This window comes from Periophthalmus magnuspinnatus, chromosome 11, assembly GCF_009829125.3.
Source record: "Periophthalmus magnuspinnatus isolate fPerMag1 chromosome 11, fPerMag1.2.pri, whole genome shotgun sequence".
NCBI lineage: Eukaryota > Metazoa > Chordata > Actinopteri > Gobiiformes > Gobiidae > Periophthalmus > Periophthalmus magnuspinnatus.
This window is the reverse complement of record NC_047136.2, coordinates 10,291,191-10,349,931: the sequence shown is the minus strand read 5'-3', so window position 1 is coordinate 10,349,931 and position 58,741 is coordinate 10,291,191. Positions and strand designations below refer to the sequence as shown.

The 58,741-nt window shown below is 37.0% G+C and overlaps 3 protein-coding genes across 5 annotated transcripts; 1 reads left to right on the top strand and 2 right to left on the bottom strand.

The window, feature by feature from the left end:
• Positions 1–4,074: 4,074 nt before the first annotated feature.
• On the top strand, positions 4,075–41,315 carry ptk2aa (protein tyrosine kinase 2aa). 3 transcript variants are annotated; one of them, XM_055225413.1, is made up of 33 exons: positions 4,075–4,790; positions 6,260–6,516; positions 9,225–9,394; positions 11,008–11,095; positions 11,330–11,409; positions 11,661–11,723; positions 13,452–13,506; positions 18,316–18,456; positions 18,616–18,693; positions 18,986–19,093; positions 19,886–20,003; positions 20,992–21,022; positions 21,504–21,568; positions 27,107–27,163; positions 27,705–27,725; positions 28,337–28,434; positions 29,297–29,381; positions 29,461–29,561; positions 30,349–30,464; positions 30,559–30,659; positions 30,941–31,030; positions 31,254–31,458; positions 32,075–32,186; positions 32,264–32,338; positions 33,549–33,641; positions 34,253–34,357; positions 36,103–36,165; positions 37,096–37,135; positions 37,713–37,816; positions 39,286–39,441; positions 39,569–39,649; positions 40,311–40,396; positions 40,484–41,315. In XM_055225413.1, the coding sequence occupies exons 1-33, from the start codon at positions 4,667–4,669 to the stop codon at positions 40,608–40,610; spliced, it is 3,294 nt and encodes a 1,097-aa protein (XP_055081388.1). In that variant the 5' UTR covers positions 4,075–4,666; the 3' UTR covers positions 40,611–41,315. The 3 variants fall into 3 exon arrangements, with proteins under 3 accessions (XP_055081388.1, XP_033831311.1, XP_033831316.1); XM_033975420.2 differs by having other exon boundaries at positions 4,076–4,790; positions 36,100–36,165; XM_033975425.2 differs by lacking the exon at positions 27,705–27,725 and having other exon boundaries at positions 4,076–4,790.
• A 3,670-nt stretch (positions 41,316–44,985) lies between these two features.
• rplp1 (ribosomal protein, large, P1) lies at positions 44,986–47,023 on the bottom strand. The gene is made up of 4 exons (XM_033975427.2): positions 46,808–47,023; positions 46,255–46,329; positions 45,305–45,416; positions 44,986–45,112 (listed from the first exon to the last, which is right to left on the bottom strand). Exons 1-4 carry the CDS (start codon positions 46,877–46,879, stop codon positions 45,030–45,032), a joined length of 342 nt encoding a protein of 113 aa, XP_033831318.1. The 5' UTR covers positions 46,880–47,023; the 3' UTR covers positions 44,986–45,029.
• Positions 47,024–47,207: 184 nt separating this feature from the next.
• On the bottom strand, positions 47,208–52,398 carry clptm1l (CLPTM1 like). Its single transcript, XM_033975426.2, has 18 exons — positions 52,136–52,398; positions 51,423–51,643; positions 51,241–51,335; positions 50,781–50,970; positions 50,510–50,697; positions 50,354–50,432; positions 50,127–50,244; positions 49,958–50,052; positions 49,671–49,755; positions 49,361–49,464; positions 49,222–49,287; positions 49,082–49,132; positions 48,930–49,012; positions 48,808–48,842; positions 48,679–48,734; positions 48,542–48,586; positions 48,338–48,453; positions 47,208–47,999 (listed from the first exon to the last, which is right to left on the bottom strand). Exons 2-18 carry the CDS (start codon positions 51,585–51,587, stop codon positions 47,915–47,917), a joined length of 1,656 nt encoding a protein of 551 aa, XP_033831317.1. The 5' UTR covers positions 51,588–51,643; positions 52,136–52,398; the 3' UTR covers positions 47,208–47,914.
• Positions 52,399–58,741: the final 6,343 nt, after the last annotated feature.

Below are 58,741 nucleotides of genomic sequence, written 5' to 3'. Positions count from 1 at the left end.
GCACAGAAATGGTATTTAACAATAACCACCTTCAATATTATTCAGATTCAGAAAACTATTTCTCTCCAGGGACAATTCGCTGGTAGTTCTTCAACTATACACCCAATTATCTGAACAATACATGTAAAATGCTTAACAATAATTATTGTGTTGATTCCAAGAATGGATAGTATCTATTATTTTACTAACCAGAACAAAATCTATGCCAAAACATATCACAGACTAAACCAGGTGAAGGCAGAAAGTGTTATTAGGTCTCTTACACGGGCCACATTCTGATATACTGGCTTTTTATACTGTTAACCATGTTTACAATGCTGTTGAAAACGTACCTGGACTTGTGTTTTGTTTCTTTCATTCGTGCATATTTGAGTAATCCAGTGTTAGTTCATCTTGCTGATGTCATGAGATGTAAATGCATATTATAGAGTGGATTACTGATTCTCCATACCTACAGTTCAGTTTTAAAATATCAAAATTATATATATATATATATATATATATATATATATATATATATATATATATATATATATATATGTTTATATGTTTTTTATTTTATTTTATTTATTTTTTTTTAGGGGAATATGCTTGTATTTCCTTGTACTGGCCTTAACCAAACATTTCAAACAACTCTAAAAACTGTACAATTGTGTCACACTCCTGGTTTGATTTACAGACGTATATTGGGAATGACTGCAGTGCTATCCATAATGCAGTATGTTACGCCTGCTGTAATTGACCACAGATTTTATTAAGATATGGATTCATGAATTTCAAAAGCTTTTTCATCCACGCCTCACAGTTGCGCATCCTTAATGATCAGCCTGGTTCTCTGCACTGCCCGTATGAAATTACCTCTTTAAACAGCTCATATGTGTAATGTTGTGAGAGAACGCTATTGACCTTTGAATCAATACTCTGTCATTCTTGTAGATATTGATTTGTTTTGAATGTAGTTAATTAATCAGATGCTGAGCCGACACCAGTACCCCTTTAATGAACTGACCATTAGCATACTACTAATACTACTAATATGTTTTTGATGAACTAGATTAGATTCTGATTAACAGTGCTCTCTTTGTTTGTCTTTCAGATATTTCCAGGATTGCATACTACACAGGTTAGTCCATGGACACGGTCTAAAATGCATGCTTCTTTTTGTTTGCTTTCCCACACGCACGCCTGGAAACACACACACACAGACAAAAGTTAAACATTTACAGAGGTTTAATCAATAGTAGTTGTCACAGGTTAAAATGGTTCAAATTTGAATAGATCAGATTATTGCTTTTGAAGGACAATTTAAGCTCCTGCAGTTTGATGTTGCATTTTATGTACATGAATTTAAAAAAAGGAAAATAAGACTTGTTGCATGCCAGGTGCATAACAATATACCGGTATTCAAAATCAAATGTTTACAGTTTGAATGGTCACATGAGAGAATAGCAAAGACTGTGATGATTTAACATAATTTGTCTTCTCAAATGTAATAATAATTGAGACTACACATAAGGTAACAAGATGCCTATGGCTAGAAGGATTGTACTGCACAATAAGCTGCAAAACGTCAGTATAGTAGCAACAGTACATCTTAAATCTACTAAAATGTATTTTTCAAATCAAACCCTTCTGGCAAATTATCCAGGCACCACCATATCCCAATTATTTGTTTTTCTTTTTCATGGGACTCAACTTTGACAATCCAACAACAAGTGCAAGTATAAAAAACAAGTACCCCGAGGCTGTATAAATCTGACCTCAGGCAGTAGTTGTCCTCTGGTTTGGAATAGCCTCAAGATAAAATCTGTTCACAACATCATAGCTTCTCGTAGGATTTAGGACAACACATTTGTATGCCCACCTGGTCATTTCAACACCACTACTGCCTCATTACGAAGCTTTAAAGAAGCCAATAGTTAATTTAGTTGAGAACGTCTTTTTTCTCATGAGAAGCGTAAACAGCTAAGTGCTCTCAGGAGCTTTGACTACTCGTGATCAACGTTTTCAGAAGGAGAAAGCACTAATTGCCCTATGTGGGTTGTATTGTGAGTGTGAAAGACAATCAAACCAACACAGTTTTGAGCGAGTGGGTGCTGGACTCATTTGACACTGGTAATTTGCAGCGTTGTGCATTTGTGTACAGTTTATTTGCAGAAAAGCACGTTGATAAATATGCAAAATACATGCATTGAGAAATACTGGTAAAAATATTCAAAAACTATTTTAATAAACATATCAGGTGAGGAAAAGAAAAATCTGTTTCAGTAGAATAGTGCACCAGGACTACTAGTGTCTGGACACTATTGCAAGTAGGAGCGTGCCTTGGTTGAGGCCTTTTTTGCAATGTGCTTATTTCTTGCTTATTTTCATTTATCTTTATTTATCCACGGAGAGCTCAATGAAAGTGCCAGATTCTCTTTTTTATGAGTGCCTTGTTAAAATACAAAACAATACAAACAAAAAAAACCCAAACATGACAAATAACTACATAGGTCAGGGGTGAAGCTTTGTACATTGAAACATATATACCATGTTTTTTCATAGTTTGGCCGGGGGTGCGGTGCGACTTATATTCCAGAGCGACGTATAGTGCATTGCATTAGTACTCGTGCGTAAGCCAAGAGCTGGATAAAGGTAATAGGAGCCACATTGGAACAGTCCCAAAAGATGTCCTCTCCTTTTTGACAGCATCCGGCCCGCTGACAAAAGGCTTTTAATAGTTACCCTGCACACTCCCCCCTTGCCCCTCCCTTCCCCCCGTCCCACTAGATTTCATAACAATGGCCGCCTCCTCAGATGGGACACAAATTATAGGAGCGTCGCACGTGCATGTCCCAAACACAAAGCGCTAGCCAAGGTGACATTAAGGTTGGGGTTTTTGTGCAGAATGGGGCCTCTTCAGTTCTTCAGAAAAGGATATATTCAACCACATGTGTTGATTTGATTTATTGCAGCTGACGTCTGGTTTGCACTAACACATACAGTAGCTGCCTCTAGAGGGCTGAAGGAAGGTTTTCTATGCCCCAGGGAGATGAGAAATATATGCAGGAGAGGCGAGGCAAGTAGGGGACTTAATGTTGGAGAAAATGAAATGCATTTTTAGTGTATTAAAATGCATTGGATAAATATAAAATAAAATTATTTATATTTATAAAATTAAAATGCATTGGATATATGTGTGTGATTTGTCAGATTGATTTCTCAAGTAGAATATTATTCACTTCAATTAATTTCAAACTAGAACATGTTTTGGAATCTATTGTATCCTAGGCTTATTGCATGCATTCAAAAACATCCTGTAGTTGGCTATTTCCAAACACATAACATATTTCCATACACATCAGATTGACATTTGTGTATCTTTCTCAGATGATTTCTGGTTCTTTGCTTATTTATCTAACAAGGCACAAAATGTAACGCAGTAATCGTGATACTAAACTTTCAAACTCCATTTTGATACTAAGGAATAGTCTCGATCCTCAATATTTGAATACCACAATCATAATAAAAAAACAGTCTTTTGTGAGACAATAGAATATGGTTCTGTATTATTTGTATGTTTCATAGTGGAGCATGGGGATATACTTATCTATGTGGTCTTACACTTGTGATATGGCTTAAAATCATTGTAAAGCTATTCAGGAAAGGTTAATTTCTATCCTGTGAATGTGACTTTTTTTAGTATTGACACCTATTCAAATGAGTATCTAGTTTTGATAGTTTTAGTATCGATTTAGTACATGATTTTCAATAATTTTGACAACCATATAATGCACAACATTTTGATTAAAGTCACTTTTGTTATCAGTTGACTTTTTGGAGTATTTTGCATTTGGCACACCTGTCAGTGGCTGCATATTTATTAGTTTTAGCCTGAGGTTGTCCTGATAAACAGCAGTGGGTGGGAGGGGTAACTCATTGAAACGCCTGGGACAGGATTAGCATATTAATAGCATCTGGCTCCTCCTGCTCCTCCTCTCCACTTCCCTCTTGTCCCTCACTCAACTTTCTGTAGCGCTGCTCTGTCCTTTTCCTTTCATTCAAGCTCAGACAATTGTTGTTCCTTTCTCTCTCCACTCTGCTACTTGTTGTTTTTCTTCTAACTCCTTGCAAAAAGATTTCATCTTATTAACTAACTTCATATGCCTTGGAAATCAGTGTATTTTCCTTTATACACTGGCTAACTCACTCAGCTGTGCAGCTTTTTGGCTGTGGGACTGTCCTCTCTGTCTCATTGAAATAGCTTGAACTCTCCCCTAAGCGACCGACGCAATTTACTTTCACTTCCAAGGCAACTGGGTAGCTACGGGCCGCTGGCATGGGGCAAAAATCAGACACTTGGCCAACAAAGGGGTGTCCCAAGCCATAAGGAACCAACAATTGGACCAAAAACTGGATAAGAAGTTTGTCGTGTTTTCGTATTTGACTGGATCTACATTGAACTTTGGACTATGACAGAACCTGAAGTAACTCCTGTTGTCTTTTAAGTTTTCTGCTGGATAACTTCTGCAAGGCATGGACAAAGCTGTTGACAAAATCTGCAGACAGCAATTTATGCTTTGGAGACAGCGGTAGTTATTTTGGTTATGGGACAATTGTCTGAGGATCCCAGTTTTTGTTTGTTGACTTAACCTCTTGGACATCTTCGGGACAGTTATTTGCGATGAGGGTTTGTGAAGCCACCAGTTGCCTGTCTGTCCTGGATCAAGACGGATCCAGAGGAGGGAGGATATGCATTTCCATGGCGCCAGGTGGTTGTGGACGTTTTCTCATGTGCTGGGACAGAGGTATGAATGAAATCTTTATGGAGAAAAATGCACAGGTTACTGAGACAGTGACACCTGACTCCATGGGAACTGGGTAGAGGTTTCTGTCCTGCAAAAGTATGTGTGGTTGCTAAAAATTTGTACAATGTGATACTGGAGTACCTTTCATCAAATATATGGTCAGTCTCATTATTTTACCTGTGTAATTGCCCACTGAACATATCCAGTTACAGTTTCCAGTTGAAGTAAGAAGAAATATTTAGTTTTATCAGCTCTTCATGTAAATTTAATGTGACTATCACTGTATAACAATGCAATAATTGAGCTCCTCATATTAAGAATACCTTAATTTTTTACTCATCAGAACAAATGCGCTGTACTTGGTTCACTGATTTGTTTGTCCTGTTGGATAATAGAGGTTCTGATGGATTAGTATACAATAAAAGAGCCAAATTTCCACTTCCACATGAGGTTAGTTTTATTTTTAAATCCAAGGTAGTGTTGCTGTTTAAATCCAGATGTTTGCAGGGAATTTGGAAGTGTGAGATGGAGGTTCTGTGTGGATTATAATATAAATACTAGAAGATGCCCCGTGCAAGTTTTGGAACATGCCCTGTCCTTAACATTGCAATACTCACTCCAAAACAGCTGTTGTTCTTGTTAAAACATAAAGTTATGAATTTAGGCACCAAATTGCTTATAGTTATGATTTTAGACTTCACTTGTTCTCAAAATTCAGATAGGTTTCCCCTAAAATGTCTACTACAAAACAGCTTGACTTGTTTTCCTGTTCAGTAGCAGCATTACAGAAACCAGTCCTCTCCAAACATAATAAAAACACAATGAACTCCAGGAAATGTGTCAGTGTCCGTACTTGTTACACAGGAGAGCCACTTCTGTGTGTCTCATTGTCTGTAAACACATCACACTCTGAGCCTTGACCTGTCGCACACTCTGTGCTCAGTATCATATTGTTTTCTGCATTTCATCTTTGCCGATTCACGTCATACAAGCTCTAGAGAGCTTTCCTTTGAACACTGCCACCATTAAACTGTATTCTGTAACTGTATACTCATACAGCCATTTAACTTTAACCAGAAATTCTATTTTGGCTTTCATTAGGCCACGTTTTAATTTGGAACTAGTATTTGAAGTGACTAGTGAGCCTAACATTTAATTGAATTTAAAGTTGTATTATGTACATTTCCTGTTATTGTTTTGCAATGACATTCAAGTTATCTATGTTTTGCATGCATCTACTCAATTACAGATATTTAAATTGCAAAAAAAAAAAAAAAGTTTAATTCCATAGTATGGACTGTCCTGGGCAAAGTAACACCCCTATCCTGTCGGACCCTACCACATAAACCCTATGGTTTCCCTGTATAGAAATCCTTATATCCTGAATCCAAAAAAGCATCAGAGTCAGACAGGGACTATTTATTTTTGCATGGTTAAATCCAATTTGATGTTCTCTGTTTTGTTTACAGAATATGACCGACACCTAGCAGCAGCAGTGGCAGCAGGGAAGACCATGGCCACAGCTTACATGGAGCCTAACCTGAACCACACCTTTCTTGGAGGAGCCAAGTCGCGCCTGAGCACCGGAGCGTCAGACCGGACTGTGGCTGGGTCTGTGTCTGGATCTGTGGACCGGGTCCTCAAAGTCTTCCACTATCACGAGACCAACACGGAGCACAGCTGCTGGTACTCCAACATCCGATATGGAGACGCCACTGATGTCAGGGTGAGGCTTTAGAGACAAGTGTCTGTATTGTGTAGCATACATCATACCGTCACAACATGTATAGTCACAATACAAACACGCCAAGCTAGATTTGAAAAACTATTTATAATTTGATACTAATCAGTACTAAAACTATCAAAACTAGACTGGAATCACAATAAAAATACTCACAAACCATTACTTTAGTTTGTTCACGCATACAAATGAAAGATAAATCACTTGTATAGCTGTACTGTTGACATTACTCATAGTCTTATTAAATTATCATGAAATGCCTGACCTTTTTAATACCAAAATGGGCAGGAGCAGAGATGAAAAACCACTTCAACAAAATGTCCCAGACTCATGAAGAATGGCCATCAGTCATGACCATCTGGGGCCAGTCGACAGCAGAGACAAAGAAGGAATAAAAATTAAATTATGTCAGATAACCAACTCTCTGCTTTTGACCTCTTTGGAAAGCCCACTCATTCTCCCATTCGTCACAGCTGCCAATTCTTAAAAAAGAACTGGACAAAAGGCAGTTGCAACTATTGAATCATACAATTTCTGTACACTGATTTTTTTTTTTTTCATCTTATTCTGTATATATTGTATATATTGTTACGAAACCAATGGGAAAATTTTTGGTTTTCGAGTAAGACAATCTCTAAACTAGATCCAGTGGTGGGAAGAGTAGTGAAAATTTGTACTCGAGTAAAAGTACAGTTACATGATTAAAGTTGAATTAAGTTGTTTTAAACCCCAATCTGCATATTTTTGAGCTCTGTCCAATCAGAACATGTGATGCAGTGCTGTTCTGTGTGTTTGTAAATGGAGAGGCTGAGGCCACAATGGGACTTTTGCTATACTCGGATACTCCTAGGATTTTAAATGCAATGTAATCTAAGTACAAGTACATGGCTAGACTTATACACAAGTACATGGTCAACTACTGAGTCTACTCCAGAAAGTAGAGCTGCGAGATTAACTGCAATCGAAATCGCAATTTGAATGGGCACAATTAGCAAATCACAAAGGCTGCCATTTTTAAAGTACAATATTTTCCTTCACAAACAACAAAATATACTGTCTTATTCTGCGTAAAAACTGCTAACCCTGCAGTTTAGATCTGTACAAGCATGTTCTGAAATGTTATTATACTTTTTTCTATTAGTTTATCAGATAATTTCATTTCCTATCTTCTAATCAGTTACAGAACAACTGACAAAAGTCCTACTGTTAAAACATAAATTGCAAATCTAAACACAATGCTTGTCAGAAGAATCACAATTAGATTTTTTTCAGCCTTTACAAGAACGTACAGTCTTGAGGACAAACACAAGAGGGATAGAAACATAAATGAATGTGTCTCTAAATTAAACATACACAAGAACTGAAGAGGAAACACTGGCCCACCATTGTTTGCTTAAAAGCTCTTTATATTGACATTCAAAATCCATGCAACATTTCAGGACGTACAGGATGTTTATTATGCCCTGTAATAGACAGTGCTTTTCCTGTACAGTCTGTCGGGCAGCACTCAATGTGGACAGACTATTATCCCTTACACAAGATTACCATTAAAACCATTGAATGACAGAAAACGCTCACGATTGAACTACATTATATCAGCTTTTAGTGCTGAAATCCCTAACCACATTGCTTCAAATCCAGATCTCCCTCTATATAGTTCAAAAGGTGTGTGTTTTTTCTGCTTGTCCTTCACTCAAGGTCCTAATATCTTCTTCCATAAGGGCACTCAGTAAATTGAAAATGTTTTTCTAGTAAATGCATGCATATCCTTGAGCCATTCTGACTGTGCTGGTTTACTTGGCTGCATGTTTTTAGGTGAAGTCCCAAGACTCAAATCTGTTCAAACTTTCAAAGGTCAAAAAGGAGTGGCTTATGTCCATTTGGCTCACAGTCCTCTATCCTCCCTCTTTTTTCTCTTTTTCTGGTTTTCTCCCTCCCTCTCTCTCTTAATCTCTCTCTTTTCTGCCATCATTCTTTTTCACCTCTCTCTCTCTGGCCTCTCTTTCTCCTTCATTCTCCCTCCTACCCTTCATCCCTTACTGTCTCTCTCCCTCTCGCTGTCCCTTCTTCTCTCTCTCTCTCCTTTCTCTCTCCCTGTCTCCCTCTCTCTCTCATCTTTTCATCCCTCGTCCTCTGTATATAGGTCAGAGCCTCTAGCGCTCTACTTGGGCACTGGGCATGTGCGTGTCGACCATCTCTGTCAAGTTATTTGACTTGAACGTCAGTCGCTGGAGGTCACACACTCATTCGCTCACATAACCTCCGCTGACTAAATGCAAAACGTCACAAAGATGTTCTCAAACGATACACAGTGATGAACTTTGACTTATACATGAGGCCACACTCAATTCTTACTGACATAACTTGTGACTAACTTGTTTGTATTTCTTTCCTTCACAGTTTTCAGGAATATCTTTTAGTTAATAGTCTTTTGATAAATTCTTAATAAATAAAACTTGTATTTATGTGTTTGCAGTCTTTAATTGTTGCAGTTTTTCCAAGTTGAAATAAATAACTAAATTATTATTATTATTTTTATTTGCATGGGGTAATTACGTATTTGAATTTTGACCCTTGATCCCTTTTTCAAGTTGAATTTTGAATTAAACAAATATGTCATATACATCTTTGTTTAATTCAAAATTCAAGCAAAAATAAAAACATTAAACTAAATGTGGACTCTCTGTCTTTAGGGAATCATTCAGAAGATCCTGGACATCTACAAAGTGCGGTGGACGTCGTGTTTCGGGCTGCGCCTCAGTAACTCCTCTTGCAGTGACCAGGTGCACTGGCTGCACCCGGACCTGGGCGTTTCACATGTGAGGGAGAAGTATGAGCAGACCCGCCAGAACGAGGAGTGGAGGTAAAGAATGGCTCAACAATTATGATTATGAACAATGAATGTTGAGAGATATTACTATGAGTGTTTCATGTTTGAAACATGAGATGATTGGACAAGAGAGAATGTGAACTCAAGATGGCAAACAATATTTCTAAACATAAAATCCTAACCTCTGACTAAACACTGACATGATCTTGTGATAAACCGCTGTATTTCCAGGTAAGGCAACCTTACATTTTGTGCAGAAATCACAAAACAAAACTAGTGCACTAGCATCAGCTGTTTACTATTCATCAATGCATGGCACTCCCACATAAAGATCGAAAATGAGCCAAACCCTCTCCATTATATAAAGAGAGGTTAAAACTTTGTGCAGAGGCACAGAGAAGAGAAATAAAGGTAGAAAAACTATATAAACGAGAAGTAGTTTTGGGTTTATGCTAGCTTTAGCCACATCAGTGTGTCACGGAGCAGAGCCCTGCCCCTGTACCCAGAGCCATGCCCGGAGCACGGAAACGTAACTCGGTTGGAGGGAGCTGCACCAAGGCGGCTTCAAGCTAACGGTGCCAGTGGAAAAGAGGCTACAGAGAAAGAGGGAGGCTTAATGTCATAATGTGTAACATTTCAGACAAAGCAATAACATTATTGCACAGTGGATTTTTAGATTTACATTTGAATTTATTTTCTTTTTCTTGTCTGATACAGATTTTGCATTTTATAGTACTGACATTAGATTGTCCTGTCCTATGCAACAAGTGCTCATTACTTATTTGGTAAATTTATTTCAAGGCTCTCTTTTACTAAACCACATCGTGCAGTCTGCCCCATTGTCTTTCAAAGTATCTGAAGTGATAAACTGTTGAAAGCTTCATGAGAAATGTGTCCAGTCTTTATCATATGTAGATAAGGCACCGTGTGTGTGGCTTGTGAGCAGTGCAGTTAATATGTAAATCAAGTGTTGTATATTACATTTATTGTGGTGGTTTGGCACTAATGCTATTCAAGGGTCGAGATCTTTAGCTTTGTGAACATAACAGCAGAGACAACCAGATGCACGCTTTGTCTGATAAAGTCAACAACGCCTGTCCTCTCAGTCTAGCGCTTTTTTGTCTTTTCCATCTGTTTTTTTTTATTTTTTTTTATCACTGACAAGAAAAGACTACTCGATGTAGGCCAAAAGATAGTAGCTGGTAGTAGTAGTGGTGGTAGCAGCAGTAGCAGTAGTAGTAATTGCAGTTGTAGTTAGGGATGTGCAATTAATCATATTATAATCTAGACTGATTTTTTTTTTCAATGATATGCTTGGGGTTTTTTTTATAATTGAGAAGTCTACAGCCTACTCTCAGTGAGTAAAACCATGTGGTTTGGAGCCACTTGAAAGCCATAATCAGTCATGTTAATTTGTTTTGAACAGGACTGTGATTGTTGTAGTGGTATTAGCTGTAATAGTGGTAGTAGTTTGAGTTGATAGGGTGACAATTATAGGGGAGAAGGACTATGAGGATCAATGTCTACCTAACTAAAGTATGTAATAAGTAGGCTTCTCAGAATATGGCATATATCAAGTTTCTCCCCTCTCACTAGCTCTTACTATGCTAATATTTTATGTTGTTGTACCTTCTCTCCTTTTCTAGGTATGAACTGAGGATCCGATATCTTCCAAAAGGCTTTATCCAACAGTTTACAGAAGACAAACCGACACTGAACTACTTCTACCATCAGGTACGTACACACTCACACTCACACATGCACTAAGAGACCAGACGCTCGGACCACTTCTCCATATTTCATCTTGAGCCTGGAGCCAGTGCTAAAACATATGTCATTGCTCGGAGACTGGGTTGTTTCTGAGGTATTCTGGGTCAAAGACAATCTGTCTGTGTGCATTTACAGTGTATTTCTGACATAGGGACTTTGTTCAAATCAATATTTTATAATGTGTTTCTATATTTTTAGGTGAAATACGACTACATGACAGAGATCGGAGATAAAGTGGAGCAGGATGTAGCACTCAAACTCGGCTGCTTAGAAATCAGGTGACAACTTATTTTAATTATAACGTCAATGTTGAAGTCAAGGGAGCATTGTTACTACTTGAAAAATATGACTAACCCAAACAGGAAATTTAGCCATGAAGGATATGTTTGTGCAATCTTACACACTGCCTGGATTGTTTGTTGCATGTATAAAGCAAGTGATATTTTTGTGTTCATGTCTAGGAGATGGATACAAGTACAATTATTTACTATGTACTAGGTTGAACTAAATATAACTTTGTAAATTTCAGGAGGTTCTACAAAGAAATGAGAGGGAATGCTTTGGACAAGAAATCCAACTATGAACTACTAGAGTAAGTCCCAATCGTTGCATATTTACCATTGTTTTGGCTCAGTTTAGGTCTAATTAACTCATGCTCATAAGTAGACTACAATACAGCTGTAACCAAGACATCCATCTGCAGATAGTTCCAAGTAATCTTTGTGCCAGTCCTAAACTTGAATAAAAGGAGACAGAGAAATTAGTAAAAAACTAAACTAATCTGGCTTTTGCTGCAAGAGGAGGAGCATGATTTGCTGAAGTTTTTCTAAATAGCCAATTATTATTTCACTGCAAAGTAAGAACTTGAGGAAGCACAAATCTATAACCAGGGCGTATCAGAGCTGATTGGGGCATTTGAAATTTAGTTTCACCACAAAGCTGTTTGGATGGCGTTTACTCAGGTCACTCATGTATTGGCAGCTCGGCTTGGGTTATCTCCTCATTAGCTTTGATTTTATCCACTATCGGCTTGCTGCTTGTCACAGCACAGGTCTTAACAAGGCTTTCCTCTGACACTTGGTTTTTAATGAGTGTCCCAAATTGGAAGACCTCTCTCTCTATATCCATCAGCTTAATGAGTTTTCCAATTAACCAAAAGTACAGTGATGTCTCCATTGTTCCCGTTCTCCCAGTTCATTTCTCCTGTTTTTTCCTGTCTTTGTCTCCCTGGCCTCTTTCCTCTGTTGATTGTAAAACGGTGTTGTGTCATGCATATTTTACACAGAGCAGAGGAGGATTCGGAGAGCGCCTCTGGCAGTGTGAAACGCAGGTCCAATAGGGACAAATGGGATGTGTTGCTTTCATGGCAGTGATGTCTAGCACCTTTTCACCAAAAAGTAAAAAAAACAAAAACAAGGCTGTTGTTGTTGACCCTGCTAGCAAAATTTTCTGAACCATAAAGTGCCTACACTTCTCTCTTTGTTAATGTATTTATTGCAAATTGTACACAATAGCCATTTACTATAGACTATCGACAAGCTGACACATTTACAGGATTTTATTTCATTTATGTGAGGCAAAATGTTGGGTTATCATTCTTATTCTTTGGGGTGCAATGTAAACAAAGTTAATGCCATGGATAAAAACATATAATCATAATAGTTTAGGCACCAAATAAATCAATATTCTATGTTATATTTTAACCATTTTGACATATTCTAGTACTTTGCTGTTTTAATTGTTCCTTTGTAGTGATCCTTTAAGTTTATTTTACCCCCTAAAATCTAAACTATCTTAATCAATTTCTATCTTACTGTGGTCTGTTTCATTTTTAAACCTCTAATAGAAACCTTCTTTTAGTTTGGCAGTGGTGAGATGATGTAACCTTTTTCTTGTTACTATCTCTCCCCAAGCTCCTAAACTTTTCCTCAGAGGATTTTGAGTCATTAGGGCACTTCCTGTTTTAGCTCTGCTCCTCTCAGTGTCTGTACTCTCCTTTTTGAATTCCCCCTCCCTCTCACTCTCTCTGTCTCTCTCTTCCCTCTCTCTCTTTTATTTTGCCTCTTCTGTTCCTCCTCAGCTGAGTCTTTGGGGAAAACATGACTTGCGCTTTACTCACTATTTAGTCATAGCTTTTTGTTACAACCCTTTCTCATAAACTCCCTTAATATCTGCCTGACTGAACAGTCTAAATGTCCATGCTCTGTACATAAAGGACAAAATGAGATGAGATAAAACATAATTACTTGTGAATTAACATTCCTCTGTGTAATTACAGCAATAAATGTGCCGCTCTTCCCTTGTGTATTTCTCTTTTCAGAAAAGATGTGGGTTTGAGGCGATTTTTCCCCAAAGAGCTGCTGGATTCAGTCAAGGTGAGGACAATAAACTTCATAGGAAACTTGTAAAATATAAAAAGTTACTGTAGTGCAATAAAAGCTTTTTGTTGGATACATTATTAATTACAAATGTATATAGATGTTGATGTTAGATCACAAACATACACAGCACTTGTTTCTAGTGACAACTTGGGTCTTTTTCCTTGTCAAAAGTTGCAGATCATTATAGCATTTATATTACTGAACCCAGTGGTCAATGTTTTTAACTCAATTTGGCTCTTTATTGACAATGTTTGTTTGCAATTTAAGTGTATTCATCAAAATGTATTTTTCAGATTTGTTGCAGATTCTTTTCCACAAAAATGGTTGTCAGAAGTCTTTGTAGTGGATACAACTAGGATTTTTAGAGCTATTAGAAAATTAGTACATTGACAACAGCTTACAATAAGTATTAGTTATGTCTTGTCATAAGCTTTGTGGTTAAAGCAACACCATATAACTTTATTCTGGCTTTAGAAGGTTTTATACCATATTGTGAAACACATTTTCATGTAGACAAGCAGGACGAGACCCTTCTTCAGGCCAATTAAATGTCTGGTTTTTGAGACAAACATATTTTAGTTTTTGTTTGTTTTGTTTTTTGGCTAAAATTGCGGTAGGGCTTTGAATTGAGTTATTACTTTTTAATCTTTGGTATCTAAAACAGGTTTGAACATAGTGACTCCTGCTTTAGCTCTCTCATTAGCTGTTTGCGTGTGCTGCCTGGGGCTCCTTACATAATGAGGGGAGTGTGTGTCAGTGATAAATTTATGGCACGTGTTTATGTGGCTGGTCTGTAGAAGAGCAGGTTTGATGAAGAGAAAGACCCAGTGACCCGCAGAGCTCAGTGTGTCAGCGGGCGGGCGGCAGCTGCTCTGCACAGGGAGAGAGAGCAGGACGGTGAATATGGGTGCAACCTTGGGGTCATGTCTAAATCCACTTTCTTTACTGGCACAATGAGGAGGGAGGGGGAGGAGGCGCACACGTCCCACACAGGGAGCCCCTCTCTGTCCGTCATATACAACTGATAGCATACATGTCAACTGCCCATGGGTCTTGTTGCGGTTGGTCCTTTTGTAAATACTCAACTATGTTCTCGTATATGTTGGCGTTTATCATTTCTAAGTTCATTTTTGGGGGTATTATTGCAAAAACTAGCGCTGTGCTAATATGTTGTAGCCTACGTGAGTTCATATGTATTGTTCTTATGTAGGTACAACTTCGATATTCACATAACAGCATAAATTTGTATAGTATTGTGATAAGATCCTTCATGCTATTAAGTCCTGACCAAGTCTCACTGAAGATCTAGAGATAGGTCCCTTGCCCCAGCAGCATTGAGGAATCGATCAAATACAGAGGACAAATGTTCCTACCCTTAACTTAACCTTAATCTGTTTAAATCATTTATGAAGTCAAGCCTTTAGCATTTGTTAAAGTTAATATACTTCTAGTAATAAATGCTTTTTTGACCTACTTACACACTAGGTTCCTATACTATTAAGGGTCATGTCCTGAGTTAACATAATATTAGTTTAAAGCTGGTTGGTGTCCAGAGCTGAGCAGGAGCACATCTGGCATTTCTGTGGCACTGAACCTAACAGAGAGGGAGGAGGGACAGAGAAACGGAGTGACTAAAGAGATGGAGATAGGATGGAGGAGAGAGACAGAGTAGAGGATAAGGATAAAAAAGGAAGAGGAGAGACAAGAGTAGAGAGAAAATGGGAAAGAGGTGAGTTGAGAGTTAGGGATAGAGAGAGAGAGAGAAAGGAAAAGAGAAAGAAGGAGGAGGAGGAGAGGGGTGACAAAGAGAGGTAGAGTGAGACAGAGAGAGGAGAGAGAGAAAGAGTGAGGCCACAGCTGTCATCTACATCGTGTGGCGCGGGACGGTTAAAGTGAAGGGTAGTCCTTTAATGGGATTATTCTCTGTCAATGGACTCACACATGTGCACATAGTGGACATAGGGACTCAAGAGCAGATGGCCGAGGTAGTAAACTGTGACTGATGTTAGAGCCAGACCAGTCAAATAAAAAGGACCAGAATCTGTTCATTTATATTGACGAGTTGTGCCCCGGGTTTAGAAAAATCAACCTCTGACCTATCTGGAATTATAGTTTAATTTGTCATATGGCCTGCTCATTATGTTCACTACATACAGATTGGGATATTGCTACATGTTTTTAATCTAGTCATTATTATGGATTGATTATATGGCTGGTTGAATATCAGACTTATTGTCTCAGAGTATCAGACTTATGTGATATTTTGCGTTTAGCTCAGAGTTGGCACCTTTTGTTTTTAATGTAACTGTTTTTGTATGTGGCACTTGTTTGCTCTGCCGATAAGTTGATGTGAAACTTTTATTCGTCAGTTTCTGGTTTGTTTTGGAGATTGGCTCTAGTGAGTTGAGACTGCTGTTGTTTTGCTCTTGTTTTGGCGTGGGCTACGGCCTACAGTAGCCCTTGTGTTCAGAAAATAAACATCCAGAAGAAATTTGGCGTGTTTCCTTATACCAGAAAGCTACAATATTTATTGATGTACTCTCTGATACTAACAGACAGATGCACATATTGATTTGTTGTTGTTTTTTATTTACATATTCAACTCACATAGTAGTAATTGAGATCCAACCATCTTTGATCATGATCCCTAATAGGACTAACTATTTGAGTGTGAATAACAAATATCAGTTTGCCCTTTATGTGCATTTGAAAAAAATCTTTATCACGCTTCAGTGAAGTGACATAACTGAACATAACTGACTTGTCTCCTTAGCAGCGGCCCGTTAGTCTCTTACAGTGCTTCCTGTCCTCCAGGATGGGTGGGCACCTCCATGTTTCCCTACAGCTTTGGGAGTGTTTGTTTGTGTGCATCGATGTGGAGGAATTTCAAAACTGCAGGAATGGCTTTAGATGAGAGCACATATTTGGTGTAATTATCTGGAATCAGGAAATGACGATCAGACTCGGATAATAGACAGAGAAAGGCATTGTCCATGTGCTGACTCCCTATAAGTCAATTTTATTACTGTTTTTACTAATTCTAGGCCATATGATTTACATTAACGATATGGAATTGGTGTTTTTATAATTACATTTCTTTGTAGTATTGGCAGTGATAGTGCAGCTTTGTTGAACTTTAAGTAAGAAAAAAATCAGGGAGGCATAAAGACAAGTAGTCAATATAGCAATTATTTCAGATTGTAAAAACATAACACTCACAGTAGAAGGTCATTATACTATCATAGTTTTATATACATTTACTGTACTCTTTGGGTGCAAGTGAGTTGTGTCTGAAAGCCAGGGCATCTGACTTAAAACCAGTGCATACTATGAGGCAGGTGCTTCTCTTGGGGCAAAGGTAAAAAGTAGTAAGCTTGAAAGTAGATTAGGTCTACCAGAGAAATTACATGAAAACAGCTATAAATTTCTGAAAATATACCTTTTATTATTAGTGTAACGATAGTATAAAAGGTGAATACATCAATAAACATATTTAATACCTTTTCTGATCTGTGCATTATGTGTCAAACGTCCCACTTTGACCTGTGAAAAGGCCCGTTCATTTTGGCCACATGACCTGAATTCACTGTACAACTGTAAATCTGTGTTTTTAAGCCTGGGCTTCTCTGCTCTTAATCTGCACTAATCTTTATCTATATGAAGAACTATTTATAGTTAAAGGCATCTGTACACTATGTAGCCTACTATGTACCAATAAACTATGCCTGGATTAAACTCAGAAACTTTTGATATATATATATGTCTGTAATATTTGTATTTGTTAACATATAAAGTAACATAGCCTATTATTGTCCATAGATATATAATTGACTTTTACTTAAACAGTAATTCATATATTGATTTGCCTCATCTTAAACTGATCTACATTCAGTGGTGGAAGAAGTACTCAATTTTATTAAGTACAGATACAGAGGTAAAAAGTATCACATGAAAAAATCTACTTAAATAAAAGTATTTAAGTACCTGTTTAAAAATGTACTTTAAGTGTTAAATGCAGTGATATTGATTAAAAAAAAAGATAGATATTTTGGTCAACAGTTGTAATACGAATATATTTTTACATTGTTCTTATGAATTTTGTGTATTTATTTTTGTTTGCTCAAAGACAAAGCGTGAACTTGAAAACTTTAGTCAAGATGTTAACAAGGCCTTTTTACTTTTCAGTCCTGTTCAAAAATTTTGTGGAGCAGAAAGTACAGATACCTTCTCTCAAGTGGAGTAAAGTAAAAGTAAAAAGTACCGACTATAACATTTAATCAAGTAAAGTACAGTTACCTAAAAATTCTTCTTAAGTACAGTACTTTACTACTTGTACTTTGTAACTCAACATGTCAAATAGAATCAATTTGTTACTATTACTGTTACTGCTACTATACCATTTTATAGATTTAATTGTTTGCCTTAGTATTTAGAGCAGTGTGTGTTCCCAATCTGTTCTGTTTATTCTGTTGTGACACAGGTCTAAAAACTTAATCAGGTTGAAAAATGTTAATGCAATGCCAAATGAAAACAAGTCTGGTTGTGAAATGTGCTTTTATATAATTACAAATGGACCCACAGTGTGAGGTTTAATTGAGTAGTGAGTGAGTCTTTAAATATTGATCTGAACTCGTGGCACCTCTGAAATTAAATGGTCGATTTGATTGTAACTGGAGTGGACTATTAGTTAATCAATGCTTGTGTGACCCCGCGCTGCAAACTAAAATGCAAACACATTTTGTCCATCCACTTTCCTCTGACTAAAGCTTTAATATAGCTTTAACTTCTTTTTATTTTTTCCAGGCCAAAACACTTCGAAAGTTGATTCAGCAGACATTCAAACAAGTGGCCAACCTCAATGACGAGCAGTGCATAATGAGGTTTTTGGAGATCCTGGCTCCAGTCTACCGCTATGACAAGGAGTGCTTTAAATGTGCCCTAGGGGTAAGACTTTGTCCCATGTGTGAAATGAAACGACTGAACTGTAGTAATAGTGTGAGACTGCCCTCTTTTGGGAGCTGCATGCTACTACAATTGTGTTTAACTTCAAGCTGTGATAGCAATACACCTTTTTGAATATAAATATTTTCATGTTGGCTACAGTCCAGCTGGGTGATCCAGGTGGAGTTGGCTATTGGGCCCGAGGAAGGGATTAGCTACCTCACTGATAAGGGATCCACGGTGAGTACGCTGGCTGTAATTACATGCACATTCACTCGATTTTTAGTGTTAAGACTATTAAAATTACACAAACGCAAAAACATCTGACTTCTTTCTGATCATGGTCCCTTTGATTACTCACATCAGATTTTGCCTTTTGCATCTTATTTAAATAAACTTAAAGGTCCAGGAATCAGATTATAATCAGATGTGAATATAGCCATTGTTTTTATGCTCTCAACTACAAATTGCAGTATGAATGAATAGGACCTTTTTAAGACCTTCTTTAAAACCTTTCTTTTATCGTCTCCAGCCGACCCATCTAGCCAACTTTAACCAGGTGCAGTCAATCCAGTACTCGTGTATTGAGGAGAAGGAGCGCAAAGGCATGCTCCAACTCAATGTGGCCGGAGCTGCAGAGGTATTGTATCTTTTTATTTCTTTTAATCTGTTTAATGTAAATAGATACTCTGGGGTTTTTTGTTTTTTTGTCAAAGACACAATCAGTTGTATTGTTTATAAGTATTTTATTCAGACATTTAAAAGATCTAGTGCAGTGTTGATAGTGCTATAAGAGAAAAAATGTATCACCATTTTTTCATCATATTGATCAATTCCAATTTTTGATTTGATTTGATTTTGTCTTATTATAACAAATATAAAGTCCTTAATGATAAACTATCCAAACTTTAAGTCACTGCACATAAAATACTGACATTTCTTCCTCCAAGTCTAAACTCCAAGCCATGTTTATACTGACAGAGGATAGGCTGAAGATCTCTCGATGAAAATTGATGATAAGGAATTTCTGAATCTCGATCTGGATTAAAATCTCATTATTAGCACAGCACTAGGCGGCATGTACCTTTTCACCACATTCACATCGTAAACACAGAGCAAATGACCCAATTCATACTTATTATTCATCGTTGTATATTCTTCATTCATTGTCATTGTGTTTTAAAATTTAAATTCATGGCATTAATACCTTAGCTCCTATCACTTTTCCGTCTTACAGTCAGTTGGTAAACATACATGGATTCCTCATATTAGTGTGAGTTTTCGTCACCTCTTTGCCAGCCGCTACAATTCATTAAAGCTTTGGTCTCACTTTTGAACACACATACTAGAGCATCATTCCCTCTGTTTTTGGGTTAGGGTTTGAGAGTCATTCTTTTACAGACTAATCTTTGTATTTTGTGGATGTCTGCAGCCTCTGACGGTGACCACAGCCTCATTGACCACGGCCGAAAACCTGGCGGATTTGATCGATGGTTACTGCCGGCTCGTATCCATGGAAACGCATTCCTTTATTGTCCGCGTCCAGAAAGGTAAGATGTCTGGATAATATTTAAAAAACACACAAATTTTAAGGTCCTATATTACATAAAATTGACTCTTGTGAGCATTTAGCATTTTATTACCTCATCAAAAACATACCTGGAGTTGTGTTTTGTTTCATTCACAATTGTTTCAGTAATCCTGCTTTATTAGTCTGTCTACATCTCCAAAGCTCAAAATACTCTATTCCAACTTGTGATGTCATGAAGTGGTAGTTTTCAAGTAAACGGCTTTTTTTTGCCTCAATTTCCACTAAAGAAGAAAGAAAATTCACTAAAAATAACCTTAAGTTGATGCTTTTAGTTTAATATTTTTGTTTAAACTTTTGTTCATTTGAGATTGTCGACATAAAGTCTCTAGTATCAGCTGGTGCACTGAGGAGTGAAGCAGTTTCATCGAGGCTAAAACAATACTTGTAACTACGACATTAGAAAATTCAAGGGCTGAAATCATTTATGGAGTTTAAAAACACTGTGGAGCACTTCCTGTATTGCCACGTGGAACAGAGTGTTTTCAGTTTGAGAGAAGAACTCAGGGTCTGAATATGCAGGGTCTGTGATGTTAAACATGTGTGAATGAAACAAAACACAACTCCAGGTGTGTTTGTCACGAGGAAAAATAAAATTAAAAAAATAATGTGATATGGGCCATTTAAGTCAGACCAATGACAATATTTTGACATTTGTTGAGGTAAAACTAGAATGTAAAATGAAAGGGTACTTGCCTTAATAATAACTTATGACTTTATATTTCATAATTATATGTTTATATTGTTCTTATTAGATGATATATTTGGATTTAAACTGTTGGTCAAGTGGGGGTGTGCCCAGGAAGAAATTTTATTCTTTGGTATTTTACACTGTTTGAAAATAATGACTCTGCAGTATGTTTCAGTTTTATTTTTATTACGTTCAGGTAACCTCCATAAGTACTTTGCACTGCTTTGATTTACAATGTGTTTATCTTTTTGTCCTCTAGAGGGAGAGAGAGCTCTACCATCTATTCCTAAGTAAGTACACCTCATAATCTCTGCATAGTACTTATTTTTGAAATACGCCCACTTAGTACATTTAAAACTTCCAAACATTAAGATCCAAACTTCTTTTTTCGTTCTCATATTGTATTTAAATGAAGTATCCTAGCATTACTACTGCCTTCTTTTCAACCTAAATGCCTCACACCGCCTCTGCTTGTGGTCAAATAAGGAGATAAGTTTAGGAGCCAAATATTTTCCACTTTGGGTTGGTTTAAACACTGCTAGTCTCCTCCTCCTCCTCCCTGTACTAGTGTGTTTTCTCTCTCTCGCTCTGTCCACTGTGAATGTAAAGAAACAGTGGAGGAGCGCTGACACAAACAGAGACTACGGCAACACTAGAGGGACAAATAACCAAATTTTTCCATTATCGACTTTTGTTTTGTTATCCATTGAAAAGTGCATGTTTTTAAAGCTTTTTGAATGACTAGTTTTTTACTAGTTGTTTGAATTATAGGTTGTCCAATAATGAGAAAAAGTTAGAAGCAGTCAGAAGTGGAGTGAGAGCAATTTCAGTTTCAGGTAAGTTACGTTTCAAACTGTATCTTTTGTTTAGTAGTTTTTTTCAGGCCACAAAATCTGCTTGCCTGTCTTTCCACCCCGACATGTGTTTCCTTTCATTGTCCCAGCTGCTATTGTTGTTTACTTCCTTACCTCATGTGTCCATCCATTCACCCTCTTCTCTCTCTCTGTCGTCTGATTGGTTGAAGATTTTGTGACATCACCGCCTCCTAAGCCAACCAGGGCACGGCGTTTCCTCCTCCCCTTTGTCTTCTGTTCAGACTCTCCTCCCAATGGTATCGTCAGGGTTTCAGCGGAGGAGCATGTGCATGGAGTTGTGATGTGGCAGATTCAAAACATTTCAAAACAAGGATGGAAAATACAAAATGCCTCACATCAATGAAAATATGAAATACTCTTTGGATTTCTTTGTATAAAGTGCACAGAGATGTATATGTGGGCTAAACATGTACTAATATTAGCAAGCCTGAGGTAATATAAGTTTGACGATTCAATATGTCAGTTTCCTCAAATCATTATAATGTCACTCAACAACGAAGTTAGATTTTTGTGCTTTTAGTTTTCACGTGTAGATTTAGTTATAGATATATTTTTTTCTGGTAGCAAAATTATTCAAAAGGTGTGGTTGCATTTTGATAAATTGTAAAACTTAAATGCTTTGTTACCCACAGATAGGCCTTTCCTCCTCTATCATCCCTGGTTTTAAGTCCCATTTCAAGTACTATATATAAAAACTTTAACTCCGTATTGTACAGCTCTATTAAGATCAGCAAGTAAAATAAGATTCATCTGCCACATCACAACAAAGCTGAATTTAAAAGTGCACTGTGTAAGTTTTCAGGTGGAGGGTCCGAACTCTTCTTGTCTCATGGAGATATTAATATTTTGTTTCCACAGTATAGCATTAAACATATTTATCTCCATGAAGACAAGCAGGTGACACCACCAGGCCAAGTTACAGGTCAGATCTGTGGAAAGGCAAGCCTGCCTACAGTTTTTCATTGTATTTTTTAATCAGTTAAAATATTTATACCATATTGAGCAACTTTCCAGGCATATATGACAAGCAGACCAGCAGAAAGGTTACATAGTGCTCCTTTAAATAATGCTCTCTGCTACTTGAAGGTTCTGTGTGTCAACTTAAACCTAACTGGTTGGTTTGGCTGCAATTAACCCTAAAGATATTATTAGAACATTAATTTGATAGACTAAACAACCAGCAAAAAATGTTGGCTGTTTGTGTAATTCAAAATATTTGCAACGCACTTAAATGCAGTATGTTGATTATGATGCTTTGGTCACTACCGTATGCAGTCGGATGTGCTGCATTGCATTATGGGAGTCATTTATTTCACTGTGCTTGTCAGTAGCTCACAGAAAACAATACTGGATCTGTTGGACAGCTGTGATGTTGTTATGAAACCTTTACAAAGCGTTCCAGACATTTTTGTCCCATATGTGACATGCAGCAAACGGCTAACATGAAATTACCAAACACTTTGTGGGATTAAATAAGAAGACTCAGCGACTGAAGACTGAAATGTGGATACAACAAAGGCCAAAACTCGGCTGTAGGGATGGTCTGAAATGAATTTCTTGTCTTGCTGCTGTGATCGATACTGATATAAAGATTTTAAATTCCATAGCTAGGCCCACCAAATTATGTTAGTAGTAAAGTTCTTTTCAAACCTTTCAACCTTTTTAATACATAAAAACAAAAAGAATTCAACTGGAATATGAGGAACCTTAAAAAAGACAATCCCTAGTATTTTCATATTATTTTGGACGTATGTATCATTTAGACTCAAAATGACTGAAACCATTTGGCTTGCGGTTGCGTTGGGACTCTGCCTTGTCCAGACTGTTGTGATCTTAAATGGAGTTTGGAGGCACAAATATCCAGTGGAGCTGTGTTTAATAATATAGGAAAAAGGAAGAAAGCAGAAATATTCAGGACACTTTTTAGGGAAGCCCCACAGTCTCTCAATGTAGTTCTCATTCCGACTTGAATCACTATATTCAAGACAATGGCTCACCCTCTCTCGTGCTTTCTGTAGACACAATAATAACTTGTCTTAGTATGTACATCTTTATTATGAGAAGTTGAGAAGTTGTCAAGTTTTAGTCATTGAGTAGATACACAATTTTTTAAACGGCCCATATTACACTATTTTCTGATCTGTTATAATGTTTCCTCATCCCAAACATACCTGGAGTTGTGTTTTGTATTTAGTAGCTGCAGACAGACTAATAATAAAGGCTTAGTCAAACATATGTGAATGAAACAAAACACAACTCCAGGTGTGTTTTGAGGAGGTAACAGTATTATAATAAGACTTAAAGCTCACAAGAGTGCATTTTGTATAATGTAGGACTTTTAATTCCTTTCAGTAATTTTGTTTGAATTCATGGCTGCAAGGTATAGGCGCTGTTCCATACTAATTTGTTTGAAAAACTTATATTTAGCTTTCTTTTACTTTGGTCCGTTACCTCAGTTAGATAGTATCAGTTTGTGGAGTAATAATACAAGGATTACAACAAATGAACAACTCTTTACATGCTTTGTAGGCTACCATCTTTATTCCTGTACTTACTTAATCACTATATAGTTTTGTAGAACCAGCTAAAACTGCAAGAGTGTGTCTCTGTCCCACCTAGTTTTGTGATGCCCAAAAAAGACTATATTTTCTTCTATTCATCCTTAATATTGCCTACAACGTTATGTGCATGGTTCTCCACTGGTCTAACTGTGTGGAATATAGCCCTATTTAGTTACGCATTTTTGACAACCAAATTTATTGACTATTTACTTATGTGGTTTATGGGTTTTGTAATCTCCCTCTCCTGTCAATTGCTTTTTTTTGTTTATTAACTAAGCTTTCGTACAGTCCTTGTAACGGATCTATTTTAAATTACTTAACTAACTGCTTGCTGAGTGTTTGGCTCTGCAATATTTTTACCCAAACCGCTTCATGCTCTAACCACTTCTTTCTCTCTTTCTCTCGCCCATGTTGCTTCCTTCTCTCTCTCCTTCTCTCTCTCCTCTGCTTCTTTCACTATCTCTTCCTCCCTCTCTCTCCCCTCTGCCTCCTGCATGCTCTGCTGGACTCTGCTGCAGAAGATCTCAGTGGGGATGGTAAAGTTTCACTATTCTTTATCAATGCTCTGTTATTTATGCATGCTTGTCTTTTTCTCCATCTTAAGCTTGTGTTTTGGTGTGTGGGTGGATGTTTGGACAAGACGGCTCCTCCTGGTTCTAGCTACTTACTAAAATGTTGTAGTTTTACATGTGCTACTAACAGTCAAAGCTCTACACTCTGGTCATTTGTATATCTATGATTCTCAAATGATGGTTCAGGTACTGCTGCGTAGAAGCATCTTGTAGTCACTTGTTATTTTTGAATGCTTTGGTAGAGTAGTAGCTAGTTTAGATTGAGTTTATAGCATGTTTTGTCTTGGTTCAGTTCTAGTTTGGATCATTTATAGATCTGGTTTGGTCTTGGTATAGTCTCTGTCTATTAGACCTGGTTTACATTTGACAAAGCCATACTTTCCCAGGCCAAGTCAAGTCCTTGTATATCAGGTTTGTAAGTGCCCTATACCATAAAATGCATTTTACTTTATTCTTCCAGTGTGTTTTCTTTTAAGCACACATGTATTGTATGCACACTTGTAGCTTGGAGTGAACCCGCGAGAGGTTTTCTGAATTTGAAAGCGGTGCATTCCTGGCTATAACGGGCTAACTAGATCACAACACACACATGTGATTTCTTGGCTAAACGCAGAAAAGACAGACCACTCACATTATTGTATGATTATACTGTTTGTCCAAATCAGTTACAAAGGGAGTCTATGGTTTGTGTCAGTCCCAGTCATATAAATTGAGATTTCTGCACAGTGAAAACATTTTACCTATATAGCGTTGGCATATATACAAGATTAAGGCTGCAAGATTAATCACATTCAAACCAGTACAGCTATTTTGAATGGTCACAAAGGCTTCAGTTATTTAGCTTCCATAAGTTGGTTAACCCTGTTTAAACTTCAACAAATAGAACTGAAATACGTGTGTTTCTTGTATTAGTTTTCCAGTCTTTTCTTAATTAATAATGCTTCTTGGATGTGTTTTGAAAGCCAACTGAATCTTGATTTATGAAACAAAAATCCAGTTGTAACTCAATTGGGATACTTTGTAGAAAAAATGTATTCCCTAGATAAGATTGTATTGACTAGGTTAGCTCTGCAAGAACACAAAATGAACAACCTTTCTACCTGTTTCCAATGCAATAGTGTCCTGTTTTTCATCATCATTTACCGTACAATTACTTCTCAATCTGCTCAACACTAACCACTATAATCCACACTTATTGCTATAATAAGCACCAAGTGTCTCTGTTCACATGACGGCAGACGCTGGAGCTTCTTGTGAGAAAATGTGTTGCCGACTTCAGCAGCTTTAGATATCCTGATCAATTTGGCCATGCGTTCCACAGAGCCCAATAAATCCCACGTGAAACTGTTTTTTTGGGATGTGTTCAAGAAGACAGATGTTCAGGTCTCTTCTCCAACAGCTGATTTTGCAACACTCTATTTAAATGTTCACATCTGGACAGACCTCTTCCACCTAAGTGTCTGTTTATGCACAGATTAAATCCAAAACGCTGCCATCTGCTTCTTTCATAATTTCTCCAATTAGAGCTTTGTATTGGCAAGAGCCTGGGCATATAATATTGTCTACTACAAGTGTATTTTATAAACAAGCTGGCATTTTCCAAATATTTGCGGCACGTTTTTTTCAGCTACACAATTTTGGAAAATCCACGTAGCATGATAGGGATTTGATATATATATATATTTTTGTGTTGTTTGCAATGTACTGTTAAGAGAAAACTAAATATGAACTGACAAACTAATACAAGAACTCCATTCACCAGTTTGTACAGGTCTCATGTTTGCAGAGGACATTTTAATATCTAAATAATTGCTGTCTTTACGATTCAAAAACTGCACCAACTCAAACTGGGATTTCAGTTTGATTGTGATATATTGTGCCGCTCTAGTTTGTAACATCAACAGATAAACAAAATTTTTTTTTTCTTTCCATTGACACCCTAATACAAGGCCCTACATGTATCCAGGCCTTGAACTGGCATAACGAGTCTATTGTCTTTTGATTACTGGATTTTGTTTCAATAACTCAATAATCTCAAGAATCTATAGTTTCTTGCCCTCACTTGTTAAACGTTTTTCCTTCTGTTCTGGACTTCTTCCACACTGCTCCAGTCTGGCTGCTCTCTCAGATATTCACAACACAAGCACAGCTGACACACCGAGCCAAATTTGTGCTACAAAACTGGGGAAAAACCAAGAAGCTACACTAGTGTGGACTTAGTTAGCTTAGGAAAAGCACATTTGTACATCAATGTAAACATCAATGTAGCTTTGTTTGAACAGTGTGCCTTGCAGTAGTCTTGTATTGTTTTGTTTTTTCTACAGTTATAAAGTTATTTTGAATGTAAACTTGATATTTTGTTGCAGAAACAGACGACTATGCAGAGATAGTTGATGAAGAGGATACATACACCATGCCCTCAAGTAAGTTATAAAAATATTGAATTTGTTGTGTGAAACTCCATTGCGTTTAGGAACAACTAATCAATGCCAGGCCAATTGGATAGACTTAAAGCAACATTTTTGATGGTCACATTCAAAAGCACTACATCTGTCAAACTCGTTACCCAAACCATTCATTTTCTCTAGCTTGATTTCATAATTTTGTCTTCAAAGTTTGGTCAAAGCCTGTAAGTAAGTAATGGTGGCTTTGTCCCGCTGAACCACAATGTAAATTTGGATGTTTTTGGGCCGTTTGATTGTGTGGCCAACTATGAAACTGGACTCTGTTCTTTTCTACTCTTCTCCTGAAATATTTACCCTCTTGCTCGTCACATTTTGTCTGCTTCAACTATGTAATCTAAAGTCTATAGGTAATACTCAGTTATGGTTTATGCATTAACACACATATGGTTACACACTCAAAATGCCTCGTGTCTTTAATGTGTCTGAGATATTTCCTACAGTTGCTTCTTCTTCCTCTCTTTTCAACCTCCTCTTCCTCTTTTTCCCATTGCCTACACAGTCAGCAATGGAGTTGTCGAAGGTAAACTTCCTGCCTGTGTCAGCCTGTGTCTCACCGTAATGCCTTGTACTCATTTGCTACTTTCCAGACATTGAGTGATTAATTAATCTATGTGTAAAATACATCCAATTTCCAAAACAAATGAAAAAGTTGAAGCTTAAAATTAGTTATAAATAAAGCCAGTTAATCTATACTTCATTTCAAAACATGTCACTTTTATGTCTGGATTAGTGTTAAAATGGCTCATATGTTTGGGCTTCATTGTATTTATATGTATATGTAAATATTTTATATAGTATTCTGGGCATGGTATTTTTTATTTTGTTATTGGGTTTTGAAGAATACTATAGATTGGGACTTTTGAAGAATACTATAGATTATAACTTACAATATGTAATAATAACAATATAATAATTAGATCTTATTCTATGTTATGTAGTACTTGTGTATTTGGCCATATTCTGTGACATTTGAAATCTAAAATATTTCTTGCATATTGATTTCCATTACGGGCCAAGTTGAAACGTTTGGTCTATACTCTATATTTGTGTTGAGGAAAGACATTATTACAAGTAATATGTAGCATGCTCTTAATGAACGAGTTGTAATATGTTTTTCGTTGTTCCTGTCAGCACGGGACTATGAGATCCAGAGGGAAAGGATAGAGCTGGGACGCTGCATCGGGGAGGGACAATTTGGAGACGTGCATCAAGGAGTCTACAGCCCTCCAGTAAGTGGTACTAAAAAAAAAAAAAAAAACATAGACAAAGGGATAATATTAAACAGACAAAGTTAAAGAAGAAATATTATGCTTGTGTCTACTATATAGTTATAATCTATGACACCAGTGGATCATTATGTCATAATTTGTACATCTGAAATTGCTATATTCGTCTAAAACGGCTTAATAAAAGAAGCAAATCTACTGACTTCTATGTTAGAAAACTGGAGTCCCCAATGGAAGCTGACGCCGCCCTAAATGTCATCACAACATAGAGCCGTGTAGCTGTTGACATCTCCTATAGATATCTGCAGATCACGCTATCAAGTCGTAGATTTCTTTTTCATTTGTATCAAAATGTACCAAAACTTGACACTGTCGAGCTCTATCCATATCACTGATTAAGACAATAAAATTTCAGAACGAAGTAAGTACAGAACATTGGGTGTATGGTGGTGCAAACGAGTTGATCAGCGATATGGCATCTTGAAAATAAGTGATTAAAGATTACTCAGACATGCACGATTCACTCCAAATACAACTTAAAGAGGGTAAATGAGACGGGGAAACAAATATAGCATGATTAAAAGCTCTGGAAAATCAATTTTGCATAATTTAAATCAACTATTAGATATACACTCTGACTAGGTCCTGTGCTGGTCTAAAATTGTGAGTTTGGCTCCTGGGTCTTTGAATGTCTCTCCCTACTCTTGACCCATGTTTAATGACATCTACCTGTCAAAAAATTAACAAAGAAACAAAATATATGTTTTTGGCAAGGTTGTTTGTTCGTTGGAATACTTTTTTAAACCTCAGTGCTTTTATAAATAGTTCTAATGGTTTTATTATCATCATCATTTGTGTGTTTCAGGACAAACCATCGTTACCTGTCGCCATCAAAACCTGTAAAAACTGCACTTCGGACAGTGTTCGGGAGAAGTTCCTCCAAGAAGCGTGTAAGTTAAACAGTCTCCTTGTGTTTTTTGCCTCTGACGTAATGTTACTCTAGGGTGATAAATATGTTTGTTCTGGCAGTGACCATGAGGCAGTTCGACCACCCACACATCGTGAAACTCATCGGAGTGATCACAGAAAACCCGGTCTGGATTATCATGGAGCTGTGCACTTTGGGAGAGGTACAGTTGCATTAGTACCTGGGGCCTGCAATTGATTTTCACATTACATTTTTGGTGCTAACTAAATATCCTTTTAGAGTGCAAAAGCATAGCAAGTATAGGCCATTATTAATATATTTGCTTTATGTAGAGTCAATTTAATACACATTTCCGTCCTCCTTTTGGTTAGTCCTTTATTCTAGATCTAAACTATAGCTAGACCAGGTCTAAAATACAACTACACAATTGTTATACTATCTCTTATATAGTCCTGTTTTAGACCTGGTTTAGTTCTGGTGTTACTTGGAAGGCTAAATATTTTCTGAGGTGGCGTTGGTTTGAGAACCACTATAAGCTATTTTGCTGTGTTTAAACAGCAGAGCCTGCACTCGAAAGTGTGACGCCATGAGCAAAAAAAACCACAATGCATTTTCTATGGTTGAGTTCATAATAACATTCTAAATAGCAAATTATGATAAATCAAGATGGTTTACACAACTGGGAAGTCATGAACTGTGTACCATATGTAATAGCAGACCCTGGTTAAAATATTGTCTGAAATTGTGTTGTCATGATACTGCCAATTTTAAACTTATTTTGATATGAAGGTAGTTTAGTCTCTTTAAAATCACCATGTAGTTGTACTTGTTGTGATATAGATGGGCATACATTTTTTAAAACTTCAAACTAAACGTCAAAACTACAGAATTTTTTGACAATGTTTTACCATTATGACATGCAGATGGTTTTGTCTTATTGCCAAAATAAAATGTTTCATAAACTCACTGTGTTCTTTCTGTCCTTGTAGTTGCGATCATTCCTTCAGGTGAGGAAGTACAGCCTGGACTTGGCCACTCTCATTCTATTTGCCTATCAGCTCAGCACAGCGTTGGCCTATCTGGAGAGCAAACGCTTTGTGCACAGGTACCTATGACTTACAAACTATTTTAATGCTCTTTTGTATGATTTTGTTTTCGAAAAAGTCTAAAGTGTTCCATTATCTTTCGTTGATCCTCAGGGACATTGCAGCTCGTAATGTGCTGGTGTCTTCCATTGACTGTGTAATGCTTGGAGACTTTGGTTTGTCGAGATACATGGAGGATAGTTCTTATTACAAAGGTATCAATTCAACATTAAACTTCTACAAATTCTTCAAAAAAACAAAACCAAAAAAAAGACAGAAATCCTTGGTACTCTACTGCCCTCTGTTGACAACATTATAAAATACAGTTTGTTGGAGCAGGCCTCTCTCTCAAATCCTTTTCATTGGCTACTAAACCCTAACTGTGGAAATCAAGCAGTGATATTCATCTTAATTTAATGTTTCATAGTTTATTTTACACAATAGCCTATAATTTAAATATTTTGTTATTTTCTAATGATTTAATTTGTTTATTTAGCTTCAAAAGGCAAACTCCCTATAAAGTGGATGGCTCCTGAATCAATAAACTTCAGAAGATTTACCTCTGCCAGTGACGTCTGGATGTTTGGTAAGTGCCGGTTTAAAGTGACAGTGAAAGTGATGTAACTCTCTGGATGTGGAATGTTATCTACATGATTCCATGGAAATAGAAAGTTAAAACAATGCCCAGTCACTATGGATTATTATTATTTTTATTTTTTTTGCCTTTTTTGAGGACAAAAAAATTACATACTATGGCTTTAACAATTATTTTATTATACTTTCAATTTACTATTTTGTTTTGTCTATAGGTGTGTGTATGTGGGAGATCTTGATGTACGGCATCAAGCCTTTCCAGGGTGTGAAGAACAACGATGTGATTGGCAGGATTGAGAACGGCGAGCGATTGGCTATGCCCCCTCAGTGCCCGCCCACTCTGTACAGTCTGATGACCAAATGCTGGTCGTATGACCCCAGCAAACGACCACGATTCACTGAACTTAAAACACAACTCAGGTAATACAGGTTTATATTTAGGGGCTGTACCTGATTTCAAACCCTGAATCAGGAACATGTTTTAGGTTGAAGTTTTAGCTCCAGTCACACAGTCTTTTCTGCGCTGTAATGCACCACGACAGAGAATCAAATGTCTGGGATAGTGTCAGGCAGTTGGTTTTCCATGATTCTTTGTGACATTGTCTCAGATTGGATGAATAAAGGGACCCTGGAAATGCTATGTAAAATGAATAGATTATATTTAACAAGACACAAACAAATTAAACTCAGGCACAGGGTCCTTTAAATCAGTGTCAACATTTATTTTTGAGAAAATATTATGGTAATCTCAGAAAAAGCAATTTACATGTGTTACATGGGACAGCTATGAAACTTCAAGATATCTTTCATTGAAGCCTTTAATCAAATTTTCAGGTATATAGACGGGTTTATTCCCCAACAGATTTTTAAAGCTTGTATCACTTGAGCTATTAGTTTGATTGTACATGCGCATGTTATTTATAGATGTTATGGCAGTTTTCAACATAATTGCTCATATAGCATTTTTATATACATCGTAAAGACAGATATATACTTAGATGGGAATATTTCAGTCATAAATTGTGTGTTTATGCAGCACTATCTTAGAAGAGGAGAAGCTGCAGCAGGAGGAGCGAATGCGCATGGAGCAGAGGCGGCAGGTCACAGTGTCATGGGACTCGGGAGGTCCTGACGAAGCCCCACCCAAAGTAAAACTAGATCTGTCAAACTTTTAATATATAAGTGTAATCTGAGCTTTAACCCAGTGCTGTCTCTGTCATTTTAGCCCAGCAGGCCCGGATACCCCAGTCCTAGATCCAGCGAAGGCTATTTCTCCAGCCCTCAGCACAACCACTTCCAAGTAAGAATGCATCTTATTGAAAAACAACTAGTTATGCCCAAATGATGGGTTTATAATACTCTATAATAACTGCATCTAATAGAAATACTTTTATAATGAACAAACAGATTATTAAGAATGATTCAGCCTTATTAAGTACTTGTACATGTAATTGTGTAATATTTTGTAACACAGACCATATCAATGTTATTCTCATATACAATATAAACAATATAAATCCTGTTAAAAGCTATATGCATCTACATAGCTTATTTTTATTAGTAAATGTTTGGTGGTCTTGCTCAGTGGCTGTTTAAATCATTGTAACTGGCTGTATGCAGTCTTGTTCCCAGATGCAGTATTTATTCATACCACTTTTTTACTTTAGTATATTACTGTGCAAAATGACCATCAAAATCCAATTCATGAAGCAATTCAAAACCCTACATTTCTGCTCACCCCAATAAAGTTGCAATGACCCAAATCTGTGTGTTAATGTGCCACTGCAGAGAGAGTTTTTTGAAGCATAAGAAAATGACTTCTTCCACCACAGTTATTCTCTCTCCTCATAAACCAGGCAGACAGACGGCATTTCCTGTAGCGCTTAAAGCCACTCGCACGGCCACGCTCTCCTGTTAACCTTATAAGGGCCTGATCCTATCGGAACTTACAATAACATCTATATATTTTCAGAGCCTGTATTTTAACCCACTCAATGTTCTGTCATTCAAGGCTGCAAAGAAATTAAGAATATAAATGTTAAACTTCAGAGCAAATGATTCTGATTTATGAGATTGAAACAAGTAGGTGACTTTTGTAAGGTAGAATTGAAAGCAGAAAAGTGTTATTTTAATCATTATTGACACCATTTCACCAATTTTTCACACAGAGAAAAGATGCATCTGCTATCTTAAAATTTACATAATGATCAGAAAGTAGGAGTCTGTTGCACAAAATATGCTCTTATGACCTGCTCTACAAGTAGAAAGCTCCAACCAGCGGATAACTTTTTCAATCATAGAAACATGAGCACAAAACGCACTTTAGATTTAGGCTGTCCAATTTCAGAATCATACTATTTAAGTTGTGATGAATAATACTAAACAATGCAATGACATAAACTGTTATAGTTGCAATTTCAATAGTGACATTTGTTTTCTCAGCATACAAATACATACAGGAATGCCAGGTCATGTCACAGATAAGAAATACTGATGTTGTTCATCTTTAGGCGCCTGGTCTCGGAGGAGGCAGCTTCCCCCAGTCTGAAACCTGGAACCAGCACAGACCTGAACACACAGCACTTTGGAGCAACAATATCGAGGTACTTCAGCTGCGATTACTACAGTTAAATAGGCCAAAATGTGTGTTTGTAAAGATCTCTATAAATTAGCAAAGTTTTATAAGAAATATTCAAACAGAAAATATAAAATAATCCACAACCTGATCATTGTTAGTCACTCTACACGTCTTGTAATAATAATAATAATAATAATAATAATAATAATAATAATAATAATAGTAATGTTTGTGTGATTGAAGATACGGTTCTTCTGTGGAAGAAAAAGTGATTCTTGCTTCACAACATTATTATAATTTTTCATTCCCTAAATAAAGTATTAGTGTGTCTTATGTGTTTTAGGTGTTTTATTGTTATTTGTATTGTATTATCTGTATATTTATTTTTTGTCGACTTTTTATGTGAAGCAGCTGTTTTAAATGTGCTATATAAGTGAATTGAATTGAAAACTCGCACACTTTAGATCAAGCTATATTATAATGTTATTTTGATTATGTACTTAAACCCTAAATTATTTGACAGATAATAAACTTTCTACTATTATTACAAAATGCTTTTATAAATGTCCCTGTTAATAGTGTATGCAAACATAAAGTGACACAAACTGACCCGATTTGTGTTTATTTTGCTGACAGGACAATGGATGTGTGGGACAGGCGCTCATGGAGGAGAGACTAATGATGCAACAGCAGCAAATGGAGGACGACCAGCGATGGCTCGAGCAGGAGGAGAGCTTCATGGTGAGTTTAATTTCAACAAATATACCATATATAATTTAAAAAATCAACTTGTTTCTTACCTCCCTGTCCAATAATAACTTACCCTACCCTCCGGAGCACAACAGTATCAAAGCAGCCCTCTAAAATTGATTTGTCATGTTTTCCACCAACGTACTTTACCTCAGTGGACCTAAAACATTCCTAAAATAAGACAGAACTACCAAACAAGACTGTTTTTCTTATCTGCTCCACAGCCTGTTTTGGTCTTTGCCTTGATGTGCATGGTTCTTATTTTCATCCAGGTGTGCAGAAGCTAAAGGAGGACAGATCAGGACAAACTCATTTATTATAGTGAATTATTTGGGCCTATTCAAACACTCATGCCTAATGTTAAACAAGGACAGTTGCTGCCTGTTTTATATTTTGTATTACTCAGAATTTGTAAATCTTCTTGACAGTTTATGGCAGTTGAATACAGCTATTGTTTTTGCACATTTAAGCACATTTCTAAGGGATTGCAAACATGTGATGTATACTTTGGTAACATTTTATAATTCATAATTGTAATATTTTAAAGGTGCACTATGCAACTTTTCGGCTTTTTTGGCTGCCGCCTTCTTATCTCCATGGAGATGTTATCGCTTTTTGGAATGTTCACCAGGAACCCCAGTTATAGGTCAGATCTGTGAAGACATGAGCCCGGTCATAGTAAGAATGCATGTTTTTCAGCAATGTCTGAGTAATAAAAACACATATAACTGGCAAATGAAAGGTAGATTAGTTAAATGCCATACCGGGGAACATTTCAGGCAAGTCGGTAACATCTCAACACAAGCTGGTGGTAAAACCCCTCCAGAAAAGTTGCATAGTGTACCTTTTATAGCAGGTTTAAATATACTGGGCAGACTCCATACAAAACCTGCTCTTTACTGGCCGCATACGTTTCTTGTGCGTCTGTGGCCATGCCTGACCTCTTATATAAAAGCCAACTTTCCCTCTAGTGCAAATAATCACTCCTTCCATCAAAGGAAAATCAGCCACATTCCTGGACACTTGATACTATCCTCCACACAGGGATTTACATGTAGCCTCAAGCTAGCTCTGAGCACTTTACGCACCGATTTGGATTTTTACAGCTGAATTTGACGCTCACGATGAAGGAAAAGCAGCATAGTCTGGTGGTGAAAACAGAGTCTAGAAGAGAGGAAGTGGGATTGGCAAAGGGAGGACAGAGGGAGGAGAGAGGAGCGGAGAGATGCGATGGAAAGAGTGGGAGAGAGACAGACCAAGACCAAGAGACGGCTGCATGTGTTTTGCACTGTGGCTTCTTTGGAAAACTTCATGCCATGCCTTTTCTCTCTTTCCTGACTCAACTTTTCTTAGCATTTCTTTCTGCACTCTCTGTTGCTCAGTCTAGGCGATTCCTCTCCCTCTATCATAATGTCTTCTTCAATCTCACTCTCATAACCTCCTCTAATTTTCTCCGCCCTTATTTCGATGGCCTCCAGTAGCTCCTTTCCATTTCCTGTCATCTGCATATGTTTTCCCAGGATGCATCTCTTCAAGGCATGCTTCACCCAAACGGTACCTGGATTGAAACTGAAGATTTTTGTATTCCTGCCATTTTAAAGGAATTTACTTTACTTTTTTGATACAACTTTTTAGACTTTCTTTTAGACCTTTTTAGTGTGCTGCTTCTTATAAAGTTAATGCATTGGAGACTTCTTTCTAAAATGCTTTGTCTTTTTTGTTTTTGTTTTTAGCAGAAGACAGAATCCAGAAACAGCAGAGGAAGCATTGACAGGGAAGACGGCATCTTACAAGCTCCGGTATGTCATGCTGTGAGAGGAATGCGTTTTCATTACAACTTTACAATAACACAGACTTTGTAGTAGCAGGATACATTTTTGCAGTAGTAATTATCTATGTTTTGAAAAACGCTGCTACAGTTTATTGTTACTCATCTCACTAGCAACCAACTATAGTAGGCACAAAAAGACCTCACACCTACAATGTTGGACCATTCATTATCGTAAAATAAATTTAAGGTACATGTCTCTAACAAAACTGTTTTATTTGTTTTATTATTCTATGACAGTCTATTTTTTTGTTTTGTTCATTTTGATTTTAACATGTATGTTTCATGGAAGACATAGATATGGACATGGACATGAATGACAGTTTAAATCTTAAAGGTGTACTATGTATCTTTTCTTGTGGAGGGGTCCATCGCCTGCTAGACTCCAAAGAGACGTTATTGCTTTGCCTGCAATGTTCCACAGTACGACATTAAACATATCTATATTTTTAGCATTTAATCAATTACAGGTGTTTTAGTTGCTCAAAATACCTTGAAAAACGTGTATTCCAACTCCAAAGATCAGACCTGTAACTTGGCCTTGTCAAAGCAATAACATCTCCATGGAGACAAGAAGATGGTGGACCTTCCAACAAAAAAGTTACATAGTGCACTTTTAACAACAGCTTTTTTTCAAAATGTCTGATAGTGAGACAGAGGAAGTGTTCTGGTTGGGTGAAGCAGTGAAAGTATTTGTGCCAGGGAGGATACTGCCTATGGGCCAACCACATGACCACAAAGGCTCATGGGAAATTCAAACTCAGAACAGTGCGGGTGTTATTATACTGTGAACATGTATATTTAACCCAAGGCTGCATTTAGACAGCTTTCTGTATGATACTGCAGTAACCACTCGAGTACATGTTTTTCATTCATTTATCTCTTGTTTGTCTCTGCACAGGGCGGAAGTCAACATATCTATCAACCCATCGGGGCACCTGGTAAGACGACAACTTCATCTTGTTTTAGATATGAATGTTGAATAATATTACAGTTTTGGTTCCACTGGTGGGATTATTTTTGTGTTGCCAAAAGCTTGATGTTATGTTTTATGTTAATATAAGTAAATAGACTTATTTCTGAAAGGGCTGCTCCTCGACACATGCATTTACAGATGATGTGTCTGTGGACAGTTTATGTGAGTCAGTTTTATAAACATACAGCTGTGGAGATTTTCTTATGTAGTCACAACATCACAAGGCGTGGAGGTGAATATTTATGGAATGTCCCACAGTACAGCATTATACTTATTTATCTTCATGGAGAGAAGCAGGTGATACCAGGTTAGATCTGTGGAGTAAGCACTTTCAGTAAGCACTGTATTTTTTTTAGAAATATAATTTGACTAAACAAGATATTTTGAAAGTCGTACTGTGGAATATTCCGGTCTAAGCAATAGCGTGTCCATGGAAATGAATAGATTTTGGACACCACACTAGAAAAGTTACACAGTACATGTTTTTAATAAAGATGCATAGAATTTGATTCTGATTAGATATATTGACTTGGCATTTTCAGAACCTGTAGCTCCTCCCAAAAAGCCACCCCGTCCTGGAGCTCCAGGTCACCTGACCAACCTGAGCAGCCTGGCGCCTGTGGAGAGTTACAACGAAGGAGTGAAGGTGTGTGCTTATATAAAGATTATTTATGTTTAAATCTATGCTTTAGTGTTGTCACAATACTGACATTTCAAAAGGCTCAATACTCAATACCTATTTCAATGCCACACTGATGAAGAAAAAAAAAAACACACTTGGACAACAGAATGTAATGTTTTTAGCACAAAATAAGGATTTCTTTAAGTTATCATGTGGTAACTATAATGGTGTTGTTGAAAAAGTTCAATATTACTCTAAAACTGTTCAAGAAAGGTCAAATTTGATCATGTTTATGGCATTTTTTTCCACATCAATAGTTCTTAAATGTAGTATCTTTTCAATATTGAGTTGAGTTTAGTATTGATTAGTATCTGATTTTTCAATACTTTTAACAACCCTAGTGGCCTCATATCTGTGCAATCCAGGCTGTACACTATGTGGTCTAATGCAGCTCAAGATCATTGTAAAGCTTGTCAGGAAATGTTCATTTCTACCTTATGATTGCTTAAATGACTACCGGTAGTTTGAGCTACTATTAGTTTTAGTATTGATTAGCATCTGATTTTCTGTACTTTTGACAACCTTACTATGCACAAGAATGTATTAAGTGACACTGAGTGGAAGCATGTTTTTTTGTTCATTTTGCACTGTGCTGATGCTGCATGTTACGGTGTTTGCTTTGGCCTAATGTGCTGTTCCTCTTCTCTTCCCTGCACTTCCTGCCCCCCATGCCCAAAACATTAACACCCCTCTATTCTTTTTGCATACATTTTTGCTTCCACCTTCTTTAAAAACTATTCCCACCTCCTCTTCCATCTCCCCTTTCCTCCAACCTAAAGCCGTGGAGGGTAAGCACATGTCTGTGTGTGGCTGTTGTTATGTTGCCTGTTGTTAGTAGACAGCATAACTACATACATTGTAACTTATTACAATTTTCTTTACCAATGAGAACTGTGCATTTCACACAATTTCAAAGTGCATTTCACATGAACAAAGTTGACTATGAAAAGTTTATGCTTTTACTTTCTTTGGTAAAGAAAAGAAGACGTTGTAATGTACCAAAACATCCAGCGTGCTGTTTCAAGCAGGGCTCTATTTTAATAAGTGCTCATTTTGTTGGAAAATTATTCTTTTTTTGTATAGTTTTTGTCAATGTCATATTTTAGCTGACAAAGACAAATTTAAATAATACTGTTTTTAATCATTTAATAACAATTGTAATGCGCCTCCTAAAAGATCAGCACGTGGGATGGTACTTAGATTAGATTTTTCTGTGTTCACTAACATTTTAACAAAGTAGGAAAATACTAATGGTATAGACTTAGCCATGTGGGTTAGGATTATATTGTCCTTAGAGAGAGTCTGACCTCTAGTGTTGTGTTAATTTAACTACAGTCGTGTCTTTAAAAACATTCTTTAAGTAGTGCTTCATTAAATGATACATTTTGTTCACAAACAAAATCTAAAATAAAATAAATACATTTATATTCTAGTTACAACCTCAGGAGATCAGCCCGCCTCCTACAGCCAACCTGGACCGCTCCAATGATAAAGTGTACGAGAACGTGACCGGTTTGGTAAAAGCTGTGATTGAAATGTCCAACAGGATCCAGCCGGCAGCCCCAGAGGAGTACGTACCCATGGTCAAGGTAAAGCACAATTTTATGTTACATTTGTGAGGCTATATCGATCAGCCATAACCTTTCGCATGTTGATAATGTTGTATCCTTCACAACAGATGCAGTCAACATGTTTTAATATCTTTGTGTTTTATAGGAAGTGGGTTTGGCTCTGAGGACACTGTTGGCGACGGTGGATGAAACAATACCTGTGCTACCAGCCAGCACACACAGAGAGGTAAATGATAGTATAGGTACATAACGTAGTGTTTAACAGTATACTAAGACTAAACCAGGACTGAGGCAGGACTAAGCCAGGACCAAGCCTTTTAACCCAGCATTGGACCAGGACTAAACCAGGCCTAGAGTAAGAGTAGGAGTAAGAAGGACTCAACCTGAAATAGTACTCAACCACAACTGAGCTGTTCCAAGTCTGAGCGAAGAGGAGGAGCAGACAGTGCCAAAGAGGAGAAGATGTTTGATTTGTAGGACACAGGACTGGAACTGGACTGGACAAGAAATGTAACGCATTTGTCTCCTGAACGTAGATGTTTATTTGCCACCTTAAAAAAGCACAACAGTGTAGGAATTCAAAAACAAAATCTGTGATTAATCTGAAATATGATTTAATGGGACAAAATGCATGTGATAGCAGCATTCATAAACTATAATAATGCCTTACACTTCTAATGCACTTTACAGGCTTGTCAAAGCCTCTCAAAGCGCTACACTATAGTCATTATTCATTCCTTTCCACACTTGGTGATGGTAAGCTACTATTGTAGCCACAGCTGCCCTCTAACCACTGAGCCACTGTCGCCCCAATTAACTTACATATTTATAGTAGTAATAAATGAATTCATAATTGTGATCTAATTGATGTTATGTAATTTTTTTAGATTGAGATGGCTCAGAAGTTGTTGAACTCCGACTTGGCAGAGTTGATATCAAAGATGAAGCTGGCCCAGCAGTACGTTATGACAAGGTTGGTCCAAACACACTAAATCTTTGTCTTGTGATATTCTCTTTTTAACAATTATCAGTATACATCATTATTTAACTTTCTTTTCAGTTTACAAAAGGACTACAAGAAACAGATGTTGATGGCAGCTCATGCTCTCGCAGTTGATGCCAAGAACTTACTGGATGTGATCGACCAATCACGACTCAAGATGTTTTCTCAGCCCCGCCCACATTAGAAGAATCAGACATTTAAATGTTTATTTTGTGAAATCCAAAAAGACAAAGGGAAAAGTCGAGCCGAAAAATGGATGAACAATGACACAAAATACTTTGCTCCTTCAAAACACTTAATACTTCCTATATTTTGGTTGTATGTTTGTACTCTAGTTTAACTGAGCAGAAAACTTCTCTCAACAATGATGAACTATTGAATTTAATTAATCACCAATTGTTCTATTTGATCCATTTTAAAAGTGCTGTGGACTTCTGTGGCTCAGAAAAAGGACTAAAAGAGACACTGACATTAGAATACTATCCAAACATGCAAGAACTGGATGCCCGAAGAAGAAAATGAAGTGTTTTTTAAATGTGTTTTTATATCATTATTAATTATGATTATTTGCTGCCTTAAGTTACAAGGTTGTGTGTCTGTCTTTCATGTGAATAGTATATAATTGACAATAACTGAAGAAAACAAAAACTTAAGTTATCAAGAATATGCAGATAAAATATATTTTTGACATATCGAAAATTAGATTTACAGGCCTGAAAAATGATTCAGGATGAAATGGGCATAATCTTTATTCTTTATATTCAAAATAACTGTTTTAAAGCAATGGGTGTAAAAAAGCAAACCATTGTTTTATACTATTTACATTTTCAAGGATAATCAAAAACTATGGTCAGCACACAAAAGTCAATAAAACACTGTGAAAACTGAACTCTCTACTGCCCCTAGTGACTGAATGAATGTCTGCAAACGGACCTCAAGTAACCTCAGTCACCGCTGATATGAGCTGGTTTAATACGAGAAGAAAAAGAATAAGTGATGCAATGACTGCACAAGCGGAAAGATCACAAATCATAAATCTGTCATGTCTGTCTTTTATTTATTTCAAAGGAACAGTGGACTCACTGGTTTTCATTTCCAATTGTGTCCACTGTAACCAGAATTTCACACTTAAGATGCTGCCTTTCCTGCTTAAAAAACACTCTCTAAACATGACACATGAAAATATTGGCGCTGCCATGATTTTGACTCCAACTGTTTTGTATGTCTCTACAGCATGAAGGTTGAGGAGGAGGACCTGGCCTCTGACTTTATCCTTGTTTGGCTCTGTCTTATGCCATAGGTACACAGCATTTTCACTGGTGTTTTCATTCAGATCAGTGTTCACCTCCTTAAAATTAGTCTTCAGATAGCGTTATATTATTGATCATTGGTGGAGCTCTGTTCATCTGTGATCTTACTGTACCAAATGAAGACCTCATTCCTTCGCTCTGATCACATGTTGGTGTTCACATTCACTCGTGTGTGGCCGTTGGAGAACATGGTGGCGTCACAGTCGTAGGTGTTAGTGACAGTGATGTCACAGATGTTGACGGGCTTCTGTCTTTTTACCCAGGCACTCCGTAGTTTCTTCTGGCTCCAAGTTTCAAATTACAGCTCACCCGCTCCCACATACTCTCCATGTTTTAGGCTGGAGACATGTGGTTGGAACCTCAAAAACACTTGAGCTTATATCTAGAATGTGTCTAAATTATATGCTTTTTAATAATGCATTCACTCAGCAGAGTTCAAAAGACAACAGATATATCCACAAGTGTGCAAAGATTTTCAACTAATTCTCAATATTCAACCAAATGATGCCAAGTCTGTGCCCCTGTTTTTAGGACTCAAATGCACAATAATACAGTATTATTTAAACATGCATGAACTAATCAAAATACAACTTTGAATAAGGGAACACGGTATTAACATGGCTAAATTCTTCTACCACAAGGGGAGATATCCCCTAACATTGTATAAAGTTTCACTGCTATGTGGATGATGCACTACTGTATGTCTCACTAACAAGCAAAAATACAATTGCCCAACTTCTTGAATGCATTGCAGACACCAATGTCCCAAACTTTTCTTCAAATAAATGAAAATAAAATTGAAATTCTTCAAATTGGGAATATTAATATTCCACCTCCCTCATTACTGCAGTGAGAAAGCCTCAGTACAAGGTTACACAACCCTGTTGAAAAATGAAGTGTGTATTTAACTAGTCTTATTTTGATTTATTTGTAAAGGGACAGCACATACCTCTCACAAACCTCTTTGCACATCACTAGTCACACACAAGAATTATTCTGCCCCTGCACAGCTTTAGAACAGCTTTTTCAGACAGAAATATGAAGTAGGGCGGACCACTCTTGCACAGCCAATCAGCATTCACCTCAAAGCATCATATTGTGACTCACATGGCTCATGGCTCAGGTTTACGATAAATATCATGTTTTTAGGTCAAGATGTACCCATCTGACTTTTGGCACAAAGTTCTTCTTTTACAATACATTTTTTTTAGAGAGGAAAACTGATTTTACAGATTTATGAGAAAACGTTATTTTTTTAAGGCCCATAACATTAAAAAATGAAGCCATTTCTATCCCAACCTGATTTAGAAAAATATTATTTTTCCTCAAGGACTGGATACTTCAACACTTTTTACTCAGAGATCACCTCAAAATACTTTCCTCACATTCAGTTAATCCAGAATACAGATAAGAATAGGAGGCACTGAGTCACTTAAATTTCGCAAGGTAATTCTGGCATTAAAATCTGAAAATATACAAAAATATGATGGATTATTTTATATGATTTATTAGGCTGACAAAAGGTGTATTATTCTCTGAGATGATGCAATACAATGTTTCTCTACAAAATATGAGCCTTTAACAGGCTAAAACTCAGATCTAAGGAGAGCTTCAATTTAAAATACACAACTAAGTAAACCAACATAACCATGGCAGGGGCCATCTGTAAAGTTATGAACTTTACATATTAGCTGTTTGCTTGCAATTGGCAAAACAATATTTCAAAGCGTTTACCTTAGTCTTTATATTCTCACACCCCAATCAGAACACACTGGGAACATTAAAGTTGCCATCTGAGCCATGTTACCTTGGCTCAACACCTGTATCCCAAAATCAAAGCCAAACTTTTGGGCTCATTTACATTTTCTTAATTGTAAGGATAAAACATCTGAGCCTGTTGCCGATGGTCACCAAGTGAACAAGTCCATTAACCCAGTTACACACATTATCTTAATTATAAATCATTTTTAAACTAGAGAGCACTTCATTTTGGAAAGCGCTATACAAATAAATGTATTGTTATTATTATTAATTATTATTATTATTTATTATTATTGTGAAAAAAATTATATATCTTGATCTTGACAAATAATTAATTAAATTCCACTACATAACTCCGGGAAGAGATTTCAAAATAATATTATTTCATGTATTTTTTTTGTTGTTGCAAGGTCACATGCCAAACAGTGTTGTAATATATATCTTTTTCTGTAGATAATCAAGTCATGTGATAAATATGGCCTATTTCAGGTATTTTTAAATTCTGCCCAACACATTTCACATTAGACTACCCCTGTATCAAGCATTATTCACTGTGTAAATACTTTTAGATGAACAAAGGTGGGTAAAGGAGCCAAAGATTTAACTCAAGTACAAAGTAGTGGCTCAAGAAATTACTCCAGAAATAGTAAACAGGTTTCTCCGAAACCTAATAAGTGTAAATGTAAGTAAAACGGTAATATCTGATTTATAATTTTAGCTACTGTAAACTGAAGAATAAAACATGAAACCATGCACAGAAGTGTAAAGTGTTTCACAAATCACAGGTGAACATCCAGACTGAAGATTTTTTTCGACCTTAAGAAACAGGAAGTCAGAACAAGCATGAATTTTGTAGCTTTTAAAGTTGTGTAAAATACATAGCGTACCATGTTTTCACCCTGTTCAAATTAGAACCCGTCCCGAGTCAGTCTGGTCTGCACCCACGCCTGCAGTGACAAGGAGTCCATCGGGGGTAGGTGCAGCCACAACAGAGCTCCAAGCACTTTATTGATACTTTTCAGCTAATCCACATTCCCTGAGGATGTAAAGCAAACAGCAGACACTACCATTTGAAGCTGTTAATCAAATTAAACTTATCACAGCTTTGTTATCACACAATCTGACCATGAAGAGCCGACTTGGTTTGAAGTGATTTGTACTGTTAAAAAATGCCCCTCTTTAATATTCACAAGCTAACATTGGCCATGTTTTTCTGCTAATCACTCACCTACTGAAAAACACCTTCATGTGACCATTTTTTTTCCTCCATCTTAAAAACATTTTGGCAGTGTTTGCTAATGCACCTTCATGTTAACAGTGCTTTTTTAATCCCAAAAAGTTACCAGTGGACGGCTTACTACCTTTTCAGACAAGCCCAGTATATGACATTAAAAAGAAACTCATGAAAGATGCATGATTTTATACCTAAAAAGTGCCAGGCCTAAATGCACAACCACAAGCAGCCTTAATAACCATTTTAAACAAACATTGGGGCATTTTTTTTTATTTGTGTTTTTACAAAAACATCTGATTTAATCAAAGAGACCAAAGCCCATGTCATCGTCGGACTCCTCAGACTCTTCCTTCTTTTCTTCCTTTTTCTCCTCCTCTTTAGCTGGAGACACAAGCAGTAAGAATTAAAAATCAATAAAACATATCAAAAGACTAAAAGCATGCCCAATTTTACAAGGAACCACAAAAACACATTAGATAGACCATGGATGCAACTGTGAATTTAAATTTGACTCTTTATGGTCTGATAAATATAACTTTTACAACTGCATAGTTTCAATTTGACAGCTCTCACCTGGTGCTTCTCCACCTGAGGGAGCAGCTCCAGCAGCAGGGGCCCCAGCGGGAGCACCACCTCCAGCGCCAACGTTGCAGATCAGGCTGCCGATGTCCACACTGGACAGAGCCTGAAAACACATTCCATGTCATCCTTACTTGCTCAATATGGAATTTATGGTGTATCACAAGTGTCAACATTCACAACAGTCAACTATAAAAAGGCAGTCAAAGAAAGTGTCATGTTCTTTATGAATCATGTCATGAAAAATCTACAACTCCAGCTCTCCTCAACTTAAGAAACCAACAATTCTAGCTCCTCTGACTAGTAAAAATTGTGCAAATGTCTACTTAAGAAACCTCTACCATGGACTAGGCACAGGATATTGAAATTTGGTCTCACAATTATCATGGCCAAAATATTAAAAGTCGCTTAGTTTTAAAATTATATGGATATGAATAATAATTTTAAAATTATAGAACAGGTTCCATATTTAAACTGTTATACTATTGTACTCTGTTGACAACAAAGCTGTATGTTTTTTCTGTACATTTTTATGACGTATATATCGCGATAATAGAAGTCCGATGAATGATTGTCGTCTACCCTTCATTTCACTATAAACTATATTGTTTATTGTCCCATCCCTTTTATGGACACCCTGGGCATGTACTATACTGGCAGCAGTTGGTGACTTCAGTGTATTATTCTGACATTTATTCTTGTCCAGGTGTGTGACTGTACGTCCATAGTCCTAGCCACTTACTGTAAAGAAGTGTCATAGCCTTGTAGCTTTACTGCTGGCACAGTGTTATGTTTTTATGTCTATTGTAAACTCTTGTTATTTATCTTGATTTCATGTTTTTATTGCAATTTGAATTGTGTACGCCATTTAGGATAAAATCATCCATAGTCCAGCTGCAGGGAAAAAAAAAGTACAAATTTTTCAGAAAGAGCACCCAACTCACCTTGGCAAAAAGACTGGGCCAGAAGGGCTCCACAGTGACACCAGCAGCCTTGATCAGAGCATTCAGCTTGTCCTCCTGTAGCACAAAACAAACCATCAAGTTAACATTTATATACTGGGATGAATCAAAACCCTTTAACGCAACTTTAAATTGCTTTTAATGTACAACTCTCCTCATAAAATATTTCACTACACTACACACATTTTCATGAGTGGTAAATAAGCTTTACCGTGCAAGTATCAATAGTAAACAAGGGTGAATTCTTTCAAAGAGGCATAGCCATAGAAGAGTACTTTAAAACGGATCACTTTTTCACAATTCTATCAGTGCGAGGCTAGTAGTAAAAACGTGGGTAAGCTGTTGTCATCCATCAACCTGCCGCCATTTTGGCACGATTAATGTAGCTTTATACCTATTAACGCCAATTTAACCACACATTCAAAACTAGCGGACAGGAATTCGATGAACATTGCTTACAACTCCTGAAATGATTTTAATTTTTCCCCAAAATCCGGGGTAATCCGTGCTACATTAGCTGGTACGGGGTACTTACGGTGACGGTGACTTCATCGTCGTGGAGGATCAGGGCAGAGTAAATGCAGGCGAGCTCAGACACGGAGGCCATTGTAGAAGTTAGTTTTTATGGTGATAGTGGCAGATGCCTAAATTTGACGGTGCTAGTCGCCGGATTGCGGACCTTAGCTTCGGATGAAGAACAGAGCACCTTTAGGCACGTTTACTTCCTACACCGGAAAGGGAAATACGAGGGCGGGAGTTTAGTATTTATAGCGTACGTAAGGTTGGCGTGCCAAAGCGTCACGTCGCAAACATGTTACGTTTAACTTACACGAGCGAGCCTCATCAGCCTGAATATACAAATATTTATCTTATTCATACAGTAATGGTGTTTTCGTAAATTATACGGCATTTTAGTTGTGTATTTTTTTTATTATTATTTATCTCAAAAGACTTACAATTAGAAAAACAAAATCTGGCCAAAAAAAAAGAAAAACGTTGACGTTGTAGCAAAATATTGTGTTTGCATTTTGTTGTGTCCTAACATAGTGAGAGATTTAAATTAAAGAAATAACACTTCAAGTCAATTAATTTTTCCCTTTAACGTGATCTACTTCAAAATATCAGGTGGAAAGTTTATGATGAACTAAACAATGTTACAGCTTCAAACTTGTCTTTCATTTGGCACAAACTTTCTTCTTCTGCCCTGATATGTGAGAATACTTGAGTTGGTACAACTGCAAAACCATCTATAGTGGAATAACATGTAACTTTAAGAAATTCCTATTATGGAATGTTTTGTATCAAAATCACCCATTGTACCACCCAACCCACTGTAGTATCCTGTATGTGGATTAATAAATGCAAAAGCAGTTAAGTTTAACCTAATAGACTGACTGTTGGAAATAAGCCAAAAAATAAAAATAGCCACATTATCCCTCTTTTTTTCCCCCAATGTAACGTAATAAACCATTAAGATTATTAATATTCTGTGGTACAAATGTAAGCACTTCTGAATGAACATTTTTGATATGACGATCGTGACTCAAATCAAATAAATGCTGTGAAGTCTATGGCCATTAACATATGATTGAACTTATTATTTTCACAATCCTGCAGTCGATCAATTATTTCAACAGCTCCCTCAGTCCTTGTGAGATTTTCTTTTAGGTTCTTCATCATAGGAAACTCCATATTCATTTACTCTGGTCTTGTCCACTGGATAGAGCCTATAAGAGAAAATGGAAAGGTTAAAGGTTTAAAGGTTAAAAAATCCTAAAATCTACCAAAACAATCTGACACTGATGATTATACCATTATTTGTTATAACTTAAAGCACCATCATAATATGTAGCACCACTGCACTAGCCATAACGGGTAATACACTTTCTATCAGAGCTACCACAACTTCATTTGTTGTATGAGTAATGAAGTTGACACGTTAACTCTGAGTAAATATGCACATGCTACCTAACCCTAAATGTTAACCCTAACCCGCAAACCCTACCTTCACCTGTAAGAAAGCATGTTGTTAACAATCCTAAAGATATATTCTGACATATCCTACCATCTCTGGTAAAGGTAAATGAGAAACACAACATCATCCCGGAAACAAGCCAGTCTGTGAGATGTTGGCATGGTGATGATGAAGGCAAAGACATCATCAATGAAGGTGTTAAATGCCTGTGAAAAAATGCATAAATAAAAACCTAACATTTGGAATATTCATATTATGTGGAATATTATGTGGCTCAAATGTACCAGCACTTACCTTATACATAAATGCTTTCCAGGGCAAATGGGCTACCGATTTGAGCTGAGAAAAAAAGGAAACAAAAATAAAAAAAAAATTTAAAATTACAAGATCATATTTTTGTTGTTAAAGTGTGTTATGAGTTATGCTCTAACCTTATAATTAACAAATAGTTGAGGAAGCATGAAGAGGAACCCAAAAGCATAAACACCTGTAAAAGTATATGTATATTTTTCAGAAGATTCAAAATTCATCATAACTTTTATGTGCATCACCATTCTTACCATTAACCAAACTATTAATTACCCATGAGTACCAACTATAAAACAAAAGAGAATGACTTTAGCATTCAATAAAATGACCAAGAATAAAAAATAATCATCTCTAGAGTCTCATCTCAACTTACCTCTTATATCGAAGGAAAACAAGTGCATATACAGCTCCTCCAATGCACAATGGGTAAAGGAGATAAGAAAGATACTTCATTGCCTGTTTAACACAGGATAAAGAATTAATTAACACACAGTTTACAACCATTATGAATTCACATTATCTTACGAGTGTATCATATTCTTCTGTTCTTTTTTCAGATTCATCAAGCTTCCCAAACTGTTACAAAATAAGAGATAGACAGAATAAATATACTGAACTGTAATAAAAGGGGTCCAAAAAGTCTAATAGCAATTACTGATACATACCAGGAATGTTGGCTTGGCTCCTTTCCAGCAAACTTGAATCTTAAAGGCCTTTTTCACCTTCCACACCTTGCACAACATAGATATTTTACTTAATTATCAGAGATCACTAAAAATGTAAATAATAAAATGTCATGCTTACTTCAATGATTGAGCCAATGCCTGCAGGTATGAGCACAAGCAGGCTAGTCTGCTCATCAAACAGATAGAGGAAAATGACTATCGTGCTAAAACATCGCCACAGCACTGCAAGGAAGAGAGAACAAGTTATGACAAAGCATATGTAAATATGTTAAGGCATATGTTGTCTTTCTAAAAGCAAAACCTCTGGCTTTTGTAATTATTATTAAACATTTGTAAAGTCCACTGTAGATTGAGTGTCTACCTGGTTCAGTGGCAGTCAGAGTACAATATTTATGTCTCAAATAAACAACAATAATAAAACCAATTACCTGCTTTGCTGGACATTCCCACCATACTTTTCTTCTGTTTCCAAAAGCTTATGTCATTTTTAAAGGCCAGGAAATCAAACAAGAGCTAAAAGAGTGTCACATAAGTCAGTATTAATGGCAATTGTATTAATGATGATTACATCCTATGTCAATAAGACCACTCATTTGAAAATGGTAGAGAAGGCAAAATATTTACAAGTTAATAAATGAGGTGCAAGATCACTATATTGTAAAAAACAATCTGAGTAAGCCAATTAAAACCTTAGTTTAAATTCAACTGTACTCACATGAAAAGCAGCTACAAAAAAGGTCAAAGCCAAGAAATACAGGTTGGTGTCCACAAAGATGCCTTTAATCTCATCAGCATCTTTCTCTGTGAAGCCTATAACGCAAATTGATGTTTAAGTGTTAAGTTTATTCAGATTTCCGATGTGCAGGTATAAAATCGCTAAATACCAAACTGCTGCAGAGAGTAGACTGCATCCTGCATGTGGATCCAGAACCTCAGTCTGCCCAGTGAGATAGAGTCATATGTGAGGGTGAGAGGCAGCTCTGCAGATGTGCTGTTTATCTCCTAAACAGTAAATAAGCAAAAAATACTACATTTTAGAAGTATCTCCAAAACATTTCTGATATTGATAAGAACTACCACAAACATTATAACATCAGTTATAGAGGCTCACCATAAGGTCCTTGACTCGGTTACTGAGCTCATCAACAAACAGCAGAGGTAGATACACCATTTTCTTGCCATTTTGAAATCTGTGCACAAACACAATAGTTTATGCACAACTGAATATAATTTTGTGCGTATGTATATACTGTTTTTTATAACTTACACTCTGAGGTATCTATGGACATCACTTGGCAGGTACTCTCTGTCAAATATAAAATGATCTCCAACAATGTTGAAAGTCAGTCGTGAACGCCAGTGAGCAACTGGGTGATCTGAAGAGGCAGATGTTCCTGTGGTGCCACCTCCTGGATTTGCACTGGCTCTTTTCTTTTGCTGGGACTCTTTTACATCCTTTGACATCATACATCAACAGTTAGCTTTTCTTATACAAAGTTACAAAATAAAAAATAAAAAAGAATCAAACATTGATTTACCTGTGTTTGATCCTCTCCAGCTATGAGGGAGATCTCTGGAGGTTTGGGGACCATGTAAGTGGTGAGCTGAGCTACCAGGTGCACCTGCCTGTGGTCCTGCCAGGGGTTGACACCTACTTGATGGACGAATATTAGGGCATACAACGTCCCATTGTTACGTGTTTTTTTGGGAAGGGAGACATTGATCATCCTGAGAAATAAAATGGAGAAAAGGGATTAAGAACCAGTTCATATAAATAAATGTGGTCCTCATATTTTGGTTAGATTTTGAAGGGCCTGGAGGTGAACATATGTAAGGCTTTTTCACCCTTAATGTTAATTCACACTATATAACATACAGACATAAAACAAGCTACTGCAGGTATGTCTTTACAACTCTTATGTGGAACATCTGAATTGGACTATACCTAATAAAAGTTGATCTAATATAAATAATATAAAAAGGTGAAAATTTCTTAACCTTTCAAACTTTTTGTCAATGTCAAAGTCCTCTTCTTTGTGAATTAAAGTATGTCCTCCCTCAGCATTGGGTCGCAGCGATGTGTAGATGCTCAACTAACAAACAGAAATGTTATTACACATGTTATTACTAAATATTAGCACAGCATTTTAAAAATAAATATAGTACTAATTTAAACAAACCTGCAGTTTGGGGTTGGAGGCTAGGAATGGTGTAATACAGTTGGTACTTTTGGGGTTGTCACAGGGCTTGGTGTACACTATCCCATACATGACCCAACAGGTGTGCAACACGTAGACCACAAACACCCCAACAATCAGCGTTGTGAAGGAAGATTTCAGGAACATGATGCTGCTGTCTTCACTGTGTGTTGGCTCCCACGATTAGCTGAACAGCCATAAGTCTGAAAGATATTTCATTAAACTGTAATTGTAAAGGCAATGTGTAACAATTTATGTGTCAAAATATAATCGTATATTAACTCAGTTTCATCTCAATGAGCAAGTACTGTCTAAAAAAATACAAACTTTGTTGCAGCAGGCAGAAAAAGTGCATTGTCTTTGTCAAGCCTATAAAAAGACATTGCACTCATCTCGTTTTTCTAGTTTTGAGTGGTAACCAAATGCATTGTATGACACAGGACAAAGGCTCAAGCACTGCTCAGCTCTTTCTTTTACTCGATCTAGTCTGTGTGAATCTCGCGGCACATTAAATACTATAGTATCTGTGGTTTGATTTGAACAGATGCGATGTTTTGTTTACTATTTGACTTCTTCCGCGCACAGACTTGAGTAAATATTCTCATACACAGGTAATGCCAGACCACTAAACATTTGGTATACACTGTAATGATCTGTATAAGTAAAAAGTGAAGGGTAACGTGAATGAAACATACCGGAGTGGGCTGAGGACGCGCTGACAGGACACTCGCCGCTGGATCATTGGCCGCTGCCTCCCCCATTCACTCCCACGCCTTCAAATACGACGACATTGTTTATTCATATCCACGCACGACGAATAAAATAAAGGCATTTTACTGTACTCAACTGACAGCTATAATCACCAACATAAACGTAAAAGGTGGTTGATCAAAGCGTGAGTAGCATCAGTGTATTTCTCTCCAACATTCGTTTCCTGGTTGTGAACGGGAATTACGGAAGTCACGCGAGATTTCACGAAACTACTTAATAGAAAAAATAAAAAACAATGGGTGGTGAGATGAGCATGGCAGAGAATAAGGCTATATTTTATCCATATTATTTATTATCAAATACAAATTTATAGGCGCAATATAGTCCTACCCTTAGAGATGTTTGATTACACACCATTTTGTTTGTTTGTCTTTAATGCATCCATTCTGTAGCCTTGGCTGCGAGCTTTGTCAGGCTGTGCACAAAAAAACAGGACACAATGTGGAGTCAATTAGCTGTGACTGACATAAAAATATACTATCATTATGTTTTCTCACATATCAGGTACACTGGCTTCCTTCTGCAATCCCCAACGTGTTACTCAGAGGGGCAGGGCTTACTATTACATACTGGCCATTATTACCATGCTATTACACAGATTTATACATCATGTTGACTCCCAATTACATAATTCATGCATGAACAATAAAAGTATTTTAAATTTACGTTGGTGGAAGTGGAGTGATTATTTGGGGAGATGCATCGCTTACAAAGTTTTACATATAATTCTATCAATATTTCACACAATAGACTGTATAAAGAAGTTTAATTTTATGTGCAGCCTTGGTCCTCCAGCCGCTTTTTCTTCTTTGTGTGTCCTTCGCCTTGCTTCTGGTATAAATTCGGGGTTTGACTCCCGCCTCTTCCCTTTGCGAACCAGTATTGGGAAGTCATCTATAAAGTGTCCTCTTGTAATTATCTTTACTTTTGTTTACATCTGTGGTTATATTTTATTTGTATTTAAGTTAATATTGAACTCCTGTGGTGTTTCGTTGTTTTTGTTTGTTCATGTGGGCAAGTGCGGGGAGATGTTGACTTTGTCCATTGTCTTCTCTCGTATAGTGTGGATTGGACCGACATGTAGCGGCACATGTTCATAAAGTTTTGTACTTTTATGGAACAGATTAAAGGTGACTCCAAAAGTTCCCGCTGTGTCTTGTGGCTCCTTAGCACCTTGCAACACAACGCAGAAGTCCACCGGTCACACATAGCTAACCTGCTAAGCATGAGCACATTTCTGGCTCCAATTTACTTTCTATTGAAAAACTAGCAGGGAACGACCTCAGGGAAAGAAGGCGCCTGATTTGTTTGTTATTAATGTTTATATTTTGATTTATGGACACAACTGTGAAATAAAAGTAACAGGATCAGGTAAAATGAGTCAACATGAACATTTTAAGACCAAAATGACGAGCCTGGCAGTAGTAGTTATGAAGAAAGGGGCGACAGTTTTTCAATAGAAAGTGAATTGGAGCCCGAGTCAAAGTAGCTGGAAGCGCGCCCATGCTTACTTCTTGTTTGGAACATGGTGGCTAGCAGGTTAGCTATGTGCATTTATATATACAGGCCATGAGCGAGACAGAACTTATCCTCTGCAGTCTCCAACATGCTACTGAGAGGGGAAGTGAAGCTACCAAAATAAAAGACACTGGAGTAGTGCACACTTCCAGTTGAAATTATAAAATTCACATATAAATTATAGTGACAAATACAATGCAAACAGGAAATGGTAATAAGTGCATTTTAACCCAGCTACACAGGGGACATACGTGGGTACACTGGCTGTGAATTGAGTGCAATCATCCCGCAGAGTGCTCTGTGGGCACATTTCCCAGGCGAGCGTTGCTTCATAAATCTGCAGTTTTTGTGTCAGCTGTGACCCTGCCCGTCTTTGAGTGCTGCTGTATCATTGAGAGATTCTTTTTCCTCGCCTTTACTACTGTCCCTGTGCACCAGTGACTCAGTCTGCTTCATATACCTGCACCTTTACATCTGGTCCTTTTAAACCCCATAAGCGAAGATGGCAAGGGCTTTTTCATGTTCGATCAGGTGATAAAACTTCAATAAAGCACCAAGGCAAGGACACAGTCTCAGAAGTGGAGGGAAATCGCACACACACAATTTATTTCCTGTTGAATAGTCATTAGATTATTGGAGAATCTTAAAACTAAAAGCATCCACTGGAAACTTTTTGTTAATTTATTTCATTTAAACACTTTTCACACATAGCACTCAACAACTATTTTCTCTTTTCCCTTTATTTTGTCTTTTTCTTTATTTTCTATTGAGAAATTATTTAGCCTATTGCTTTATATTGTCAGGAGCTTTATCTTACTAGAGCTTGCAACAACTGAACTTTTGGTACTGGCAACCTTGGACATTGAACAGTTTCATGGCTGATATTGAAAAAGCAAAACAATATTAAAATGATCCTCAGTTGTACCAATTATCAATTACATCCAAGTCCTCATATAAATAAAACCATAGATACTGCCATTATCCATATCGATATGATGAAGCCTAAGTATAGCGCCAAAGAGATGCAAAGAAAAATATAATGCATTTTAGATAAATGAAAAAGGAGGGCAGAACTTTCAGTGATGTATTCAACTCCCATTTAGTTGTCAGGAGTGATAAAATGGATTCCATGGAGATGTTCTCGTCTCTTCCCTGTGGTAACCCAGCAGTCACATACATTAACCAAATTGCTGAATAGTCTGTCCCCATTGAGCAGATCCTGGGGCTGCTCTCACACTGTTCTGGTTCAGACTGAAGGTGAACACACTTTGGTTGCTCTAAGGCTCTCCTAAATCTCCAAGTCCCTCAGTGCAAAAAATATGAGCAGATACTTCATCTTTTAATGCACTTTTCTCCCCGCCCGCTTTTAATCTTGCTGATATTAAAGTTTGAAATTTACTGTCTTTGAGAAAGAGTCTAAATCAGGTTATGAGCCCACCTCTGTAATGACGTCATGTCAGAAGGAAGCATTTTCATTTCTACAATTTAAGTCAAAGTTTGGAAAATATTGGACAGATAATAGACAGTAACATTATATAAAATGGCTTTACTGTTATATTTACCTCAATCTGCAGGGCTCATACAAAAAAATCACAAAACATTTTTAGAACCGCCTTTGTCACTCAGGGCATTGGAGGATACTTAAGCCTGTGCCAATCTGACTTAATCAAATACATCATCAATTAATCAAATACATATTGTTATATTTGCATACAATACATTTTTCTTTATGAAAAATGTATTGTACACACACAAAAATGTATTGTACACACACACACACACACAATGACAGATATACAACAAAAATAATACACTACAAAAAATTATGTAAAATACAGTGGCTTAGTAACAATTTGAAATATTCAATGGTACCACTAGGGGGCATGGCTGTTCCATTTATCAGACATCTGTGGCTCTGTTAAACGTTCTGATCCCATCTGTCTGTCTGTCTGTGTTTGTGCTCGTGCCCTTCCACAATGCGCTACAAAGATCTATAATCACCACTCGGCATGTTTCCATCAACATCCATCATTCTTTATGGAGTTTCTCAGTCGGGGTGCGCCGCAGAAAGGCAGCACAGAGGGGAGGTGGAAAACACTGTCTTCATTCAGGACCACACAAAGCTGTACTCGGCTCTGTTTCTGAATGACCTCCTGGATACAACGATGTGTCCCTGTCCTCATGTCTGACTGTTCACCAGCAATTACAAGGCCTCACTCCCAGTCCCCTGCAGAGGTGGCATACAGATATTGAGTCAAGAAATTGTACTCTACTTCTCAGACCAAAAGATGAAGTTTAAATCTGTCAGCTGAACAAATCGTTGTATAAGTGAAGATGTTTTGCTGCTCATCCAAGCCGCTTCTTCAGTTCTGGTCAGATTGCTGGTGGGCACTGCCTTATATCTGTCTGAAGGGAGGGGCTAACTACACTGAAACTGGAAACAGCTATTGTTTTAGCTTTAATGACACTATTCAACCTTTAATGGCCCTCCTATTGTTCTTACTTGTTTGTCTGAGGATGGAATCGTAGATTGCTGAGGGATTATGTCTCAGGCCCACATTCTTATTTAAGGAAGGATTGTCTTTCATAACAAAAAATAGCTTCTTTTTTGCTTGTTGAGATATTTTGAAGTAATCAGCAATTGGTTATAATTACATTTTCTGATAGGTCTACATGAAATATTGAAATTTCTGCATGTTATTCTAGCAATGTGGTTTTAACTTTGTATTTCCATGGAATCATATAAGGTGACATGACACCTCCAGAAAGATACATATTGTACCTTTAAAAGAGTAGTAGAAGAAACATTTGCATGCATGAGGCCAAAAGAATCACATTATGAAGTAAAACTTTATTAGAACTGGATAATCTCAAATAAGAAAAGTTCAAAAACTTACAATAAGTGGAAGAGATTTTTATAATGTAAATATACTGTGAACTAAAAGGTAAACTGAGTAACTGTATGGGAGCTTCAAATTTTAAAAGAAAGTGCGTGAGTCTGTGAAGAAAGAAGTCACAAACTTACACCTTTAGGCAGGACGTCCCACATCAGACAAAACAAAAACAAGGGGTACTTGGTGGTACATTATAACTGTGAACGCTCATGAAAAACACTAAAAAAGCCGGTGATCTCCCTCCTCTCATCTCAATCAAAGTGGATATGTTGCATAATTTAGCACTGGCATAAAGTGAAAATAACGCACCTCATTTAAATGCTAATTTGTCTTCAGTGGGGGAATCAGACAAAGGCAACAGGTCGGAAGAATATGGAGTATATAGAAACAGGCTGTATATCAAGACAGTGAGACAGTTCCCCCACAACGGTCGTCCCATAAAAATCTTTTATTTCTTCATGCATCTTTTTTGGCTGGACACGGCTGCATAAATACACAGGGAGCACTGTTCCGCACTGCCGGCTGACTGAAAATCATTACCGATGCTGTTTTCTCCCCAATCACACCTGCTTTATACCAGGCCAGAGTCATTTGTTTTGAACTACACAATACTGCTGTCTTTTAAACCATTGATACACACAGTGAGAAACATGGTGCAATGAATATGGATAGTATACATTTTGTATTCTATATGGATTACTTCTGGGTTAGGGTTCCCCACTCAACCTAAAACATGCACAAGAAGCTAATCTGCCAGCAACGTACTCCCAAGCATGAAGATAACTCAAAATGGGATTCCTGGACGTTGCTATGTGCTCGTACACAGTGTGCATGACTGGCAGTTGCCGTATACCAAACTCATACAAGTAACTTGCCCAAGGATGCAATAACAGCTAAGATTTGGGTTTGAGGGTGTTCTAACCACTGAAGTCTCACTAAAATGCCTGTCAAATCAACAGCAATTAAAAGTGCACTGTGTAACTTTTCTAGTGTGAGTCGTCCACCACCATATTGTCTCCATACTGTACATGTTAAAGGGAAATGATTTTTACGGTGTGAAAAATGTAAAAAAAAACAACAACACACATTTCAACCAGTTTGCAGTGTATTCACCACAATGAGCAGTTTTGCTGTGACGTTAAAGCTGACAAAAACTAGCATGCTAACGTGGACTTTCTTGAACAATAAAACGCTTTTAAGATGCAGGAAACATGCAGCAGACTTATTTTGACGTCAAGAACTGTTTACTAAAATTTGCTTGAATACATAGAAAAAATCTAGTACAGAGCCTATAATGCTTTACCTGAAATGTTCCGCTGTATGGCATTCAACTGAATTTGTTCAATTACAGGGGCTATTATTGATAAACATACATTCCAGTGAGAGGGGTCGACACTCCATAGATGTGATCTGTAGTATGGCCTGGTTGCATCACCTGTTTCATTCTGTGGAGACAAATATGTTTAATGCCATACTGCAAAAAATTCAAGGCAAAGCAACAACATCTCAAGAAGGTGGCGGACCCTCCACCAGAAAAGTTACATAGTGCGCCTTTAAAGCAGAACTATTCTGCAAAATCAACTTTTCAGAGCTTTTAACCATGTTACAGTTGTTTCCCGTTCTTATTTACCCTGTCAACATTGTATTTGGAGTGATTTGTGCATGTTTGAGCAATCTGTAATCTTATTTTCAAGACGCCTCATTGCCAATTAACTCACATTTTCTCCACCACCGACATACGGCCACTGCTCTGTACTTACTTTGTTCTCCAGTTGTATTTTCTTAATCAGTGATATGTGTAGGATTCAGCAGTGTCGCGTGGTCATTTCCCTGCTCGCCAGTCTGATCTGCAGCTATCCAAAAGTGTCAACAACACGGGATTTTGTTGTGATGAGGTTTACGCTGACGTATACTCCCATTGGACACCACAGATTTCTAATGGAAGTCAACAAATACGTTTCTTTTATTAAGTTATTTTAGATGAATATTGCAATTTAAAATGTGCAAATTATAACATAATGATCCAGGGGTGTCATAGATTAGACTATAACTATATACAGTGAAGGGAAGAATACTTTGAAAATGTATTTAGTTACAGAATTCTGAATACTTGCATTA

Excerpts from the sequence above, each read along its gene's own strand:
- ptk2aa (XM_033975420.2), top strand. The coding sequence starts at position 4,667 with ATGAGGGTTTGTGAAGCCACCAGTTGCCTGTCTGTCCTGGATCAAGAC. Across the intron at positions 28,435-29,296 it reads AAGGAGTCTACAGCCCTCCA|GACAAACCATCGTTACCTGT; the intron begins GTAAGTGGTACT and ends TGTGTGTTTCAG. Across the intron at positions 31,459-32,074 it reads GAACTTAAAACACAACTCAG|CACTATCTTAGAAGAGGAGA; the intron begins GTAATACAGGTT and ends GTGTTTATGCAG.
- rplp1 (XM_033975427.2), bottom strand. The coding sequence starts at position 46,879 with ATGGCCTCCGTGTCTGAGCTCGCCTGCATTTACTCTGCCCTGATCCTC. Across the intron at positions 46,330-46,807 it reads ACGATGAAGTCACCGTCACC|GAGGACAAGCTGAATGCTCT; the intron begins GTAAGTACCCCG and ends TTTGTGCTACAG. Across the intron at positions 45,417-46,254 it reads GGCCCAGTCTTTTTGCCAAG|GCTCTGTCCAGTGTGGACAT; the intron begins GTGAGTTGGGTG and ends ATGTGTTTTCAG.
- clptm1l (XM_033975426.2), bottom strand. The coding sequence starts at position 51,587 with ATGTTCCTGAAATCTTCCTTCACAACGCTGATTGTTGGGGTGTTTGTG. Across the intron at positions 49,288-49,360 it reads GCATTGGCTCAATCATTGAA|GTGTGGAAGGTGAAAAAGGC; the intron begins GTAAGCATGACA and ends ATGTTGTGCAAG. Across the intron at positions 48,735-48,807 it reads AATTAATAGTTTGGTTAATG|GTGTTTATGCTTTTGGGTTC; the intron begins GTAAGAATGGTG and ends ATACTTTTACAG.